Source organism: Aquarana catesbeiana, linkage group LG05 (assembly GCF_042186555.1).
Source record: "Aquarana catesbeiana isolate 2022-GZ linkage group LG05, ASM4218655v1, whole genome shotgun sequence".
Taxonomy (NCBI): Eukaryota; Metazoa; Chordata; class Amphibia; order Anura; family Ranidae; genus Aquarana; species Aquarana catesbeiana.
This window is the reverse complement of record NC_133328.1, coordinates 472,719,232-472,791,320: the sequence shown is the minus strand read 5'-3', so window position 1 is coordinate 472,791,320 and position 72,089 is coordinate 472,719,232. Positions and strand designations below refer to the sequence as shown.

The window sequence follows — 72,089 nt, the reverse complement described above, 5'->3', positions numbered from 1 at the left end:
CAATGCTTTATTAAACGATTTACTAAGGAAGTAGCAGGAAAGAGGCAGAAGGGAAACTGCAGAAGAAACTCAAATATCTTCTTGTAAGATTCTTGACAAATGTCCTGGTAGAATTTGGATAATACAATAGAATGCGCTCCCCTCATGGGACACACTCTTTGCCCGCCTGGATAGGCCTCTCTCACTTGCCTAGCAGCCAGTACGTTGCACGAACAAAAGTCTCTGCCACAGACTTGTTTCGGATAAACCGGTACGATCCTCTGCCACAGGATGTATAGGTTTTCTGCAATGAACGTCAGTCACAGTGCTTGAACCTTTAAGCCAACCCGGCAACACCATGCTGTACAGTTACTTTTAGGATACGTCCTTCAACCGAGTCACCAAGCCCCTCTCCAGACCAGCACGCTGCATGATCCTTCCATGATGGGTCCTCCCCTGGGATCTCCTCGGTTGTCCAGCTTCTTCCCTCTGGATAGACAGCTCAGAACCATTCCTCGGCTGCTGTGGTAGGCCCCAGACAAGTTTCTGGGCCCACCCCTGTGCCGATTGCTCTCTAATGCATGCCTGTCGGCCAGGAGGGCCAGCAGGTGGCTGTAAAAACGAACCCCACAATATGGCGTCTGTCCCATAAATACCCTCTCCCAGAATGCAACTCGGAGGACCACCTCCACCGAGTTGTCTCCGGGACAGAAGAGCATCCATACGCTTCGACACGTTGCCTTTCCAACACTGACCAGTGATAACAGTGACACCCACCGGTCAGTATGGAAACACACACGTCAGCCAACCTGAAACAGAGGCAAACCTAACCTATTTAACGAACAAGTTACTAAATTTACCTAACATATGGTAGATCGCAAATCTACCAGCGCTACAATTAATAAGACCTACCATGCACAATCATGCTTTACACAAAATTTTATGAGCAAAGCTCAGTCTGTAGTGGGGACTTCTTCTAATGCTGGCTCTTTGGGTACATTTTTTTCTTTATCTTTCTTTAATATTATGATCAATCCTGCAGCACCATCTGCCTCTGGGCTTAGTAAAGCTCTTACAGAGGAAAGGAAATCATTATTGAATAAAGTTCAGAGATGAGCCTCCGAGGGCTACAGGCCTGCTAGCTTTTCCTAACCCTGTGATCCCTTTTGTTAGTCTTGTTAAACCATCACCAGTAGCTACAAAATGTATATATGTAAAAGGTTGTTTATGGCTGACAGGTTCATAGTTACTATGGACCTTCAGCATGATTGAGGGCAGGGACTGATGTGAATGTACAATATACTGTATATGTAAAGTGCTGCGTAAACTGACTGGACTATATAAGTACCTGAAATAAACAAATAAATAAATGATAGAGTCAGTTGCAGGTGTTGGAATGGTATTGGGCTGCACTGCAAGAAGGTAATAGCCAAAGTATAACTGTAACATTATGAAAATGAACATACACAAATAAACTAATAAAGTGTAAGTTCCTGTCCATAAAATTGTAGCAAAATTAATTTTCAAACATTTTTAAAAGTGTATTTCTGGGAAAAATATTAAAAAATGTGTATGACGTCTCTGTAGTAAATGCACGTTCCCCCTGTTTTGTCTATTAAGAAAGCTTCAAGTACAGAAAAGTACTTGTTTATCCTGCTAGAAATCTAGAGTGCTCTTAAAGTGGTTGTTAACCAACTTTGCTAAGTTTAAATAATCCTCTGTGTCTTGTTATGCTTGGTTCTCCTGTCTCTGTGTTTTATTAAAAAAAATGCAGTTTATACCTGTTTACAGAGAACTGATCAGCGCTCACGTGATCTGCCGCCTCTCTGCTTTGCCCATCTGACAGCTGCAAAGGGCAGGGCCTAAGATTCCCCCTGCTGACGTCAGTTGGGACAAGAGGAAGAGAGGGCTGGACAGTCACGTGAGCACCCAGTGGCGCTCTGAAAACAGGTATAAAGAGCATTTTTCAAATAAATCACAGAGACAGGAGCACCTAGCATAACGAGACATGGAGGATTAAAAAAGATTTTCAAAGTTATTCCAGCAGCAGGAGGGGGGGCAGGCACTGTCACTAGCTGACAGGCAGGGAGGGGGGAGAGAGGACAGAGAAGAGATAGGAGAGCTGCGGATGATGGAGGCACGTAAACTGACCATGGTGTCAGGGCTAAGCAGCCATGATGAACCATGGTCAGTTTACAGGTGGGGGGGGGGCGAAACTGGCAGGATCAGCCAGGTATTTCAGGTGATACAGGGGGCCAAATTACACAGCACAAGCACTGTGCTGTATAACACACTTTAAAGGAACAGGATCTTTTTTTCAGGGTAACAAACGCTTTAACTTCCTGTAGGGAGCTGACAACACAACACCTCTGCTGCACTGAACTTTTAGGAGAAGGGGAAATATGCAGAGATGTACTTTATATTTTTCTTTTTTTTTAATTTTAAAGGATAAATACACCTTTCATAACATGTTGCATGTTACACCCATATTCAGGATGTAACACAGGGTTTCTTAACCAGGGTTCTATGGAATCCTAGGGCCCCTCCAGAGGTTGCTGGGGGTTTCTTGAGCAATCTCTGCTTCTTAGATAAGTTTCCACTGACACCATTGACCCTTTTTAATTATTTGTAAGGGGGTAATTCTTCCCAATGACCACAAATGTAAGGCAGAGGCATAACTAGAACCTTCAGGGCCCCGGTGAAAGAAACCATAAAGGGTCCCACTGACCCCCGGACGGGGCCCTTCCCTCCAAGCCCAGTAGAGGAATGCCAGGACCCAGTTGCAAGTGCAATGTTTGTATGGTAGTTCTGGCACAGGTGTCAGTCTTTTTTTATTTTTATTTTATTTTTATCCCATTTGTTTTATTCATTTATTTTACTTTTTTTTTTTTTTTTTTAATATTTTTTACAATTTTTTGAGACAGAGAAAGGAGATTGAGGACACAGTCTCAGCTGCACAGAAGGAATGGACAGGAAAAGCTCTATAGAGAGCTTCCCATTCTTTCACAAACTGAAGCATAGTAAACACCATTAACTATGTTTCAGTTATAAATAGACAGAGTCAGTGATCGGTACAGATCACTGACTCTCCATTCAGAAAAGATTTCATCCCGACAAATCCGGCAGGAGAGGGGAGAACCCTGCAGAGCTATGGGGATGAGGAGCAGGAAAAAGCACTGGGAGGGCTGGAGAGCACATAGGGGGCACCAGAAAGAAGCTGGATAGGAAGAACGGGGGGGGGGGGGCAGCTGCATATAAAAGAAACAATCTCTCAATTTTCCCTTCTCTTCTCCTCCTCTCCCTCCCACAGGCATTCAGCGGCTGCAGGAGGAGAATGGAGAGATCGGTTCCTCTATGCTAGTGTTTCTCAATCTTTTTCCAGTCAGGGCACCCTTGAAGTATACCCCTAGGTGGATGGGGCTGCACTGCAACCACCCCGCAACTGGGTGCATTGCACGCAGTTGCAGCATAGCGATGATGCATTTAGGGGGTTAAAACAGGCGGTGAGGTGGGAACATGTTACCTCTTTAATGCCTGCCAAATGCCTCTGTAAAGCAATCTGAGCATAGATTGCTTTTCAGAGGTACTTTGAACAAGCGGTAAAAAAAAAGATTAGTTATGATTGTACACATATGGGGGGTCAGGATTAAAAGTAATGTACATATATACACAGGCATGTAAACACGCATGTATGCATATACACACACATATACATACACATATATAAACATACACATATACACATAAAAACACACACATATATAAACACATACATGCACACACACACATATAAACACACATACATATAAACACACATACAGTACATGGATAGCCTTTTAAGAAAAATAAAAAAAACAATCGAACTATACCTCTCTTCCTGCTGGGTACTGCACTGTAGGGGAGACAAAGAGTGTAGCACACACTGTGCTTTTACTTTAAGCATAATCAGTGTGACCAGCTCCTCGCAGTGCTGATTTACAGTTCGACTGAGGATCGGGGAGCTTGGTCTCAGCCAGCCTTGCTGCTCTTCCTATCCAGGCATACAGGGGGCCTGCACAGGCCCCCTGCAGCATGGGGCCCGGTCACGATGGCAACTCCTGCGACCCCTATACGTCCGCCCCTGGTGTAAGGAGCATTCTTCCCACTGACCATCACACTAGTGTATCATGAGTTGTAGATATAGTAGGTATTAGCAGGTGTTCCTTGAGACCAGAAAGGGTTTTCAAGGGTTACTCCGTGTTGAGAGGGTTGAGAAAGGCTGGTATAGCATGTAACATGTTACGAAAGGACCGGTCCCCACTCCCCCCCGATCCCCCGCTTTGGCAGCTAGTGGGGAATTTTCTCCCCCCACCAGCTATCAAAATGTAAAAAAAATTAGGCCGTGCAGGGCTCGGCCCGCCCAGCCATGTCACTCATTCACAGTTTTCTGTGAATGAAAAACGACAAGTCCTGACATCCTTGTAGCTGTTGGCTTGTAGTTCTCAATGAGCTGGCAGGCAGGGGGGAGAGGGAGAGGTGTAAGAGGGAGAGACTAAGGGCTTATTGAGGCACAATAAACTGACCACGGTATCATAGATCAGCAGCCATGATTACCGTGGTCAGCGCACCTAGGGGGACACAGGAACAAGCAGTATCAACCAGGTATTTTACAGCATAGAGAAGGACAAAAGACTCCACACAAGCACTATGCTGTATATCATGCTTTAAAGGAACAGGATCATTTTTCTTTTGTAAAACCGCTTTAACATACGATCATAACTTACAATCATAAATTATCAATCACATCTCTGTTTCCACTATAAAAATCTCATAATCTGATCAACTGAAATATCATATTCATGAACAAAGTATCTCAGTGCTGCCAATTAATACATTAATAAGTTAATATGCTAATTGATAATATTCCGCCGATTGGGTTTGATCGGATCTAATAGAAATTGAGTCTAAATTGACCATAAGGGAGAGTATGGCTTTTTGATGCTTTTCAGATTTGATAACTTTGATAGAATCACACATGGAATGTATAAAAATATTGAAGCATGTATGGCCACCATTAGGGAGATAACCCTAATGGAGATAATGGAAGCAATACAAATCTGACAGATATTCAAATCCCTATTTCATTTAGTCAAAAGCTAAAGGCAAGTTTCACTTTAATATTGGCAGTGCAGCTGATTATAAGACTTGGCTTATTTTTTATGCAGAAGGAATAACACTGTCTGCCGCATAATAGGCTTGTGGCCTTGTATTTAGAGCTGTCTGTGATAAAGTCTGCTGAAGGACGGAAATATTCCCCAAAACCACCACAAAGTCACTGGTGTTCCTCAAATATTTTCCATGAAGGTCCAAAGAATAATAAATCTTTCTATCATTAGGAATGTCTTAGTAACATGATAGTAGAGTTTATGCTGGTGGTTCCTTTATTTATGAAGGGTTACTGAAGATCTTTATGGTAGAGAATGACTTCAGTTCTTATTGCTTTCTAGTTCTGAATAGCCAGTGCAATAGGGCTTTGGATGTTTGTAATCCAAGCCATAGGTGTCAGGAAACCAACAAGAGGTTACCTGATATCTGGTGGGTTAAGACAGTGCTCCTCAAAATTTTTCAGCCAAGGTACTCTTTAAAATTAACTACCCCATGCTAAGATGTAAAAAACAAAACAAATAATTCTAGATATCGCAGCAGCATTCACACATGTGGGTAACCCAACATTAGAGGCGATGTATTTATTCCTGAACCTTTGTAAACCAGTACTGACTAGTATTCTAGCATTTCTCTTCTCCCTCAGTTTATCTCCCTTTCAAACAAGGATGCTGTGCAGACAACTGATGTTCTTCTTATTAACTGATGACATAATTGGTTGTTAGGATGCCAGTGGCTGGCCCTCACAGTTCCCAGGTTGTAATGCTACAGAATAAAAACCTGTGGCTTTATGTAACAAAAAGGCAGGCTTGATCCACCTGCTGGCTTGTTGACAATTTTTTGAGCAATTTGTGGCAATTTGTAGCCAAGGCACCCCTGAAGAGCGCAAAAGGCACCCTGGTTGAAAAAAGGTTGTTTTGAGATAGATGAACAACGCTCGGGAAGATTGCACTGTGAAAACAACACAAATTATAAGTTAACATACAAAATATAACACATGCATAAAGAAAACCAGTAAGCAAAAGTGTAACAAGTGTGCAAGCGAAGCAAATGACTAACTGCAAACTAACTATGTACAAGTAATCTCAGGGGAAAAGGGAAGTAGGGAAAAGCAAGGTCAGGCAAGGGGGCAGGATGAAAGAACGAAGGCCAGGGCAGGTACAGGAGATGTAGATCAGATGGTAAAGAGAATGGGCACACTGGCACAATTCAGAGGCCTTTGCTTTTTCTAGAGGTTGAGCTAAATAGCCTCCCAGAAGCTAGCAGCAGATAGTGACTAATTGCAATGTTTTGCTGGGAGACTGCTCATGGACACTGGAATTACCCCAATCTAGCCCAGGGACCACAGTGCCACCTGCAAGTGTTCTTGCTGTTCTGCGTGCCCCTGACAATAGACTACTACTAAATAGAAAGCAAAATGCATTTTGAGAATAAAAATGCGTTATTATTTCTATTACAGAAACCAAAATTTTGAAATATGTAATTGTATAATAATAAGCACTATGTCTATGATGAAGCTCACACCCAATGAATGAACAGGCTGTCATGTGCTATAGGTGCGAACAGGAAATAAAGAATCTCTGATGAAAATATTTTAACATAAAACATTTGCTATAAATGGAAACCCCAAGCGACTGACATTTTACGGGCTATTTATAAAGTAGATGAAATGCTGCAATCCGCTTTCCACACTGTATACTCCACACTGTACCTGCATTAATTAATAAGATGCATGATGTGGTGTGGATCCTTTGGTGTCCTTTGAAATGTTTTCTGCATAATACTGATGGCAGGAAAGGTTTGCCATGTGACGTTGAAAGGTCACGTGACCAAGCTGTCCTCCTTGCACCATTTTTATTTCTCCTATTCACCAACATAAATAGGACTTTCGTGAAGCAAGTGTTCTTTATAAAGGTGCTGGGTGTATATATTTTTAAAAAGTGCTATGGTAAGGCCATACTGTTGCTTTATAAATTGACCTTGTGTTTTCTAAAGCTTTGTGTATCATAAAAAGTTGCTATGGTTTTTATTTTTTATTTATTTCATTTTAAAATATTACCTTTTTGTCAGAGGGTTTGCATTTCAGTACTGCTAATCCCTTTCTCCTCCAGATTCCAGAAAGTGACAATGATAGACAATGCCTGTGAAATGTGTGTTGGCACACCTGCTTTAGACTTCTCCAGGGGAGCATGTGGCATGGTGGTACAAGAGCACAACTGATACCTATAAGGCCCCTTTCACATGGACGAAAAGAATTGTGCTTTTAACTGCTGATTTTCTAGTTTTCTACCGCAGCTAAAAGCACACAATGCTTTCCTATGGCCCCATTCACACACTGCGTTTAGCTGCAATTTAGTTACATGCGGTTCTTTGCGGATAGAAAAAATAGAATTGACTGTGTCCAGGAGCGATTTAGCGCAGCTATCTGCACATAACCGCAGGTAATCGCAGTCTTTTGTGTCAACTGCGGATAGCAGCGTGAGAAAAAAAAGAACAACAGGAAGCACATCATAGCAGCAGGTATACCTGGGAAATGACACAGGAAGTTCAGAGGGATAGAGGAAAGAGGAGAAGGCAGCATGGCGGCACGAGATATCTCCCATGAGGCCATTATAGCCCTGGTGCATGCCAGACCGGAGTTATGGGACTCAGAATGCCCAGGATATGCTGACCGAGTGTTGAAGAGATCAAAGTGGGAGGAAGTATACAGATATGTCACACCGAAGTGGGACCATATGTCTGCAACTGAACAGGATAACTGAGGTGAGTGCAACGTTTGTTGTGTCTATGTACCAGGGTACACATGCATCATAGCTGTTTCCCATTCCAACCAAACTTTAACCACAAGCTGAAGATTTACCCCCTAAAAATGACCAGGCCATTTTGTGGCGATACAGCACTGCATCACTGACAATTGTGCAATGCTACAAACCAAAATTGTTGTTCATTTATTTTTTCTAAACAAATACAGTGTCTTTGGGAAAGGTTTATGGCATTTGTATTTTTTTTGTCTGTACTAGTATGGTGATTTGTGAAAAAAAAATTTGCGGGAGGGACAGCGACATTTTGGCAGACAGATTGCACACTTTTGACCCTTTTTTTGGGACCAGTGACAGTAACAGTCGGAGTTAAAAAATAGCCACTGATTACTGTATTCATGTCACTGGCAGTGAAAGGGGTCAGTATTAATGGGAAATCAAATGGTTGGTGTCTCACCTAGAAGTGTTTCTTGGGTGGGGGTGAGGGCAGATCTCTCAGAACTTTTGTTCCTAACATGCATTATGTTTGATATATAACAGATTTATACAATGAAATATATATTGCAGGAAAGGAGGTTTATACACGATGGAGGTCCCTACACGACCAGTACAAGAAGGAACTAAACGAAGAGAGGTCTGCAGATAGAAGCGGAGCACCCTCAACTCGTCGTAGGCCTAACCCCCATGCAGAGGCTTTGTAATTTTTGAGGCGCACCACCAAGATGCGCTCGTAAGTATATATATATCCAGGGCTTTTTTTCCTCAGAGAATAGGTGCAGGAATTCAACCATGCCCGCCACACACACATACCTGCCAAATGGCATCAAATAGTAGCTCTTCCCTCTGCATACAACCCACTCCCTCCACTGCCCTCATCCCACCCCCTCCTTAAAAGCTCCACCATCTGTCATACCTTTGTTGCAATATTAAGCTGAAACACTAATCTGGCTGTAGTACCTCCCAGCATACTATACTATACTACAGTATAGTAGTAGGAGGGGTTGTATCCCCTCCTTTTGTGTAAGGGTTATTCCCCGATCCTTTCTATATATCTATGTGGCAATATATATTACCATTTTTTGCAATGTATTGCGGTTTTTTAAAATGTTTATGTCTATGTATTTTTGTACTTTTTTGTATAAATAAAAGTTTACATTGAATTTTATGATTGGTGCCTACAAAGTCCATATGTTTCGTTCTTCTGGGTATACTCCCCCCCTTTTTTAACAGGTATAGCCGCACTGTCCCATTGATTTCAATGAGCTGGAGAGGTGAAGGAGCGGTATACACACCGCTCCTTCATCACTCCAAAGATGCTGCTAGCAGGATTTTTGTTTGTGTCTTGCCAGCATACCGCTCCAGTGTGAAACGTGTCTAAGCCCCTTTTTTTTAATGTTTCCCCAGCTCCAGATAGAGGTCTGTTCTGTAGTGTACACATGACAGTATTCTGTAAACACTAAAACCATGGTATTTTTTTTTTAAACTTGTAATGTTGTTATTCTTACCTAGAACTGTCTCAAGTGTTCCTGCAAGAGCAAGGCGTGCAAATTCGTCACCAGAAAATGATGACGCTGATCAAAGTCAAGAAACCAGTTCAGAGACAGTTTCATCCCAAGATTATCAACCGGTCACTCAAGAACCTGCGGTATGTATTTTCAAAATGTCACAACCTCCATCCACAATAAACTTATTAATTACATATTACAATGGCAGCTGGTGTTAGTACACAACGGCTTCTTTCTTTGGGCAAAGTACCATATCAGTACTTCTGGCTGTGGAGGTCTTGCTGCTTTATACAGTGGCATCGTTTTTTTGGGGCAAAAACAAGTGCCTGATCTATTCAAAACAGGTGCTGCAAGCTCTGACACGACTTCAATATTTGGGCAAGCATCAGGTTTATCAGTATGCTGGCCACTAAGTGTGACCTCAACATCAGAAGCATAATCTATATATTCTATCTATTTGCAGGCAAATCTTAATAGGAGAATCCAGTCTACTTCCACCACTCGTCGAACATGCCGTACTCAGCAAGAGCCACCTTTTGAGGAATATTTCGATCGTATAATTCTAGCAATGAGAAACCAATCACAAAAACCTGCCACAAAAGATGATGAACTCCTCAACATCTCAGACCCTGATGTGATCTTGTTGAGAATGTTACTGTGTGTAGTCAGGGAGATTCCTCCTGATAAGCATACTGAAGTCAGGGGTGATATACAGTGGGGACGGAAAGTATTCAGACCCCCTTACATTTTTCACTCTTTGTTATATTGCAGCCATTTGCTAAAATCATTTAAGTTCATTTTGTTTCCTCATTAATGTACACACAGCACCCCATATTGACAGAAAAACACAGAATTGTTGACATTTTTGCAGATTTATTAAAAAAAAAAAACTGAAATATCGCATGATCTTAAGTATTCGGACCCTTTGCTGTGACACTCATAAATTTAACTCAGGTGCTGTCAATTTCTTCTGATCATCCTTGAGATGGTTCTACACCTTCATTTGAGTCCAGCTGTGTTTTATTATACTGATTGTACTTGATTAGGAAAGCCACACACCTGTCTATATAAGACCTTACAGCTCACAGTGCATGTCAGAGCAAATGAGAATCATGAGGTCAAAGGAACTGCCTGAAGAGCTCAGAGGCAGAATTGTGGCAAGGCACAGATCTGGCCAAGGTTACAAAAAATTTCTGCTGCACTTAAGGTTCCTAAAAGCACAGTGGCCTCCATAATCCTCAAATGGAAGACGTTTCGGATGACCAGAACCCTTCCTAGAGCTGGCCGTCTGGCCAAACTGAGCTATCGGGGGAGAAGAGCCTTGGTGAGAGAGGTAAAGAAGAACCCAAAGATCACTGTGGCAGTCGGGAGATGCAGTCGGGAGATGGGAGAAAGTTGTAGAAAGTCAACCATCACTGCAGCCCTCCACCAGTCGGGGCTTTGTGGCAGAGTGGCCCGACGGAAGCCTCTCCTCAGTGCAAGACACATGAAAGCCCGCATGGAGTTTGCTAAAAAAAACACCTGAAGCACTCCAAGATGGTGAGACCAAGATAGAACTTTTTGGCCCTAATTCTAAGCGGTATGTGTGGAGAAAACCAGGCACTGCTCATCACCTGTCCAATACAGTCCCAACAGTGAAGCATGGTGGTGGCAGCATCATGCTGTGGGGGTGTTTTTCAGCTGCAGGGACAGGACAACTGGTTGCAATTGACGGAAAGATGAATGCGGCCAAGTACAGGGATATCCTGGATGAAAACCTTCTCCAGAGTGCTCAGGACCTTAGACTGGGCCGAAGGTTCACCTTCCAACAAGACAATGACCCTAAGCACACAGCTAAAATAACGAAGGAGTGGCTTCACAACAACTCTGTGACTGTTCTTGAATGGCCCAGCCAGAGCCCTGACTTAAACCCAATTAAGCATCTTTTGAGAGACCTAAAAATGGCTGTCCATCAACGTTTACCATCCAACCTGACAGAACTGGAGAGGATCTGCAAGGAGGAATGGCAGAGGATCCCCAAATCCAGGTGTGAAAAACTTGTTTTATCTTTCCCAAAAAGACTCATGGCTGTATTAGATCAAAAGGGTGCTTCTACTAAATACTGAGCAAAGGGTCTGAATACTTAGGACCATGTGATATTTCAGTTTTTCTTTTTTAATAAATCTGCAAAAATGTCAACAATTCTGTGTTTTTCTGTCAATATGGAGTGCTGTATGTACATTAATGAGGAAAAAAATTAACTTAAATGATTTTAGCAAATGGCTGCAATATAACTAAGAGTGAAAAATGTAAGGGGGTCTGAATACTTTCCGTCCCCACTGTACATGCCTATCTTACGTATAAAGTTTCTGCTTGCAAAGAGCAATGCCCATATCCAAGATTTCAGCCATGGGGTCTGTGTTTTAATACACCTAGTGGCTCTTTGAATAAACCAATGCCAAGTCATCAGTACCATGAGACCACAGCAGCCATGAAATCATACGCAGGACCGCCACCAACGTATTCACCTTTCCCATCTCATCCTGGTTTTCAAAGAATGCATGTGCAGCCACACCCAGTCAGTTCACCCCCATCTTCCCAATCTGGATCACCTATAGATGTTGGCAGTGAACCAAGCCATTCTTCCCTGTGTTCCCCTTACCTAGTGTATGGAAACTTGTAGTTTAATTATTTTAGTTTATTATTTTAATGACTGTTTTATTTTTCAGTTTTTGTTAATGCAATGTTATTTATACCTTTACACCAGGGGTCATCAAACTATGGCCCTCCAGTTGTTCTGCAACTACAATTCCCATCATGCCTAGTTATGTCTGTGAATCTCAGAGTTTTACAATGCCTCATGGGATGTGTAGTTCCGCAACAGCTGGAGGGCCGTAGTTTGAAGATCCCTGCTTTACACAAACTAATGTTTACAACCCCTTACTCTATATTTGTGGAATACTCTATATTTGAGGTTGCTTGAGGGTTCATATAAGGGATTTTTGGGATGTTATCTGTTCTACTGAGTCACTCTATATTATATGGGATGTTATCTGTTGTACCGAGTCATGTTTGACTTGAAAATAAAAAAACATCTCAACATTCCAAAGGAATAAAAATAAAATTAAAAAAAAATCTTCTACAGATGCAAGCATCAATGTTTTTGTAAGGTTTTTCTATTTGTTATACCCTTTGTTAATTTACATAGCAAAGATAAAAATAAATCCAATTTAATTGGACAAAGTTGTCACTACTTTATTTCAAAAAAACTTTAAACAGTGATAACAAGAAGGTTGATGCGAATGGGTAACAAAGAAAATACTAAACATAATCATACTGCCACGGTAGCTGTCCATCGTCAATAAGGAAATAATAACTGAAATGTTCACGGACTTGTAGTGCATGATTGCTTGGGCGAGTGGTAGTAACATGCACTCTGTGTTCTTCACAAACAGGTAACGGGGATTCATTGGGCGCAATCTCCTTTCCCCTTAGAAAGTTATGGAGAACACATCATGCCAAAACCACATTGACTACGTAATCCACTTCAAGGTGCATTGCAGTCAACAGTACACGCCATTTGGCGGTACAAATACCGAATGCGCACTCCACCATTCTGCGTGCACGGCTCAGACGGTAATTGAAAATGCGCTTCTTGGCAGTAAGACCATGCCTCGTATAGGGCCTGAGGAGGTGGGTGGATAGGGCAAATGCCTCATCTCCTAGCACTACTGGGGCAGATCTGGTCCAGCAGTACCAGGTAGAGGCCTTGACTGTGCTACATTAAACTCTCCATACTGCAAACGCTGGCCCATCATGGAATTCCAAAAAATTCTTGAATCTCCAGAACTGCCGTAAGCTCCAACGTCCACCACTATGAAGCGCATGTTTGCGTCACTCAGTCCCAGCAGGACAATGGAGAAGTACTTTTTGTAATTGAAATAGCGGGAACCTGAGTTTGGTGGCTTGATGAGCCTGATATGTTTCCCGTCTAATGCCCCGATACAATTTGGGAAGTTAGTCTTCTCCCAAAATTCCTCCACTATCTCTTCCCACAGACTGGCTGTTGGTTCCGGCATTACTGTAGTCTTAAGCGCCTCCCAAATGGCAATACAGGTGTCATGTACTACAGTCGACACAGTTGAAATTCCCATTAGGAACTAATGATGAAGGGAGGTAAAACTTGCTCCAGTGGCAAGGTATCTGCAATACAAAATTGAGAAGAATTCAGAAAATAGAAAAAAGTATGAAATATGTATAGATGTATATATACACACACACTATTGTCAATAATATAAACCTGTATGTGCATGAATGTAAGCATATGTTCAAGATATGGAAAACCAACCTTAAAGTAACAGCCGTTCTTCCTCACTAATGCATCGTCTCATGTTGGTCCTGTGTCTTGTGAGGCGTCCTCGAACAAGTCCCAACAATTCATCAAAACTCGCCACCGACATCCTCGTGTAGTATAGAACTTGTCTCCGTGAGTTCTCAATTCACCAAACATGAGGGCAAAGTAGTGGATCGAAAGACGCTGTGAGGTTAAAGGGTGCACCCAGTAACGACGGGGACATCTCCTCGATCTCTCTTCTCCTCTTCATTCTCATGAGCAGCAATATGAGCATTGCCATCAAACTACCCATACATGCATTCATCTTGAAAGATCTCAGCACAATAGACAGAACACTCCTCTCACTGCAAAACTCCAACACACACTCAGCCAGTATACAAAGAGACAGGAAATAGATGGTTTGAACTGGACCGAAATGCATCATGGGTAGATTCAAGGGACCAAACAAAAACATTGACTACCACAGCTAAACGCAACTGCATGTAAACACACGTAAACGCAGGTAATCGCACTGTACAATCGCAGCTGATCGCAGTGCCTGGAGTCTTGAATTTCACAGAACATATTATATGCTTTTTACTGCGGCAGAACAGCCGTCCGTGTGAAAGGCGCATAACAGCAAGGGCTTTAACAATGACCTTCATTGCAAGATCCCCAGGTATTATTTTATTGGAAGCTGTAAATTATAATGATTAAAAAAATCTTTAAAAATGATATTAAAACGCAACTCAGGGCACAAAAAAGTTTCATGGAAATAAATTCCTTGATAGCCACAAAAGATATAAATCAACTTTGTGTGCCCCAAATGCATTTACAAACCCAGATATTGCCCTGTAAGAGTGGTGGTGTCATTATTACTGTGTTGCACATAGCCTTGGCATAGAGCAGAGCTGCTGGAGGGACCCAGGAGGTCCTCCCTCTACAGACTCCCTGCAGAAAACTACAGGAGGGGGCAAGACAAGAGCAGTCACCCTGCACCAGAGGAGAAAGCAGCAGTGGTCTGGTCTTTTTTTTTACAGGAAGCTCCTGCAAAGAAGGTTTCACACCAGATTACTAGATTATTCTGGAAGAAATACACAAAGCAGATTCAAAAAAAGAATAGTCATATCTCTTGTGTTCAGACAATATTCATAGCTCCCAACCGTCCCTGATTTCAAGGGACTGTCCCTGATTTGAAACGAAAGAGTCCCTCTTTCCTCCTCATTTGTCCCTGATTTTGATCTGATGCAGATATCTGTATATAAAATGCAATATTTATCAATCAAAAACATGTTTTACAATGCTAATTCTTTTATCCAGTTTCAGAATTGTTGCATTTGTATATTTCAAAAGCCAATATAAAGGAATAATAGTAGTAAAAAAAATAAAAAATAAAACACTTATTTAACTAATAATTTTTGTATAATTCTCCTATAAGGGGGCGTGGCAGGGTGTGTGTCCTTTGCCTACATACTTTTGCTAATAGGTGTCCCTCTAAATAATGGAAGACGGCACTAATGTGAGAAATAGATAGCTGCACACCCCAACTTGTATTGAATAGAGGAGTTCACCCACTGGGTTTTCAAGCAGCAAAATTATCACAGCTTGTTGAGTATATAAAATGGTCATTATTAAGAAAGATTAGAAACACTTATTAACATTAAAATATGAGCTCTGGTCATGAGGCAAAAATACATAAACCATAATACAGTGATGTGAACATGAATATGTAGTATTATATTACAATGATAGCCATTCTAGATGCGTTTCGACCTAATTGGTCATGGTCTTCTTCTGGGGGACAGATTGCTCTAGAATAAATGCATTCAAATTTAGACTTTTCAAAATAAAATTTTTTTGACATGCACCAATTTCTATGTACATGGACATTAATATATTTACCACTAAAAGCTGGAATAGATAACCTCATGATTGGTGAGTCTAAAATCGGTTGAACGATCCAGCGGACTTGACAGACACCTCCACTTCACCACCCTGACAGTAGGGATGAGCTTCGTGTTCGAGTCGAACCCATGTTCGTCGCAAACATCGTTTGTCCGACCGTTCGTCGAATTGCGAACGATATGGGCCATTCGCGCCAAATTCATGTGGCGCGTCACGGCCCATAATTCACTGCGGCATTGCAGTGCATTGCTGGCTGATGATTGGCCAAGCATGCACTATGACCCGCATGCTTGGCCAATCACAGCGCCGTCAGTAGAGAGAGCTGTATTTGGCCAAAGCCAGGGTGGCTTTGGCCAATTATGGCTCAGGGGGTTTAGAACACACCCCACACTATATAAGACCGCCTGCACAGTGGCCCTGTGTAGTGTGTTCCGGCGTGCTGAGAGATAGAGAGAGAGACAGTGTCATTTCATTTGAGTTAGATAGATTAGGCAGGACAGTCAGTCAGTTAGCTGCACTTACAGTGTATTGTGTATATATATATGCATCCCAGGTGTTATATATATATATATATATATATATATATATATATATATATATATATATATATAAACACACTGTATTCAGTTTAGCTAGATCCGTTCCTGTTATCTTCCTACTGACAGGCAGGCTTGTCTTGTTACAGTATTTACAGCTACCTGAAGAAAATTGCTGGTGTTCTTTTGATCCTATTAGTACCACAGTCAGGCAGCTAGACTATTTACAGTTAGTGTAGTGCGTCCTCGTCACAGTGTTCAGCTAAAGCTACAAGTTAGTTTAGTGTGACCTCTGCACAGTGTTCAGCTAAAGCTACAAGTTAGTGTAGTGCGTCCTCCTCACAGTGTTCAGCTAAAGCTACAGGTTAGTTTAGTGTGACCTCTGCACAGTGTTCAGCTAAAGCTACAAGTTAGTGTAGTGCGTCCTCCTCACAGTGTTCAGCTAAAACTACAAGTTAGTGTAGTGCGACCTCTGCACAGTGTTCAGCTAAAGCTACAAGTTATTTTAGTGCGACCTCTGCACAGTGTTCAGCTAAAGCTACAAGTTAGTGTAGTGCGTGCTCTGAACAGTGTTCAGCTAAAACTACAAGTTAGTGTAGTGCGACCTCTGCACAGTGTTCAGCTAAAGCTACAAGTTAGTGTAGTGCGTCCTCTGAACAGTGTTCGTCTAAAGCTACAAGTTAGTGTAGTGCGTCCTCCTCACAGTGTTCAGCTAAAGCTACAAGTTAGTGTAGTGTGTCCTCCTCACAGTGTTCAGCTAAAGCTACAAGTTAGTTTAGTGTGACCTCTGCGCAGTGTTCAGCTAAAGCTAGAAGTTAGTGTAGTGCGTCCTCTGAACAGTGTTCATCTAAAGCTACAAGTTAGTGTAGTGCGTCCTCCTCACAGTGTTCAGCTAAAGCCACAAGTTAGTGCAGTGCGTCCCCCTCACAGTGTTCAGCTAAAGCTACAGGTTAGTTTAGTGTGACCTCTGCACAGTGTTCAGCTAAAGCTACAAGTTAGTGTAGTGCATCCTCCTCACAGTGTTCAGCTAAAACTTCAAGTTAGTGTAGTGCGACCTCTGCACAGTGTTCAGCTAAAGCTACAAGTTATTTTAGTGCGACCTCTGCACAGTGTTCAGCTAAAGCTACAAGTTAGTGTAGTGCGTGCTCTGAACAGTGTTCAGCTAAAACTACAAGTTAGTGTAGTGCGACCTCTGCACAGTGTTCAGCTAAAGCTACAAGTTAGTGTAGTGCGTCCTCTGAACAGTGTTCATCTAAAGCTACAAGTTAGTGTAGTGCATCCTCCTCACAGTGTTCAGCTAAAGCTACAAGTTAGTGTAGTGCAACCTCTGCACAGTGTTCAGCTAAAGCTACAAGTTAGTGTAATGCGTCCTCTGAACAGTGTTCAGCTAAAGCTACAAGTTAGTGTAGTGCGACCTTTGCACAGTGTTCAGCTAAAGCTACCTGTAGAAGGTTGGTGGTGTTTTCCTGATCCTATCACTACCGCAGGCAGCTAAAGTATTTACACATTAGTGTAGTGCGACCTCTGCAGAGTGTTCAGCTAAAGCTACCTGTAGAAGGTTGGTGGTGTTTTCCTGATCCTATCACTACCGCAGGCAGCTAAAGTATTTACACGTTAGTGTAGTGCAACCTCTGCACAGTGTTCAACTAAAACTACCTGTAGAAGGTTGGTGGTGTTTTCCTGATCCTATCACTACCGCAGGCAGCTAAAGTATTTACACGTTAGTGTCGTGCGACCTCTGCACAGTGTTCAGCTAAATCTACCTGTAGAAGGTTGGTGGTGTTTTCCTGATCCTATCACTACCGCAGGCAGCTAAAGTATTGGCCATGCTGCAGCGGGTGCACACACAGCAGAGGGCCATCAATGAGTACCTGTGCAACTATGGCACCAGGACAGGGTCAGGGAGCTTGGTTTTTTCCCCACGCCAGTGGGCCATGATCAGGGATGCATGCACTGTTCTGTCACCATTTGAGGAGGCCACGAGTGACACTGTCCCCCTTGTCCACCTGTTGGAGCACACGCTGCGTGGAACAATGGACAGGGCACTTGAGGCAGAACAGAGGCAGGAAGAGGAGGACTTCCTTAGCTCTCAAGGCCCCCTTTATCCAGACAGTGTTCCTGCGTGCCCACCGATCACACAGGAAGAGAAAGAGGAGGAGGAGGAAGAGGAGGAGGATTGTGTCATTATGGAGGTGGAGTCTGGCACTTAGCATCAGCAGCAGTCTTTAAGGGATCAGTCCCAAGAAACACATGGACTTGTACGTGGCTGGGAGGAGGTGGCTGCAGACCATGTCGTCCTTAGTGACCCAGAGGACCGAATGCCTCAGCAAACCTACGCTGCATGGCCTCCCTGATCCTGCAAAGCCTGCGTAAGGATCCTCGTATTCGTGGTATCAAGGAGAAGGACCAATACTGGCTGGCAACCCTCCTTGATCCACGTTACAAGGGTAAGGTTGCGGACCTTATCTTGCTGTCGCAGAGGGAGCAGAAGATGAAACATCTTCGTGAGGCCTTGCAGAAAGGTCTGTGCAACCCGTTCCCAGAGACTGGGAGGTTACAAACTCCTGTTTCTGGACAACATGTTGCTGAGGCTTCGGTCAGTCAAAGAAGGAGCGGTGGAGAAGGTGGCCGTCTGACCGATGCGTTCAGACAATTTTTTAGTCTGCAGCCCCATGGTATGATCGGTTCCAGCAACCATCGCCAGCGTCTGTTTTACATGGTGCAGGAATACCTAGGGGCAAGATCTGACTTGGACACCTTTCCCACCGAAAATCCTCTGGGTTACTGGGTCTTGAGGATGGATCACTGGCCAGAGCTTGCACAGTATGCAATTGAGCTACTGGCCTGTCCTGCATCCAGCGTTTTTTCGGAACGCACATTCAGTGCTGCTGGAGGCTTTGTAACCGATCACAGGGTGCGTCTGTCCATCGACTCAGTCGATCGACTGACCTTCATAAAAATGAATCAGTCTTGGATCACCACCAGCTACCAAGCACCTGATGCTGATGTAACCGAATAATTTTTTTTTAAATGTCAAATCCCTTCAAAGACTGCCTATGCTGATGCTGAGTGACTATCCTGTTATGCTGAGTAATTATCCTCTTCCTCCTCAATGATCATGCTGATAGCTTGTAACAACATTTTTGGTTCTGGGCGCCGCCACCAGTGCCTAAGGCCCAATTTTTAAGCCCCTGTTTAACAAGGGCATGTAATTACAATTTTTGATGCAATTCTTTGCAGTAGGGCTAGTTCTTGCGTTCCAACTAGAGTATCTGTGAGGGGCTGCAGTGTTGTGGCACTAGCACCAGTGACTAAGGCCCAATTTTTCATCCCCTGTTTAACAGGGGCGTATAATTACAATTTTTGATGCAATACTTTGCAGCAGGGCTCGTTCCTGTGTTCCAACTAGAGTATCTGTGAGGGGTTGCAGTGTTGTGGCACCAGCACCAGTGCCTAAGGCCCAATTTTTCAGCCCCTGTTTAACAGGGGCGTGTAATTACAATTTTTGATGCAATTTTTTTGCAGCAGGGCTCGTTCCTGCGTTCCAACTAGAGTATCTGTGAGGGGTTGCAGTGTTGTGGCACCAGCACCAGTGCCCAAAGGCCAATTTTTCAGCCCCTGTTCAACAGGGACATGAAATTAGAATTCTTGATCTAATATTTCACAGGGCCCGTTTCTGTGCCCACCAAGATTAACTGTGAGGACTTACAGTGTTGTGGCACCAACACCACCACCACCAAAGGCCCAATTTTTCAGCCCCTGTTCAACAGGGGCATGTAATTACAATTCTTGATCTAATATTTCACAGCAGGGCCCGTTTCTGCGCCCACCAAGATTAACTGTGAGGACTTACAGTGTTGTGCCACCAGCACCACCACCACCAAAGGCCCAATTTTTCTAGCCCTGTTCAACAGGAGCATGTAATTACAATTCTTTTTTTTTTTTTTTTATTCTGATTTCCTGCTCTTTTTTTTTTTTTTTTTTTTTTCGTTTATCATTTTTTATTGATTTTATAAAGGAAATACAGAGTACAATTTCGAGATTGTACGTCGTGCAACGACGTTTGATTAAACATATGTGATATAAGCATATAAACATAAGTCCACAAACAGTGTTTAAATGTAACCAGTAGTAAACATGTATTGGTGAGAGTGTTATTGAGTACATTTAGGCCATTCCGCTGGAGGGACACCCCATGTGGGATCTTTAGTGCCCCTGAAGCGGAGAGGCCTTTCCGCACATCTAAACATGTTCACCATATTTGTCTATTATGAACTTTGTGATTTGAATAGAAATGTCTCCCAGTAGGGTTGCACATATTGCTCGGTCAAGAAAGTGAGATCTAAGGTGTTGTGCTACTATGTGGGGTGTGCAGTTTTAGTCCAATCAGTCCATGGTTGCCAGTTTTTGTGTGCTCGTGCTGCATGGCCTGTGTATTCTGCAGTTGTTATTTCATAGCTGCAGTGCAGGGCCACGGTGTCTACAACTTGGGTTAATGTCGGGGGATTGTCAGACTTCCATTGTCTAGCAATATTGAGTCTGGCCGCCAGTAGAATATGTGTGATTATTAGTCTGGATGTAGGGTGTATTTCTTCTATATTTAAGTTTAAGATTGCAAGCGCCGGTTGTGGATGGATCCTGGTGTGGGTTACTTGTGATATTAGATGGAAAATATTTTCCCAGTATTTCTTAAGGGCAGAACATGCCCAGAATACATGAAATAGGTCACCTGTGGAGGATTTGCACCTCCAACAAGTGTTGGGAATTTTTGGGTTAAAGGATGTTATTTTAGCTGGCGTCATGTACCAGCGCAGGGATATCTTCTGGGTCAGTTCCCAGAGGGCCGCGCATTTGGTGGCTGTATATATGGACTTGAGGACATGTTGCCATTGATCACTTGAGTAGGTGTACGCAAGATCAATGTCCCACCTGTGATGTGGTTTCAGTTTTGAGAAGATGCATTTTTGGTGTAGGATGTTGTAAAAGTAAGAGATTCCTTTCGTTTTCGTGGTAGGGTTGGTGAGGTAGTCCCAGGTTTTAGATTGGATACGATATAGAGGGATGGGTATAGTTTTCAAACAGTGGCGTATGCGGAGGTAGGTATAGTATTCAATCGAAGGCAGAGCGTATTCTGATTGTAGTTGGGGGAATGGTTTGATGTGGTTGTCATGTAATAATTCGTGTAGATAATGGATGCCATTGAGGTTCCATGTTGATAATGAGAGTTCAGGTATTAGGTGTAGCAAGGCGCTTAAGGGAATATGGGATTGCATCATTGTGGGGGTAGATGGCGAGAGGGTTGACAGTTTCTTCCACGCTTGAGCCGTGGCCTTCATAGTTGGTGATATAGCAGTTGGGATTGTGGTGCCTAGCGGTATGCTAAGTATCCATGTTGTTAGGTTAGAGTGGGTGAGTGAAGCCTTCTCTATTTGTCCCCATTGTGTTGACGGATGGGTTTGAAACCAGGAGGGAAGTTGGGCTAGGATGGTTGCCAAGTGATAATCCTCAAAATCTATGGAACCCGTACCTCCCGCTAGTTTGTGTTTAGTCAGAGTGGAGTGGGCGCACCGTGGCTTTTTGTCTTTCCATAGATATTTGTTAAAGATTGTACGAAGAGTTCTAAAGAAGGAGACAGGTAGAGGGATGGGTAGAGCTCTGAAGTGGTACAAGATTTGGGGGAGGCATATCATCTTGAACGCTGCAAGTCTGCCTGTCCATGAAATTTCGTGTTTTGATATTTGTTGTGATGTCGCTTGAATGTTTTGGAGAAGGGGTAAGAAGTTGTATTGGTATATGTGTTTGGTTTTCCGTGGTAGTTGGATGCCTAAGTAGGTAATGTCAGTGTCGGCCCACGCAAATGGGTATTGTAGCTGTAAAAGGTTTTTCGTGGTAGCGTCAACATTAATGTCTAGTATAAAGGACTTAGTCGTATTCACTTTATAGTACGATACCGAGCTGAACCATTCTAGCAGTTTTTGCACTTCACCCAGGGAAGCAGTCGGGTTGGAGAGGATGAGAATCACATCGTCGGCGAAGAGACTGATTTTATGGTGGGAGCCGTCAATTTTTAGGCCTGAGATTTGTGGGTGGGAGCGGACATGTTCCGCAAGTGGTTCCATTAGCATATTGAATATGAGGGGGGACAGGGGGCACCCCTGTCGGGTACCATTAGTAATGGAGAATGGGCGTGAAAGCATGCCCTCTACATACACCTGGGCCTCAGGTGTGGAGTAGAGTGCCATGATGGCGCTCAGAATAGTGCCCTGGAACCCAAACTTCTGTAGAACCACCCTCAAGTAGGACCAATGGACTCTATCGAACGCCTTCTCTGCATCTAGAGATAGAAGCAGAGAAGGCGTTCCAGTGCATTCCATATGGTGGATGAGGTTAATCATCCGTCTAGTGGCGTCAGAAGTCTGTCTGCCTTTCGTGAACCCGGTTTGGTCTCTGTGGATAAGGGTGGGCATGATTGCATTTAGTCTTGTTGCAATTGTTTTAGCGTAAATTTTTAGGTCTAGGTTTAACAATGAGATTGGGCGGAAATTTTGTGGGGTGTTCGGCTGCTTCCCTGGTTTCGGTAGCGTTATAATCAAAGCTTTTAAATATTCATTGGAGAAATTGGAAGAGGAGGCAGCGTTGTTGAAAAGGTCGGTTAGGTGAGGTGTTAACTGTGGGGCGAATTGTTTATAGTATTCCCCTGTCAATCCGTCTGGTCCTGGTGCTTTTCCACTGGGTAGCGAGGTTATGGCATTTTTAATTTCATGTTCAGTGAAGGGTGCGTTAAGGGCGGATAGTTGGTCCATAGTCAGTCTGGGTAGATTTATTTTGTCGAGGAATGCGTCTATTTCAGTTAATGTGGGTTGTGGGGTATGAGGGTCTCTTTTTAGGTTATATAAATCTCCATAATATGTGCTAAAGGCATCAGCTATATCTTGGGGATTACTTAGGGAGATTTTCGTGTGTGGGTGGATCAATTGATCAATTTTAGATTTTGTGCGTCTACCTTTGATGCGTTGTGCTAATTTCTTTCCTGCTTTATTTGAGGTGGAATAGGTAGATGCTTTAACTTTCCTTAAAAGGAATTCATATGAGTGCAAGAGTAAAGACCTGAATTCCTGTCGTAGGGATAGAAGTTGATTCGTCTGAGAGTCATGTGGGTTTTTTTTATGTCTTGATTCTAGGGCTGTTATTTGAGCTGTCAGTTCGTCTATGCGCTGCGTCCTCTTCCGTTTATGATGGGAGCTCAGTTTAATTAGCATCCCCCTCATATACGCCTTATGTGTGCTCCACACCACGGCAGGGTCGGGCACTGAGCCCTTGTTTAGTGTAAAAAAATCAGTGATTTGTTCAGATATTTCTGGGGCATATTTGTCATGTTGAATAATAAAGTTGTTTACTCGCCATAAAAAAGTGTTGTGTTGTAGGTTGGAGTCTTGGATTGTAATTGAGATAGGGGCATGGTCCGACCATGTCGTGGTGTGGATCACAGAGCTGGATATTTTTTGTAGAATACATTTATCAGTGAGAAAAAGGTCAATTCTCGAATACGAATTGTGTCTGGGAGAAAAAAAAGTGAAGTCCCGTTCTGATCCATGATGGCATCGCCAAACATCATATAGGTCGTGGGAGGGTAAAAATGCTTTCAGAGGTGATTCCCTTCTTTTTGTTGCTGACGTGGAGTCCATGGTTGCATCTGGGACTTGATTGAAGTCTCCACATAGAATCATGTGACCCTTTTGGATAGGTCTGGCTGCTTTAAGAACTTTACGGAGAAATTTCATTTGGCGAAAGTTTGGGGCATAGACATTTATGATAGAGTAAGTCACTTTGTTAATGGTGCATATTAAAATGATATAGCGACCCTCAGGATCAGTGAGTACATCTAATAGGTGGAAGTCAACAGTGTTCTTAATTGCGATCATGACTCCTCTGGTTTTCAGGGAGTGTGATGCGTGAAAAATATGGGGAAATTGATGGTTTTTACAGAGGGAAGAATGGTGTGGTATCAGGTGTGTTTCCTGGACACACAGAATGTCACAATGGAGTTCTGCGGCAGTTTTCCAAAGTGAGTGACGTTTGGCGGGGTGGTTTAACCCATTGGTGTTTAATGATAGAATAGTGAGCGGCATCTTGTGGTAGTATGGGTGTTGAGCGATGCAGATGGCACTTACGGTTAGATGGTCTTGAGGTTCAAAGGAGATCTGGAGGCGGAAGTCTGGTGAAGATGAGCTGGGGTCCTAGATTCGGAAGTCGTTTAGGCTAGTAGAAGGGTGATGCGACGTGGCCCTGCAGTGGCTTGAAGGCGAGATTTAGTTGCAGGCCTGTGGTTGCCTGGTTAGCTGTATGGAGGGTGGACTGTAGGACTGCGAATAGAGCAATATGTTAAGGAGCACAGTAGTAGAATTCAATAGGAGAACATCAGGTTCAAAAATAGAGAGAAGAAAAAAAAAAAGAAATAGAGTAACCAGAGATAAAATAATAACTGGAAACAGTATCAGTGGGATACTCTGCTGGTGAGTGATTCGGTGTATCTTTTTGCTATGGGTATAGCAAATGGTGACTAAGAGGGGGTGTTGAACACCGTGATTTCCTCTAAATGGGGTGCACAAAGTTAATGACACGGGAAGAAGAGATCAGGGGTAACAAGCTGTCAGCGCTCAGGGGAGCTGTAATGACGATCGGTGGCCGTGGGTAGCATTGAAAGGATCATCCTTCAGTGGAAAGTGTGCTCCAGGTGCCTACGGGGTGCATTGGGGCCTCTGTCTGGAGGGGTTTCTTTTGGCAGTTCTGGAATTATTCCCCAGGAGTGGAGGAGTTTTAGGCCTTTGTCAAGATTTCCGATGGTATGGTTTTGACCATTGCGCACTAAGAGTATGGTGGCTGGGTATCGCCATTTATATGGTATTTTGTGATTTTGTAGACATTTGGTGATCGGGTTCATCTGTCTTCTCATTTGGAGAGTGTACTTAGACAGATCTGGGAAGAATTGAATTTCAGTGTAGGGAGCTGGTAAAGGTGTTTTAGCTTTTACTCCCATGAGGAGTTTTTCCTTTATGTGGTAAAAGTGGATCCTCATTAGCACGTCTCTGGGGACTGAGGCTGCAAGGTGAGATGGTTTAGCGATTCTGTGTATTCTATCGATAATCACATCTCGTGGAGATGCTTCGGGGATGACAATGTGCATCAATTCTTTTGCATAACGCGGGAGGTCTGCGGGTGGTACACTCTCAGGAATTCCTCTCAGTTTAACATTGTTCCTGCGAGACCTATCTTCTAAATCGGCCAGCTTGGCGCGCATCCATGCTTGCTCTTCTTTGACTTCATCATAGGTATCAATGATGACATTCACTGTAGAGGTACAGGCATGTAGGCCCTGTTCAGTGTTAGTCACCCTGTCGTCCAGTGTGCGGATGTCAGAGGTGATTTTGTGAAACATGGATGAGAGGTCTGTCATTAGGGATGATTGCAGAGAGAGGAGCATATCTTTTAATGTTGTGTCCATAACTGGCTGCCCTGATGTGGGGAATGCAGCCATGGATGAGTGCAAGGCCTGATCCATGGAGAGAGGAGTAAGAGCCTGGGCCTCAATTTGTGGACGCTGCGTCCAGTGCTGCGGCGCGTCTAACCGCATTTTAGCTTTGGCTGGGCTGGGAGGAAGAGGGTCACCCTCGGGGGTATAGTGGGGCTCAGCAGCGGTACCTGGAGGTGGTTGTTCGTCTGCGATGGCATCCGGGAGGTCGGTATAGGAGACTCGCGGCGCGGCCTGGTCGGCGCCATCTTGCGATCCGGTGTGCGCCGGCTTGTAGGCAAACTCTGTGAGTTTTTGAGGTATATGCTCCGTAATTCTCTTTCTGGAGGCTTGCATCTTGCTCTGGTGGGTGGATGGAGCAAGGATGATGCGGATGTGGGTCGTGATGGCGGCCTGTTGTGGCGGATTGTGTCCCCTGGCTGACGAGCTGCAGGCTTAAGCGTCCATCTTCTTCTCCGGTCGGCCACGCCCCCCCTGTAATTACAATTCTTGATTGAATATTTCACAGCAGGGCACGTTTCTGCGCCCACCAAGATTAACTGTGAGGACTTACAGTGTTGTGGCACCAGCACCAACACCACCACCAAAGGCCCAATTTTTCAACCCCTGTTCAACAGGGGCATGTAATTACAATTCTTGATCTAATATTTCACAGCAGGGCCCGTTCCAGCACCCACTAAGAGTAACTGTGAGGACTTACAGTGTTGTGACACCAGCACCACCATCACCAAAGACCCAATTTGTCTGGCCCTGTTCAACAGGGGCATGTAATTACAATTCTTGATCTAATATTTCACAGCAGGGCCCTGTGAGGGCTTACAGTGTTGAGGCCACAACAATACCTAAGGCCCAAATTTCTGCTGAGTATATAGGGCAGGCCCCTACTTTCAAACATCCAACTTACAAACGACTCCTACTTGCAAACGGAAGGAGACAACAGGAAGTGAGATCAAATCTACCCCATAGGAAGGGAAATTCTCTCCTGTAAGAGTTAATATGGGAAAAACTTTTCTCCTTTCCACTGATGCTTTATCACCAATCCTTGTTTTACTAAAAACCCAAAATTTTCAAAAAACATTTGTCATTGGGACAAAAAGTGAAGTAAAATCTTCTGAAGAGGAGCACAGACAGCAAAACAAATGTCACAGGGGTGATAACCCTTCCCTATGTTTTCCAAAAAGCTTAAAAACAGATTTTTTGGCTGGAGCTACACTTTAAAAATGTACCAGTTCAAAATTACAAACAGCTTCTACTTAACAACAAACCTACAGTCCCTGTCTTGTTTGCACCGCCTGTATACTGCTGTTCAGAGTATAAAGGGCCTGGGGGCCCCACGTCTTTCCTTTTTTTTAATTTGGGTGCGGGATTCCCCTTAATATCCATACAGGACCCAAAGGGCATGGTAATGGACTGGAGGGTACCCATGCTGTTTGTCTCACTGATTTTCATCCATATTGCCAGGACCCGACATTACATTAAAGCCCCAAGCAGTTTTAAATGACTTTTTTTCCTTTAAAAATTTCATTTTGTGCAGGGACTGTTCTAAGCATGGGAAACACGTGCCACTTTACAGGCATACTATAGACACCCCCCAGGTACGATATTTAAAGGAATATTTCACTTTTTTTTTTTTTTTACTATAAGCATCATTAAAATCACTGCTCCCGAAAAAACGGCCGTTTTTAAAAGTTTTTTTTGCATTGATACATGTCCCCTGGGGCAGGACCCGGGTCCCCAAAACCTTTTTAGGACAATACCATGCAAATTAGCCTTTAAAATTAGCACTTTTGATTTCGAACGTTCGAGTCCCATAGACGTCAATGGGGTTCTAAGGTTCGTGTGAATTTTCGGTCCGTTCGCAGGTTCTGGTGCGAACCGAACCGGGGGGTGTTCGGCTCATCCCTACCTGACAGGAATGTAGAAAGAACCAGCCCAAAGGGCTTGCAGGAAGCCACGTTTTTGTTCCCCCCCAGGGAGGGAGGTGAGGAGAAGGGACAGCACCAATACACCACTTCCTAGCTGTTAATAGTATATCAAAGGGAACTCGCATTAATATAATGTATTAAGATTTAAAAAAATATTCTATATACGTATTCTTGTACAGTTAAAAAATAAATAGATAAACTTGTTTTTGTTGGTGTGCCAAAAGGTGACATTGAAATGAAATGAAAGATAAATAGTATATAATTCCTATATCATAATGTGTAACTGTTCGTGTGTATTGCATAGAATATTATAAATGTAGTGCAAAACATCCAAGATAAAAATAAAAATAAAAAACATTTATTTGGTGTTGTGAAAGAAATATTTTACTTGGTTACAAACAGACTTAGTGAGTATTGTGTTAATGTATAATATATACAGTATATACAATTATATGTGAGAAAATATAGGGAAAGGGGGGGTTGCATGAACCAAGCTAATGTGATGGTGTAGGAAAATCAAATGTGTTATGAGTTATTTTAATGTGCTAATAAGGGCAATCAAAACAAAAGATACAAGTGATCAAAAGGTGAAATAAAAAAGAAAGTAATTACAAGTGGTATAATTTACCTTAAACTTTTTATATGACTGGAATGAGTCTTGAGATTGCAATGAAGGATAATATCAGACTTGCAATTAGCAAGAGGGACATAGGTTCCTATGGGAAGAAGCCAGAAGAGCCTAATAATCGAAAAGGTGAATGTGAATTAAATTAAGTCAATTATTGATAAAAGTAACCTATCCTGACTGCAGTCAGGCACAGTGATCAGGTTGAGTTATTACTTACTTTTAGCCAAGAAATAGTAGTATCCATCCGTCCTGGTTGTTGCAAATTTTATAATTGTGTTTACAAACTGCATGTCTACCAAGTGGTAGACATGCAGTCTTTAAACACAATTATAAAATGCCAAAAGTTTCCTTCGCTACCCTTGATTGAGTACACGTTCCCGACAGGGGTAGCGATTGGAACAAAACTCTTTTGCAATGAGAGCAGAGATGGATCTTCAGGCTACAGGCCACCATGTATCCTCGCCTGAATGAATCCATCTCATTTGCTCCGTTCTTGCAGGGTTTCGTATCAGGCAAGACACAATAAGACTATGATAAAACACAATATACATGACATTATCCTTTTAAATAATAATGTAAAATAACAGTCACGGAGAGAAATATTAATTGAATATATACACAGCTCAAATTGTAAAACTAACAATCAACTTATCCTAAAATACATAATGTTTATTAATTATTGTAATTATCCTAATTAGAAGTTACTAATCAATGTATCTGTTCGGTTGCAGATTTCGGCGGCAACATGGCACACCCCTCGGCTTCCATGAGGTGGAGTTCCGGCCCACTTTGACTTCACGGCAGGAGGGGGGGAGTGCAGAATTTCCGTCTTCCCCTCACCATGCTCCATGTGGTGGCCATGCCTTGGTTTGGCTGCTAGAGTGAGCACTATCCTGTTGGCGGCGTCCCGAGATCACTCTGGACATTTGTGACTGGCCTCGCATGCGCGATGGGTCAGGCGTGCACTGCACGTCATGACATCACACACTTTTGCGGCGGAAGTGACGACAGTAGCTGGAAGCACAGCCTTCCAGAACGCCGAGGAAGCCACATGGTGGCCACACATCATCAGACAGAGTGCTTCCACCTGGGGGGGAGGGAGGAGGAGAGGACACTGACCACACAGGACCACACAGGGCACCACACAGGAATCACAGGTAACCCACATAAGCTAGATGGCATGAGGATCTCATTAAGATCCCATGCAACAACCAGGAGGGACGGATACTACTAATACTTGGCTAAAAGCCAGTAATAACTTAACCTGATCGCTGTGCCTGACTGCTTAGGCAGTCAGGATAGGTTACTTTTTTCAATAATTGACTTAATTTAATTCACATTCACCTTTTTGATTATTAGGCTCTTCTGGATTCTTACCATAAGAACCTATGTCCCTCTTACTAATTGCAAGTCTGATATTACCCTTCATTGCAATCTGAAGGCCCATTCCAGTCATATAAAAAGTTTAAGGTAAATTATGCCACTTGTAATTACTTTGTTTTTTGTTTCACCTTTTGATCACTTGTATCTTTTGTTTTGATTGCCCTTATTAGCACATTAAAATAACTAAACACATTTGATTTTCCTACATCATCACATCAGCTTGATTCATGCAACCCCCCTTTCCCTATATTTTTTTCACATATAATTGTATATATTGTATATATTATACGTTAATAGGGATGAGCCTAACACCCCCCGGTTTGGTTCGCACCAGAACATGTGAACAGGAAAAAAATCTGAAGAACACACAAACACTGTTAAAGTCTATGGGACACGAACATGAAAAATCATAAGTGCTAATTTTAAAATCTTATATGCAAGTTATTGTCGTAAAAAGTGTTTGGGGACCTGGGTCCTGCCCCAGGGGACATGTATCAATGCAATTTTTTTTTTAAAAAACAGCCACTTTTTCAGGAGCAGTAATTTTTTTAATGCTTAAAGTGAAACAATAAAAATGAAATATTCCCTTAAATATTGTGCCTGGGGGTTGTCTATAGTATGCCTGTAAAGTGGCACATTTTTCCCGTGTTTAGAACAGTACCACAGCAAAATGACATTTCTAAAGGAAAAATTGTCATTTAAAAATGATCGCAGGTGTAATGAATTGGTGTGTCTCAGTAATATAGATAAAACTTATTGAAAAAAAGAGCATGGGTCCCCCCCAATCCATTACCAGGCCCTTTGGGTCTGGTATGAATATTAAGGGGAACCCCAAACCAAAATTTAAAAAAAAAATTGCGTGGGGGTCCCCCTAAAATCCATACCAGGCCCTCCAGGTCTAAAATGGAAATTAAGAGGAACCTTGTGCCAAATAAAAAAAAAATAGCATAGGGGTTCCCCCCCAACATTTATACCAGACCCTTCAGGTCTGGTATGGATTTTAAGGGGAACCCTGCGTCAAAATTTAAAAAAAAATGGCGTGGGGTCCCCCCAAAATCCATACCAGACCCTTATCTGAGCACGCAACCTGGCAGGAAAAGAGGGAGGACAAGAGAGCACCCCCCTCCTGAACCGTACCAGGCCACATGCCTCAATATGGGGTCAGACCCCAAAGCACCTTGTCCCCATGTTGATGGGGACAAGGGCCTCATCCCCACAACCCTTGCCCGGTAGTTGTGGGGGTATGTGAGCGGGGGGCTTGTCGGAATCTGGAAGCCCCCTTTAACAAGGGGACCCCCAAATGCCGGCCTCCCCCCATGTGAATTGGTAATGGGGTACATTGTACCCCTACCATTTCACAAAAAAAGTGTCAAAAATGGTAAAAAAGACAAGAGACAGCTTGGGACAAGTCCTTTATTAAAAAATAAAAAAATAAAACTGTCCCGCGATGTAAATTCACGCCACCCAAAAAAAAAAAAGCTGCAACCGTTCTGCCTCTATGGGAGGCTCCCGCCGACTTACAGTTCTTTTCTTGGACAATTTTTAAATAAGCTGAGGACGGGGCCACCCAGTGAAGTAAACGGGTGACCCCGCCCCCTCTGATGCCACGGGGAAGCCCCTGTGGTGTCAGAGGGGGATGGGGTCACCCGTTTATGTCATCAACTTGGATACAGCAACCAGCATGCCATTATCTCGCTAAAGGCAACTATAACTGCTAGCAACAATCACTGTCTAATCCCAGCGGGGATGGCTTCCCCCCACCGGGAGAAGACAATGATAGGAGGGATTCCTGCATCAACACTGTCTGTGTTGATGGGGGAATCGATCAAATTTCTTTCCTGCAACCACTCAAATTAGCTCGGTGTATGGTCAGCCTAACTCGCATTCATATATACATATACTAGGGCCAATTTAGAGCAAATTAACCTACCAGCATGTCTTTGGATTTTAAAGCTTTTATAAGATTTTAGTAAGTGGGTTTAGTTTGATGTTAAATAAGAATATAAGGTATGACAAGCCCAAAATAAGAGTATGAGATACTTAGCTGAATCCTGCATAAAATGGTGCTCATGTCACTCCAGCGATGGACATGTTAAAAGAATGGTTATCTGGCTCTGCCTGTATTTATAAGCAAATGTATTTTCTCTTTAAGGTAAGCAGAAGGATTAGTAGTTCAGTAAAGCCAGGCACATGTGCCTAATCACTAATATGTTAAACAGATTAACTAACAAGTCATCAGATAAGCAGTAGTGTCGACTCCTGGGCACTTCAGAGCATTGAAGCGGACATCTCACTGTCTTCTCTTTCATCAAGAAATATGTTAGTATGTTATGTATACTGTTTATGAGCTGTATGTTAGTAGCATAATAGTTAAAGCTTTTATCTAACTCTTTAGTAGTAAGGTTTGGGCAATTGCATAATAATATATACTGTAGAATCCACTGAGATCACTTTTTTATAAACAAGTATTAGGAAGCTGACTGTATAAACTAGTTCATGTGTGTTCCAGTGAATTAATGGTATTCAAAGGATGCTAGATTCATCCATCTAGGGTTTTTAGGGGCTTTTGCATGTCACTTGGTGTAGTTTGCTTAAAAAAACGATCATGATAATGATTTTGGTAAAAAAAAAAATGCTAATAAATCTATCTATCTATCTATCTATCTATCTATCTATCTATCTATCTATCTATCTATCTATCTATCTATCTATCTATCTATCTATCTATCTATCTATCTATCTATCTATCTATCTAAAAATCATTAAAGGAATACACAAATTAACAATTGCAAATATTTCCAGCACTCTGCTCTGGTCCATGTAAAAAAAAACTGTAACCTGCACAGTAGCCAGAGCACACTCCAATCTTTTTTTAAATGTTATACAATGTATGATTTAATAGAATCTAAACCCAAATCAGAGGACACAAGTTTGCAAGGATCAGGATTAAATGACTCTGTAAGTCACTGGATCCCAAAGCAACTTACTGCATACTAAAGTACAAGCAGGCAGATTCTGTAAGTGTTAATTGACAGATGAATTGATCAATAGTCACAGTGATAAGGTTATTGGTTTCAGCGTCAAATAGCTAAACCTAACCACAAGAGGTGCAATGGTGGTAAAAATGGAACTGGTTGCAATCTCCTGACATTGTGGTAACACTTTACAGCTTTTTATTTAAAAAGTGTTGAAACCGAGTTGCCTATACTTTCATAATATTGATATTGTGATATTGATATTGGTTTTTATTTTATATTAGACTAATTACAACATTACATCTAAAACTGGCCATACATTATACAGTTTTCTTATTCAATGTCCTTTAGATTTACAGTACCTTCAACTGGAGTATGTACAAGAGCCTTCCTGATTGCATACAAACTAAAGGTGTTTAGACTTGACCTCATATTATATGGTTTTGGTACATCTAAAGTAATATTGTACAAGAAAAATGTATAATGCATGGCCAGCCTTCAGCTAAATATAAAAAAAAATACTGATTGGTTAAACTGTGTAACTTTTTGGACCATGTTTAAATGATCCATATTAAATCCAATGTGGTATGTTCTTTGGATCACACTTTAATTGTGTGAGCAGATTTAAAACAGAATTATGGGTAAAATTACATACATCCTGCAGTCTGCAACAGTAATAATATTTCATTTAATGTTTTTCAGTTTTTTCCCTGTAAGGCTGGTCATAGATGATCCCTCGATTCCCCTCGCAAAGCTATTGTGTTCTCCCGACAGGGGGGTATGGGGAGCCGTCCCTGCCAAGAGAGTGCAGTGAATATTGGTAGTGGCTATAGCCATTGGCAATAATCGCATGTAAAAATCTGACATACTGGTTGTACGATGGTTTACCGATGGTTCGACTTGGGTACAATCAGCCTGCCCATAGATGGTTCAAATCTCAGCCAGTTTAGCAGGAACTTCGAACCAACCCTGGCTGGCTTAACATAATTTTATTATCTTTTGATCCTGCCATTAGTTCTGTTGATTTCTACTTCAACAGGGTGACAACATTGCTCATTCTGCAAACCTGAATGTTTAAAAGCGAACAGATTTTTAGCAGTTGCAGCAACAGCAAAAAAAAAAAATCTATTAAATAAATACATAAATAAATAAACCATATGAATTAAAGGTGACCTTTACAAACAATGTTATATGGTTTGCCCAATCCCCCATAACTGTCACTTTTGCTTGACAGATTGGCCTGCAAGGGTAGAGAAAATTCTAAATAAGGGCTTGTGAATTAAAAAAAATGAATTCACATACTAAATACTATCTTTACAGAAATTACCACCCTTACCAGAATACACTATTAATCACTATACTGGGTCTTTAAAGGATAACTATACTTTTGAACCCATGTGTTTTTTTTTTATATAGCCACAGAGATACAAAGCAATTTAGCAAATATAACCTTTTACCTCTGCCTATATTTTGAGCTGCCATCACAGGCGCAGGCCAGTGTTGATACCTCATGTAGCATTATGAGTACTTCAAAGAGTCTTCAAAGCCTCCATAGAAGTCTATGGCAAAGATCGCTTAAAGCACCACTGAAGCCCCACCGAAGCCTCATCGAAGCCCCACAAAGCCTCATCAAAGCCCCACGAAGCCTCACCAAAGCGCCACCGAAGCCCCATCAAAGCTCCACCAAAGCCTCATCGAAGCCCCACCGAAGCCTCATCAAAGCCTCATCGAAATACCAAGCAAAAGCAAGGTGTAAACAGGACTGTAAGCTAACCATTTTATTTAGTGACAGGGGCTTTGACTGGCGTTCAGAGAGCTTTAACAAAGCATGTTCAAAGCCTTGTTTTGAAGCAAGTGTAAACTAGCCCTAAGACTCCTTTCACACCGAGTTGGTTTTCAGGTGCTTTAGCGCTAGAAATAGCCTCTGCTAAGCGCCTGAAAACCGCCTCTCATTCATTGCAGTGTGTCTTTTCACAGGGGGGCGGTGCGCTTGCGGGACAGGTAAAAAAGTCCTGCAAGCAGCATCTTTGGGACAGGTTGGGAGCACTGTATACAGCACTTCCAAAACTCCCCTGCCCATTGGAATGAATGGGCAGTGCTTTCAAAGTGCCTTAAAATTGCTTTGAAAGCGCCACAAAATGGGAGTTTTTAACCCCTTTTTTGGGGTTAAAAGCACCCCTCTAGCGGCCAAAAAGCAGCACAAAAGCAGCTGTAAAGCGCCGCTTTACCATGAATGTGGCCTCAGTGTGAAAAGGGTCTAAGAAGGAATCAGCTCCAAGAACTTATTTTGACTCAAAGTTTAGCTGCATTTAGGTATGTCTTGCCCATCCTCCTCTCCCATCTGATTCAGTCCAGCTAATTGTAGAATGTTTAGGATCATTATAGAATACCTCAGAGCACAATCCTTAATCAAATGGTACTGTTCAAAGTAATCATGAACATGATTAAACATGGATATTGTTTTAAAGCCCAGATCCAGGAAAATGTCAAATTATCCCTTGAAGTGGAGCTAAGCTTGCACTGCAAGGGTTAATTGTTCAGTTTGCCTAGGGGAGAACTGATTGGTCAGTTTGCCTAGGGGAGAACTGATTGGTCAACTTTTGCGCAAACCAATCAATTAGTATAGTGAGTAACACTTTTACTCACCTGATCCTCCACTCCTCCAGCAGAGGGCACACCACTGCATTCCGATGGTGGACCATCCCTTGGCATCATCAAGTCCAATGCAGAAATATGAACCCTGTTTTGGTCCTGATGATGTCAAGATCCTAAAACTCTGGAGTATGGGGGAGAAGAAGCTGCAGGAACCAGTCTAGCAGCGGGAAGGATTGGAGGGTTAGACAAGTAAATCTTCCTTTATTGTTCCCCTAGACCTCAACTAGAAAATAACCCTCACAGTGCAGGCACAGCCCTACTGCAAGGGATAATTTTGTAATTGTCTGGAGTTGGGATTAAAAGGAGCAGCATTCACATAACACCCAGTAAAATTATATTATTCTCCACCATCTTTATAAAAAAAAAACTATTGCCCACTGGCATGATTATATTTCCAAGATACGGTATCTTTTATTTTTAAACAGACAATATAAGCATACAGGTTATGGTGAGTAGCGACTAACAGAACCAAAAAGCTCTGAAAGCCTGAATTGTTGCATAGCCCCAGTAAATTCTACAGTAGGCATTTATATGTCTTTTATATGTCTCATTCCATCACATATCTCAAAAATATGTGAATATCTTCTGTTTCAAGAAGGTTTTACTCTGCTATGCACTGATTTGGTTGGAGTCCCTTCTTACTATAATATGTATGGTTATATTGTCTTATTGGATCTCAGTTCCACAAAAAAACATGTGTATACAATTTGGAATAAATGGCAGCATAACCACTAGCCGACCAGCTGGCGCAGTTATACTGCGGCAGGTTGGCACGGCTACGCAAATCGCCGTAGATGTACGTCACTCCTTTAATACATCACAGCAAGCATGTACTGGAGCCGTTGAGCGTGCCCGGCGGGCGTGATGACCGCCAGGCACCTGCGATCGCTCGTGACAGAGAGGAGACAGATCGTGTGTTCATACTAAGTATGAACACCAATTGGTCTCCTCCCCTAGACAGTCACCCCCCTCCCACAGTTAGAACACACCTAGGGAACACAGTTAACCTCTTGATTGCCCCCTAGTGTTAACCCCTTCCCTGCCAGCGACATTTATATAGTAATCAATGGCTATTTTTAGCTCTGATCGCTGTATAAATGTCAATGGTTCCAAAATAGTGTCAAAAGTGTCCAATCTGTCTGCTGCAATGTTGCAGTCCTGATAAAAATTGCAGATCGTCGCCATTACTAGCAAAAAAATAATAATAATAATATTATATTATTAATAATATTTATTTTAGCAAAAAGTAGAAAATATTGTGTTTTTTTTTTTAAATTGTCACTCTTTTTTTGTTTATATCGCAAAATAAAACCGCAGAAGTGATCAAATATCACCAAAAGAAAGCTCTATTTGTGGGAGAAAAAAGGATATAAATTCTAAGGATAAAACCCATAAGGAATAAACGTCACACGACCGCGCAATTGTCAGTTAAAGCGGTGCAGTGCCATATTGCAAAATATGGCCTGGTCACGAAGGGGGCAATCCTTCCGGGGCTGAAGTGGTTAATATTAGACTATATTTTCACTGTGCACTAGATGATGCGCAAATTGGTTCTTTCGGGTGTAAAGGAATGCTTTGTACGGTTCCTCCCAATGTCCTATAATGAAAAATAATCCACTTATTTTGGCGATATGTGATGGAATGAGACAAGCCAATGCCTTCTGTTTTCAGAAGGCTGTGCTATGCACTGATTGTATTGTTCTAAAAAAAAAAAAAAAGAGATCTACAGATTAGCCACTAGAGGGAACAATGTATTCCACTGCAACCAATACACTCTACAGTATAAATTATACTGTATATTGTAAAATATAGTTTATATTGTTTATAAATGTCAGAATACAAGGTCACTTTAATTCTGACATTTGCATTTATTACTGAGGTATCATGTAGGACAATGTAGGACTAATGATACAAACAGGGATACTTTACTGTAGATGCCTGAAACAAGCAGCTACTGTATGGGATAATAATTGATTAAAGAAAATGTACAGAATAATTTGTAGCGGTAATAAAATAGACCTAAATGGAAAAATAACAGTAATAATAATAAAGGTTATAATAAAATAACATACATAATAATACTATCATCAATCCCTCAAGGTTTTTTTTTTATTCTGCTTTTCTAGGAGGCATATAACATACATATTTGGACTAACAACATTTCTGCTCTGTTTGAAACACCATCAAACTGCACCGATGTCCCCAGCATTAGAATATGGTGCCCTAGGAAAGAAGCTGAAAGGTAATTTTATCACAAATCCTTACTATACTGTGTGTCATTCCACAGAAAACAGAGCAATGTTTCTCTATAAAAGCATCTGGAATTTTTTTAACACAAAACAGAAGCCTGGAAGCAGAAAAAAATGTGCTATTGCATATATTTTTATAAACTGGAGAAATGTAATGCAAAATAGAGTTAAACATACTGTACATGAAATACAAACTTTTTTTGCAAACCCTGATTTTACTTTCCTCACTGTTAATGTTTCTGATAGAAATGTCAAATGTTCTTGGCAAAGCCCCCCCCCCCCCCATCTCAGAGCACCCCCCCCCATGTTGAGGGCATGTGGCCTGGTATGGTTTAGGAGGGGGGGGGGGGGGGGATGCTCGCTCATTTCCCCCTTTCCTGGTCTGCCTGGCTGCATGCTTGGAAAAGGGTCTGGTATGGATCATGGGAGGGACTCCAGGCCATTTTTAAAAACATTTTGGCGTGGAGTTCCCCTCAAAATCCATACCAGACTGGTATGGATGTCGGGGGGGACCCCACACCATTTAAAAAAAAAAATTGGCGTGGCGTTCCCCTTAAAATCCATACCAGACCCAATGCCATTTTTTCAAATTTTTCTGTTTGCTTCTTCATTTAGCTGTCAGAGAGGAAGCCCGTTGACAGCTGATAACTCATCCGATGTTAAGGACGCAGCTCACGTCTTAACAACAGCTATTCACTGTACCCTGATTGGGCAAAGCCTTGCACCTGACCAGCGGTCAGGTGCATTGCTTCAGCCAATCAGGGCTTAGAATGCACTGTGCAGTGCGCAGTGCATTGTGGGGCACTCTGCGGGCGAAAATCTCATCAAGAGCCCCCCAAATTCGGGTGTTCGCAAAACAGACAGTGTTCGGGCCGAACTTATGCTCAGTCCAAACCGCTTGCCCAATACTACCTGGGAGTTTCCTATAAATCTGGTCCTGATCATCACATCTCTACCTTTACAGCTGTAGGACTGTTACTAAAATTGCTGAAACCCAAACACCAGAAACATTGTTTCCATACTTCTCTACAGTCACTATAGATGTTTTTAAGATCAATGATAAGTTACTACAAGCAAAGTTTTATGAATAATACAGCAGTAGTTAAAAAAAGGCTGCAGTATTATTTATTTAATAAAGAGATAATATACAAGGAAACTGTTCTAGCAACCTTAGCCTTGGGACATTCAAAGTAGATCTATAACCACTCACTGATATATCATCAGGGCTTTTTTTCTCTGAAAATAGGTACAGGAACTCAATCATGACCCCCCCCGTCCCTTACACACACACTCCAAACCGCATCAAATAGTGGGTGTGGTCAAATTTCACTAGCAGTGGGAGGGTCTTAACAGGGACATTAAATACCAGGAGTGCATTATGTACAGAGTGCAGAGTTTAGGGAGCGGGGTACACACAGACTGCAGAGTTCAGGGTGTGCTATGTAAATAGTGCAGAGTTCAGGGGTGCGCTGCATACAGAGAGCAGAATTTGGTCTTTTTCCACAGCTGCTTACCTCTGCATCCCCCATCCACATCTCACATTTACCCCTCTTCAGCTCTGACGTCTGCATGTCACTTGTAGGCATAGAAGCTGGTCTTTTATGTTTTCAAGTAATAATGGTCAGCAGCAGTGCTGGGACAAGGTCATCTGGTGCCCAGGGCGAAGATAGCAAACTGCCCCCCCCCCCCCCCCCCCCCCCGGTTGTAAAGAAGGAGCGACTTATAGTGGGAGCCAGTGACACTAAGGCTCAGTTCACACCTAGGCATTCCGGATTGCTGTGATTCTGGCTGCAATTTCCAAATTGATGCACAGACACGCTTGTGATCCCATTACTTTAAATGGCACCCCAATCGTGGTGCGATTTTGTGGCAATTGTCCCTCAACAAATTGCGACAAAATTGCGGGACGCTTGTTGCCCAAAAGAAGCTCTGGAATACCTAGGTCATGAATGTAGCTTTATACACTGATCAGTGCTAATAATATGCACCGACACTGTACTAATGACAAAGGCTGAGAAGGGGTTAATATCTAGGGGCATCCAAGGGGTTAATTGTGTGCCCAACAACGTGTAATGTGTGTACTGATTTTTACCATTGACTGGCTTGTTTATTTTCCCTGCTTTGCAAGCAAACATTTCCTTTGTATAGAGCCCTGTGTTGATTGTCAACACAGGGCTCTGGGCTGTGACACAGCCAGTCAATAGGTCCCGGCCAAGAATCACTGGTTGGGATCTGCTGACATACTCCCACTGTGTCAAATCACAGGGGAGTAGGCAGGCAGGGGCATGCACCCGAAACCCTAAGCCTAGATTCACACTGTAGCAATGTGAAAACCAGTGCGATTCCAGCGCCGGTTTCCACATCGCATCTTCCGCAGGCAGTTCACGCTGCCCTCTGCAAACCGCTGCGGGTGTCAATAGAATGTTAATAACACCCCCAGATCGGTTTGCAGATTGCAGTGCGAACTGTGGATTCGGACAGGAATCGGATCGAATGGGTGAGAACACAAGAACATGCGATCTGATTCTAGTGCGGGAAAAAAAAATCCCTGCATCTTTTTTGTGCAAATCCAATGCGAGTTTAGCCATACAACTGTATGGCTGAACTTGCATTGCACAGACATCGCATGTGATCGGCAGTGTGGGTGCAAATCATATGTGATGTCTGTGTTCGCTACAGTGTGACCCTGTGCTTGTAGCTGCCACCCCATCGCAGTATATGTACTGCGACGGGTTGGCAAGTGGTTAATTACCAATGGTATTTGTAATATGCAGCATGAAGGGGTTAATGTGTATTATCAGTGCTGCATTTGTTACAAGTGGCAGTTAATTAACCCCTTTGTGTTGCATTAGTGGCATCAGTGTTAATTAACTGCTGCAGCATGCAGGGGTTAATTAACTCTGATATCGGTGCCATTAATGCAGCCCAAAGGGGTTACATAACTGCCACTTGTCACTAATGCAGCATTGATAATACACATTAACTACCCTTCATGCATATTAAAAAAATACCATTGGTAATATATTAAACGCCCCCCAAAAAAGGAGTTAACAAATTCATCTGCAGATGGCTTACTTACTATTGCTCGGTTCCTCCTCCTCTAGATCACACTCGCTCCTGTCGAGAAACGTCCCCTATCTGATAGTGTCCACCCTGTACCGCGCAGGCACAAACAGGAGACGCCGAAAGTCTCCGAAGATGAACGGCTGTTCAGGGCGGATCTTTCTCGTCAGAACAGCGCTGCGCCTGCGCAGTACAAGGCGGACAGCCCAACACCAGGGCCAGATTAAGAGCAACATGGGCCTGGTGCTAAGGATTTTGGTGGGCCTTTTTATGAAAATAAATAAAATGAAAACGCAAACAATTTTTTGTTGAATTAAATTAAAGAGAGAGAGGGGTGTGAGAGAGAGAGAGAGAGAGAGGGGGGGTGATAGCGAGATAGGGGGCTGAAAGAGAGCTGATGAGAGGGAGGGGAAAAGAGAGAGAAAGGCATTGAATGAGAGAGATAGGGACGAGAGAGAGGGGGTGAGAAAAAGGGGAATAGAGAGAGGGTGAAAGAGAGAGAGAGTGGTAGGAAAGAGGGGGTTGAAGGGGGCGAGAAAGAGAGAATGGGGGATGAAGGGGGTGAGAGAGAGAACAGGGTGAAAGAGAGGGGATGAGAGAGAGGGGGTGAAAGAGAGAGAGGGGGGGTGATAGCGAGATAGGGGGCTGAAAGAGAGGGGATGAGAGGGAGGGGAAAAGAGAGAGAAAGGCATTGAATGAGAGAGATGGGGATGAGAGAGAGGGGGTGAGAAAAAGGGGAATAGAGAGAGGGTGAAAGAGAGAGAGAGTGGTAGGAAAGAGGGGGTTGAAGGGGGCGAGAAAGAGAGAATGGGGGATGAAGGGGGTGAGAGAGAGAACAGGGTGAAAGAGAGGGGATGAGAGAGAGGGGGTGAAAGAGAGAGAGGGGGGGTGAGAGTGAGGGGGTGAGTCTGTGGGGGGCACAGCATAGTACATTACACGGGGGGGGATAGCACAGTACATTACATGGTTGGCACTACACATTACATGGTGGATACATGGATACAGCACATTTAATGGTGGGCGAAGCACAGCACAGTACATGGCGGGCACAGCACATTACACTGTTGGCACTGCCCAATACAGTACATTACAAGGTAGGCACAGTACATTATATGGTGGGCACAGCACATGACATGGTTGGTACTGCACAACACAGCACATTGCATGGTGGGCACAACACAGCACAGGACCTTATATGGTGGGCACAGCACATGACATGGCGGGCACAGCTGAGCATATTACATGGTGGGCACTGCACATTACAAATGGGCACTGCACAGCACATTATATGGTGGGCACAGCATATTATATGGTGGGTACTGCACATGGCATGGTGGGCACTGCACAGCACATGACAAGGTGGGCACTGCATGACACCACATGATATGGTGGGCACTGCATGACACAGCACAGCACATTACATTGTGAGCATAGCACATTAATTGGTGGACACCGCACATGACATGGTGAGCCCTGCATAGCGCATTCCATTGTGGGTACTGCACGGCACATGCCATGGTGGGCACAACACAGCACAGGACCTTATATGGTTGGATACAGCACATGACATGGCGGGCACAGCTGAGCACATTTCATGGTGGGCACTGCACATTACAAATGGGCACTGCACAGCACATTATATGGTGGGCACAGCATATTATATGGTGGGTACTGCACATGGCATGGTGGGCACTGCACAGTACATGACAAGGTGGGCACTGCATGACACCACATGATATGGTGGGCACTGCATGACACAGCACAGCACATTACATTGTGAGCACAGCACATTAATTGGTGGACACCGCACATGACATGGTGAGCCCTGCATAGCGCATTCCATTGTGGGTACTGCACGGCACATGCCATGGTGGACAATGTACAGCACATTACATGCTGGGTACAGCACATTACATGGTAAGCACTGCATGGCACAGCACATGACATGGTGGGCACAACACAGCACAACAGGGTGGGCACTGCACAGTAATTTACATGGTGGGCACTGCACATGACATGGTTGGCACTTTATGGCACAGCACATTACATGGTGGGTACAGCGCATTACATGGTGGGCACTGCATGGCACAGCACATGACGTGGTGGACACAGCGCATTACATGGTGGGCACTGAATGGCACAACACATTACATGGTGGGCACTGCATGGCATAGCACATTTCATGGTGGGCAATGCAACTGCACATTACATGTTAGGAACTGCACATGACATGGTGGGCACTGCTGAACAGCCCAGCACATTACACAGTGGGCACAACACACTACATGCTGGGCACAACACATGGCAGGGTGGGCACAGCACATGACATGGTGGGAACTGCACATGACATGGTGGGCACTGCATGGCACATCACATTACATGGTGGGCACTGTACATTACTTGGTGGGATCACTGCATGGCACAGCACATTACATGGTGGGCACTGCACATTACATGGTGGGCACTGCAATGTACAGCACATGACATGGTGGGCACTGCAATGTACAGCACATTACATGGTGGGCACTGCAATGTACAGCACATGACATGGTGGGCACTGCACATTACATAGTGAGCACTACAATGCACAGCAAATTACATACTGGGCACAGCACATTACATGGGGGGCACTGCAATGCACAGCACATGACATAGTGGGCACAGCACATTACATGGGGGGCACTGCAATGCACAGCACATGACATAGTGGGCACAGCCCATTACATGGGGCCACTGCAATGCACATGACATGACATGGTGGGCACAGCACATTACATGGGGGCACTGCAATGCACATGACATGACATGGTGGGCACAGCACATTACATGGGGGCACTGCAATGCACATGACATGACATGGTGGGCACAGCACTTTACATGGGGGGCACTGCAATGCACATGACATGACATGGTGGGCACAGCACATTACATGGGGGCACTGCAATGCACATGACATGACATGGTGGGCACAGCACATTACATGGGGGCACTGCAATGCACATGACATGACATGGTGGGCACAGCACATTACATGGGGGCACTGCAATGCACATGACATGCATTGTTTTAATCAAAATTAATCATGACATTTTTTTTATCATACACAGAGCTTTAGCAAACTAAATGCCATTAGGGGTTTGGTCTACCTTAATAGGTGCACACCTATCTCCACCTTGCTTCTTTAATTGCAGCTTCTTTCCTACTCCCAGTGTTACTAAGTTTTTTTGAATTTGTACTGTGCATCCAGATATATTTGTATATGATTTGAATTTGCATATGATTATTTCAATGGCCTCCCCTTTGTCATCTAAATAAAGATTAGATAAACTTTACAATTCCAAAAAGACAAATACAAAGTAGGTTGAGATTAGACAAGAACCCCTTTAACCCTACCAGTAATGCCTGGTACACAATATGAGGTTTTTTTTTTCCATTCAGCCCAGCAGGGAGGTCTCTGTACTAACTATGCAATGTTAGTACAGTGATATCCCTGCTGAGCTATTGTGTTCTGACGGGAGGACTGCTCCCTGACAAAACACACCAGACAGTGTTGCATCTATTGGCTGATTGGCAGATTTTTTTCTGCAAAGCCAGTTCTATAGAAGTCCGACATTCGGCTGGCTTCTGTCGGACAGGCTGCCATACACACGGGCCGAATGTCGGCGGCTTTTTATTTAACCGGCAGATATTCAGCCCGTGTGTGCCAGGCTTAAAGAATCTAACTCAGAGCCTTAGGTGGAACCCTGTAAAACAAAATAAAGACCTGCCAAGTCCAGGCAGATGGTGCAATTTTAATATGTATACAACCACCCACATATGACATTATTGCTACATGTGGATGACTTTTTTTTTTTTATATAACGATTTGGCTCCTTTTTCCTTCAAAAAAGTCCAGACATGCTTTCTTAACTGCTTGCCGACCGCCGCCTGTATATTTACGTCGACAGAATGGCACGGCTGCGCAAATGGGTGAACCTGTATGTCCCTTTGAATTTGCCGCCATGCCATAGCGTGCATGCCGCCCACCCGCGCGAGCTCCGTGAGTAGGATCGCGGGTCCCCGCGTTCATCTCATGGAGAGGAAGAACGGGGAAATGCTAATGTAAACAAGCATTTCCCCATTCTTCCTAGTGACACTGTCACTGATCACCGCTCCCTGTAATCGGGAGCGGTGATCAGTGATGTGTCACACGTAGCCCCTCCCCCCCACAGTTAGAATCACTCCCTAGGACACACTTAAAACCTACACTGCCACCTAGTGGTTAACCCCTTCACTGCCAGTCACATTTACACAGTAATCAATGCATTTTTAATCGCACTGATCGCTGTATAAATGTGAATGGTCCCAAAAATGTGTCAAAATTGTCCGATGTGTCCGCCATAATGTCGCAGTCACGATAAAAATCACTGATTGCCGCCAATACTAATTTAAAAAAAAAAATTATTAATAAAAATGCCATGAAACTATCACCTATTTTGTAGACGCTATAACTTTTGCGCAAACCAATCAATATACGTTTATTGCAATTTTTTTACCAAAAATATGTAGAAGAATACGTATCGGCCTAAACTGAGGAAAAAAAATGTTTTTTTATATATTTTTTGGGGATATTTATTATAGCAAAAAGTAAAAAATAATGTGTTTATTTCAAAATTGTCGCTCTTTTTTTGTTTATAGCGCAAAAAATAAAAACTGCAGAGGTGATCAAATACCACCAAAAGAAAGCTCTATTTGTGGGAAAAAACGGACGTCAGTTTTGTTTGCACGACCGCGCAATTGTCAGTTAAAGCGACGCAGTGCCATATCGCAAAAAGTGCTCTGGTCTTTGGCCAGCCAAATGGTCCGGGACTGAAGTTGTTTATGCATACATGCTACAGTTAGAATTTATGATGTTTCCCCTTAGACCAGAAGTTAGCTTACAATAGCTTTATGAAGACTTTTTGTTTGCAAATGTTATTTATACATTATTATTTCCTTCAGCACTTTCAAAACTTGGAGAGGACTATGTGGAGGAGGAAGTAAAGAAAGCCTTGATGGGAATAAAACAAATGAAGGAAACTATGGAAATAAATGAGGAAAAACATGAAAACATACTAAAATCCCTCAAGAAAACAAAAGAAGAGAAGGAGGTAAATATATATTTATTAAGTATGTAGATGAAGGATAGTACTTTTAATGGGATTCCTGAATCCCTCCCACCAACATGAAAAAGAAGACGGGAATAAGATGATGGTTTCTTTCAAGACTCAGGCAATGTCAACTATGGGGTTGATTTACTAAAACGGTAGAGTGCAAAATCTGGTGCAGCTCTGCATAGAAACCAATCCACTTCTAGGTTTTTTGTCAATACTTAATTGAACAAGCTGAAGTTGGAAGCTGATTGGCTACCATGCACAGCTGCACCAGATTTTGGTCTCTCCGGTTTTAGTAAATCAACCCCAATATCTAGTTTCCTGACCATGTAAAACATCATTTAATGTGGTCAATCTCAGGTTTCAAATAATGGGGTCGATTTACTAAAGGCAGATAAGAGTTCTCTCAGCAAGGAAATGTGCCTCAAGGCTTAGTAAATGAGGTGTAGCTCTGCTGATTTGCTCACATTCACTAAGCTGTGGTGCAAATTCCTTTGCAAATTGCACAGCATATTTGTCTTTAGCAAATCATCCCCACTGAGCACACTTTTTTAGTCTTCACCTATAGCAGCCCCATCCCTTAATACTTAAAGCAGAACTATAGGCAAAACTTTTTTTTAATTTTGAATAGAGCGAGAGAGGGTTATAACCCCTGTCAGATATGTTTGCCATCTGTGTCCCATTGGGGAGATTTCCCTTCACTTCCTGTCCCATAGCCAAACAGGGAGTGAGAGTAGGATTGCCACTTTTTCTTCAAGCCAAACCTGAACACTTTAGCGGCAAACAGCAAGTTATTTTTTTCAGTATACACTATAGGATAACAGACCTGGGATACCTTTGGGCACTCCAAAGAGAATAGTAATGCAGCACACATAGTGCCCCCTTCCCCTCCTGTCAGGCCCTGTTTCAAGCCACATTCCAGTCTGAATAATGTTGGACAGTCCAAGTTTTGAATCATGTGTCCGGGTTTTCAGTCCACCTGAAACCCAGACACATGATTCAAAACCCGGACTGTCCGGGTGAATCCCAAACAAGTGGCAGCCCTAAATGAGAGGAAATCCCTGCAAATTAAGGGAATTCCTTGGGGACCCCCAGGTCACCAGAACCAGTGTCCCCATTGAAAGATTTCCTCCCTTTTACTTTTCAGGGGACAACCCAAAATTTTTGATTTTCTTTTACTTTCACTTTCAATAATAATAGTAACAGGACAAATAGAGAGGGTGAATCTTCTTAATGGGGGCACAGACTGCAATACAAACTGACAGCTGATCTAATCCATCTGCACTCTATCCAAAACTGAAAAAAAAAGTTTTGCCTTTAGTTATACTTTAAATATGGCATCATAAAACATATTCAAGTGACAACAGGATACAATAGCCAGGTCAGTTAAACAAAATCATCAATGGTCAGCAGACCTGTCTGTATTAAACACAGAAATCAACACAGAATATACCCTGCCAGTTGCAGTACTGATGACAGGTCCTACAAAATCAATCTATTTCTTCAGTCATGTGGCCAACCCTCTTGCCATCACCATTGGCTCTGCATTGTATGTGATGATCTTAGGGGTCCACCCACATTTCAAGGGATTCTGAATAAATAGGGGCAGGGGTTGGCTCACTTATGTCATTTTTATGTAGCCAAGTCCTGGGCCTCTCTAGGCCTAATGTGACCTCCAGAGTTAGGGACAGCTGACCTTCAGTGTAGAGTTGGTTGCAAGGTATGGTGGATGTAATGCAAGGTAGATTGATGGGTGTGAGACACTTCTTGAATGCAAAGAGATTTATTGTCACTTGAACAGAATTTTGGGAGAAAGGGTTAGGGCCAGGACACCCTTAAGTAGATGCAATGTTAATTGGCAGACTCCAAGACTTCTATAGGCAGACAGCCATGCAGGGAAAGGCATCCAGCTAGTCACCACATCTGCATGAGTAGTTTCGCTGTCTCCTATGGTAGCAGTCTTGTGACAGTTTCTAACAAACTTGCAATGAACTACTTCACTTCTTCTACAATCTCCTATTGTAGGACTTCACTCAACTGAGCCCCCAGTCTATCACTTAGACTTCCTGATCCACTGTCACTGGATCACCTGAGCTCTTTCAATCTTCTCACTCAGTATCTTCCTCAAGCGCCACCCCAGTGTCCCTGCTGGGCCCCTAGCTTGGCACTCACAGATACTCAACTGTCATCCCGCTGGCCTGCTTGGTCCCTGGCTTGGCACACAATAATGCTCTGCAAGCGTCACCTCCACTGGCTGCGTCCCTGACTTGGCACTTACTGAAATTTCCCAATTCTTCACCGTCCCTGCTTGGTGAGAATACTGCTCAGGTACTTGCTTCAGCTACTCATGGTGGTCCCTGGTAACAAGGTGGATGGTCCCTTAGTGACGACAGCTTCTCCTCTACCTCCGACCACGACAGGTTCTCCGGCCGGCAGAATCGTTACATCTGGTTGTACTGTAAGCCCAAATCTCAACCCTACGCTGCTCTCCTGCTTCTGGTTAGACCCTCAGACAGCCTAGCAGCCAGATGTCCCTGGGATAGGCCTCAGGTCTCTGGCCTAGCAGCCCGGAGAAATACGACACATGTCCACCCAGACAGCTGTCCAGGTGGCACAGAACACAATCACCTGACTCCACCCAAATAAATAGGCTCTTTCAGCAGGCCGAGGGACTCCAGAAAATCCCTTCCCATTGGCTGAGATACCCTATTCATTCTTAACCTGACCTTGCATTGCCCTTGTCTTATGTGATGTCACCAGGTACTCAGCCACCTAGTGACAGAAGACAGAAGTGGAGCAATTCCAGAATTAGGGCGAAATCAATTGATCTCCTAGCAATTGGCCAAGACAACTAATACTTGGCAAATAAATTTAACAGCAACCCTGCCTAAACATCAGGGTGTTACATTTACATGCCGACTGCTGATAGCTTTAGTTAACTTTTCAGCAGACAACCATTATTTTCAGAGGGAAAGGTGGAATTAGAAGGGCTACTATATTTCTCCCAGTGCAGGTTTTTGCTAATATCACAGTCAAAGAAAGGGAGAGTGACTTTTAGGCACCATTCACACCTGATGTATCTGCGGCGATAGCTGCTGCAGCTAGTTTTTTTAGCTTTTTTTATTTTTCAGTGGAGCTTTTTTGGAGCGGCACCATTAATTTGAATTGGCTTCTCGCTGCTCCAAAAACGCTCCAAAAGAAGCTCATGTACCAAATCTTGGCACAGAGCCAGAAGCATTTGCAATTGCGATTTTTGGCACGATTGTAAAGCGATTTGTCACTCAATAATCTCTGCAAAATCGCCCTGTGTTTGGGGCGCCATTAAGAAATTATTGAAATTTTGGAATCGCAGGCAGAATCACGATGATTCTGCCCATGATCCAGGTGTGTGAATGGAGTCTTATGCCGCGTACACATGGTCGGACTTTTTGGCTACAAAAGTCCGACGGACGCCGACGGACCAAGTCCGGCGGACAATCCGATCGTGTGTGGGCTTCCCCGGACTTTCAGCGAACTTTTCCAGCCGCAAATCTGACGGGCTTTAGATGTGGAACATGCTTCAAATCTTTACGCCGTAACCTGCCGGACCCAGAAATCCGCTCGTCTGTATGCTAGTCCGACGGACAAAAACCAACGCTAGGGCAGCTATTGGCTACTGGCTATCAACTTCCTTATTTTAGTCCGGTGTGCGTCATCAGGTACGAATCCGTCGGACTTTTGTGTGATCGTGTGTAGGCAAGTCTGGTCGTTAGAAAGTCTGTTGAAAGTCCACCAAAAGTCCGTTGAAAGTCTGTCGAAAGTCTGTCGGACGGGCTGTCGGACTTTTGTAGCTGAAAAGTCCGACCGTGTGAACGCGGCATTAGATATAGAGCTATGTGACTTAAGGCAGTACTTGTAGAGTTTTATCTAAATCCCAAACATGGATACATTTTTTTTCTGCCTCCAGGGCAAAAAGATAGCATTTCTATAGGATTTGTATTTCTGCCAGTGACCCCATTGGGTAATTTTTCCCTCACTTCCAGTCCCTGTGACACCCACTGACACTGACGACACAAAGACACAGATAGCAATAGAAACATTATCAGCTAACCTATCCTGAATCTACTAAAGCTATGTCTTTATTTTAATCCTTGTCTCCTTTAGAGGAGTTTTCCATCACTTTTTGTCCTGAAAGAACAGGAAAAGAGAAGGAAAACAAAAGAAGTACTTTTTTGGTATTCTGTTCTGTAAACTCCAGTGTTCCAGCACATCTAGATATAATGGGGAATGTGTTCCTCTGCATGGTCCTTGATTTGGAAAGCATATGTATACAGTACTGGCTTTGAATATATTTATTCACATTAATCAGGTCAGTTTTTTGCACCTTTAGAAATGTTCCATTCACATGTCTGGTGGCATCGCTTTTCATTTGGAAGTCAGGAACTTTGCGTGTGTGGGCTCTAGTGTGAAACGCGAGCTCTAAAAGAAACAAAAGTTAATAAGGAGCAAGAACAACTTGACTGTAATTAGTGAAACATTTAGACAATTAACTTTATTATCTGGAATTTGTATCAATAACACGAACAACTGAAATTTCTTTCTAAATGTGCCATGCAGTCCAATAAGTATACATAGTTAGTGGCTGTGTAACCCATGATCCTAGCAAGATTTTTTACTTATTTGTATGTAAATGTAAAAGGAAATGGAATGTTTATTCACTTGCTGACATTGCAATTGTGAGCTTTCTTCTACCAAGCCGTGCTTGAGTCTTTCAACATGGTTTTCTTGGAACCAGTTCTATTTAAATAGGTAACACAGCGGACTGCTTTAAACTATCACAGTTTGATTTAGTTCCAGAGCAGACGTTTAAAGTAAACAGTCATGGAACAGGAACATTCCCACTGAGATTTTACAAAATAAAAACATTCAATTAACTATACTGTCCTCATGATCCACTTTACTTTTTATGTATCCACTACATCTGCTCACTGCTGGAGGTAGCTTATGGTTCTTTGCATGTCCCTCTGATGGCCTCACTCTGAGCGGCCATAGGGTGAGGAATGAAAAATATGTGTACATTCTGCTTCAGCATTCTTAGCTGACATTACACATTGATCCTGAAAATAAGGATAAATAAAATGTAAATGAAAATGCTGGTTATAGAAAACACTTCGAAATGCAGCGTTGGCCCTCGTTTTTTCCATTAAGTACAAATGAACCATGGAAATAGATGTAAATCCAGTGCTTGGTTCACTCACACTGTTCAGGACAGAGTTTAGAATTACACTTTGGAATTTGGATTGTTACATAGTTGCATATAGTTACATAGTAGGTGAGGTCGAAAAAAGACACAAGTCCATCAAGTCCAACCTGTGTGTGATTATATGTCAGTATTACATTGTATATCCCTGTATGTTGCGGTCGTTCAGGGATCGTGAAGAGCAATCATTATAGGGATAAAAGGTAATGGGTATTTCTTAGATGGGCAAAGTTTGCAAAGCATTGTTTTCTTATTTTAACATTTTTTCCCAACTTTAATGATTACCTGTCATATGTTTATTAATGTATAAACAGCATTGTTGAACAGCAGACACTGCAAGGTACCTCCACGCATCTCTTAGATCTCCAAAACATTGCCTCATACAAGGTGGATTGGAGCTATGGAATGTTCTGTTTTTGTCTTTTATGCATTTGCCTTTCCATGTGCTTCTTGCTGTGAAGGCCAGTTATAGGTGGGGGCAGAGTCCATTTGTTTTTTACTGGTGTAAATATGGTCCGGGTACACACTGGGCACCTTTGCTGCCACTGTGCTATTGCTGGGTGTCCAGTGTGCTCCTGTTCCTTTAAGGGGGATTGGGCTGCCTCCAAGCCCACCTGCCCCTCATCTATCCATTGAATGCATGTGCTCCCACTGTGGAGACACTTATAAATTCAGTAGCGTTTAGGACCGCAAGCATACACAGGGTGCCGTGAAGAGGCCTACAGCTTACACATGCATTTGCAAATGCGTGCTAACTAAACCCCTGTTTTTAATGCAGACTGTTGGACAGGTTAATCTGGTTGGTCAGCAGACTGATTGGTGAGTTGACCTATGGAATGTTCTGTTTTTGTCACATACTGTAGGCCTCAGGTTCTCTGAATGAGACCTAAACATAACCCCCATTTGCTCAAACTGCCAACTTAGCGTTTACCCCCAAAAGGAGCCATTTATTTTTAGGTTCCCCTGTTCCTGGTAGTAACAAACCACTAGGCTCTCTGTCACACTGAGTCTGAAAGAAGGGATGTTTATTCGGGCATCATGTCTAGTTGAGTAAGACTACAGCAACAATACCAATAAATGCTGAGTCACTAAATGGGGCTTACAATAACATAACTTACAAACAAAACATCAGATTCATGCATGACTGATACCCAATAACCTGAGGGACAAAGCTTAGACCTCCTAGACCAGTGATGGCGAACCTTGGCACCCCAGATGTTTTGGAACTACATTTCCCATGATGTTCAACTACACTGCAGAGTGCATGAGCATCATGGGAAATGTAGTTCCAAAACATCTGGAGTGCCAAGGTTTGCCATCACTGTTCTAGACCCTGACTTAAAGGGGTTGATTTACTAAAACTGGAGAGTGCAAAATTTTGTGCAGCTCTGTATAGAAACCAATCAGCTTCCAGGTTTTAATTTCAAAGCCTTACTGAACAAGCTGAAGTTAGAAGCCAATTGGCTAAATCAACCCCAAAAGTGTCACCATAACTATGGGAGCTACACACAGGGGCTAAGAAAACTTAACCCCCCCTCCTTACCCTCCTACTGGCAAATGATAAATGTCAGTTGTTGGTTGGCACTGGGGCCCAAAGTCTATGATGGAGCACTCTAACTGAGTTTTTTAATCTAACAAGAAGGGGAAACACTTTCAGAAAGAGGTGGTATTGCTATCCCTTTGAGCAGGAATGTAATTAAGATGGTGACCAAAGGTCTCTGACTAATCTGGAGTCCACCATGAAGATTCCTCCTTCTCCTGGAGTGTCTGGAACAGTGCCACTGGATAGAAGGGGCAGGCAGTCTTTTGAGTGTCCTTGAGGTGATGGTGGCAATCTTAAACACAGTAACAGGAACCTCAGATGAAACAGTGGACATCCTGGATACAGACGCTCTCTCTCTCTCTCTCTCAGCACGAAGAGCCTTGTGATCCCACAGCAACACAGATTTGAACACCAGCACTTAAGCAGTGCCCCACCCAGGCAGGGGAAAGGGTAAACAGTCTTGCACCAACTCAGCAATTCTATGCCCGCTGCCTTGTGGGTCTCTCTGTTTCTGGATATGGTCCTCTGTACTCACACAGAGGCCCCTCTAGCAGCAGCAGTCTCCGGCCAGGTGCCATAATTCAGTCCCCCTGTAGCAGCAGTCAGTGCAGCAACACTCACTCTCTGCAGCATTAGGAGCTTCCCACAGCATAGCAGTCCCTCCTGGCTCTCTAAGTGAGACTCTTCCCAACCCAGCTTTCCAGTTCTCTCCCTCTTCCACAGCTGCAGGGCCTACTTTCAAAGGAATACAGAACCCATCAACCCCTGCATTCACAGCTCCCAGCTCTTTTTTGTCTCCCCTTATCTGGCTGCAGCTGCAGCCAATTATATTTTCGCTCTCTTTACAGTTCAGCAGGGATGGGATTTGACAAACTGCAATTCCTTCCCTCTCTTCCCTCATGGCCGCACACTCTGATTGTGGCAGGGAAGAAGAAATGGCAGTAGCACAGCAGTGTGGGTGGCCCTGTCATTAGCTTAGGGCCCTGTGGCTACACATACAGGCACTCCTGGCTGGGCTACACTTTCATCAGAGCAAGTACAATATAAATAAAGGAATAATCCAAATAAAACTGAGCTAAGTAATCTGTGTAAGGGGTTCTTTAATGTCAGAGCAGTAAGGATGTGGGATTCTCTTCCACAAGCAGTGGTATCAGCAGGGAGCGTCAATAGTTTAAAAAAAACTATAAGATGAGCATCTTAACAACCACAACATACAAGATATATGATTTACAATTGACATAAACACATACAACACACACCCCAGACAGGTTGAACTGGAAGGACTGGTGTCTTTTTTTCAGCCTCACCGACTATGTAACTATGTAACTATATAAACTAACAACATCAATGCTGACAAAAACATGCATCTATGTTGTACATATTCAGTCAAAGGAATAAATAAGGTCTCTGTAATATGCATACACAGAAGGAATGTATTAAACAGACATATGGCAAGATATCAAATTGCTGAAGACAATTGAAATGAGAAAGAAAATCTCAGACCGTTTGCAGGATTAAGTGCAAAGTCTCAAATATAGGGGTATTTTGTACTTACTAGCATGTCCGTTAGACACAACAGATCACAAGTAAGTATGTGGCATTGCAACTTGAGTAACATTGGACCTAAACACATAAGAACCAATGGCTCTAATGGCATGTCTAAGTTTTCTGAAAATGTTTTTTGGGCATCTGTAGATGTAGAATAGTTTCTTATATGGGAGCATCTTATTCTTCTTCGCTTGTTGTAAGGTAGGCACTACAGCTTGAATTCATACCATAGTTATCAGCTTCTTGGCAGTAAATAATACCACAGACAAAAAAACTACGCACATGAATGCTTAATTCATTATATTTAGGAGGACCCAGCAGGCATAGCTGAGGGTCTTGTTGTACCGCGGAACCAAAAACATCATGCAAAAGATTATAATTTGTTTTCAGTAAGCCTGTACATGTGGGCAGGACCAGAGCAGTTGGAAAAAGGAGCCATATTCCCTTGACACATAGGGCATAATTGGTTATAAGACAGGGATCTTTTTACAAAATCAACTCATCATATAATACATGTTTTATGTCTGATTGATAACAAATAATGTTCTGAATAGCATGCTATATTTTTGTACAGGAAGCTGTCAGGCTCTTTCGGGACATCAGCGAAAAGCTGAGCGAAGTAGAAATGCAATGCAAACAATTGCTGAAAACTCAGTGGGATGGATGTAAAGTTTGCCTTGATCGGTCCTGCATAACATTCTATACAAACAGCTGTTCCCAGCAGGGTTTACAGGCATTTATCGTCAAGGTAAAATAGAGTTGTTATTATAGGAACTGTTTATTTAACCATAGCTATTTAAGCACATATGTTAAAGCAGAAATAGTATTAGCTGTAAGCACATACACAGAATATATGCTTATTACTGAGTTTAATCTTTCCTGATGTCAGTTTGTTCAGACACCAGCAATCAGATGAGGAGCAACCAAAACTTTTTTTGGTGTGGATACAGTAAAGAAGGGTTAAAACCCAGCCAGGTTTTCTTTTCTTTGCTGTCTGCATCACATTGGAGAGAATTCTCTTTACTTGCTGTCTTGTGGGCACAACACAAAGTAAGAGGAAATATTCTTTCCGGAACAACTGTCCCCATTGGAAGATTTCCCCTCACCTCTTATTCCAATGAGAACCTTCAAATTCTGGGATTCCAATCACTTTCTATCTTCTGAAAATGGTCACCAGGACAAGTAAAGAGGACGAATCCCAACAGCAGAAATATAGACATGAATAACCCAGTATATGGCTCATTCATTCTCTGTCAAAAATGAAAAAGAAAAACAAGTCTGTGCTACAGACATAGTTCACAGTCTAAGACTGAGGTAAGCCACTGGCTGTATCCTTCTCCTGACAAAAGATAGGAGTTTGGGGCCCAGCAGACAGTGGTAAGTCTAAGTTGCTTGCAGCCAATGATGAAAACACAGTAGGTAAAGCCCAGAATTATTTGCTAAATGTCTGGCAGGTACTGCCGAAACCAGGGCCATGATGGAATAGGACAACCCTCCAACACATAGGCCTCACGAGGCCAGGAGAGCTTGGTAGAAGAAAGCAAAGATTTAATCTGCACAACTGTAGACTCCTCTGCAGGTTTGCTCTGTCTCTTCAACTGAAGCAAGAGGTGAGTCTACCTTGCTTAAATGGTACAGAAGTGCAGTCCAATGATGGTAACATAACCATATCCCCATCCGCCATAGACACAACAGAATCCGGAAGCCGTTCCATAGGTGCAGTGGCACCTTCTCTGGCCTGATCACTTTCCTCCTGGCAGGGTGATAACTCACAGAGTTGAGACAAGCTCCCAGTATCCCGTATCTCCAGCTAAACCACACATGATGAGAAAATTGATGAGAGAGATTAGAAAAATGTAGTTTTCTCTTTAGACAAAATGTCAGAAAAATGCATTCAATCAATTTGAGATTAAATTTTGCCACTCGTCTAGTTGCTATAGATGACTTTGCTTTGAACATTGTTTTGTATATGATAGTGAGTAACTTATCAAAACATTTTTTGGATTTCTTCTATCAATCTATTTTATTTAAACCATGTCTATAGTCCAAGCCTGAGAAAATATTGATGGTTTTGCTGCATGCTTTTAATGTTACAACAAACTAAGGCCAATGTTAACCCTGCATAAAATCTCAGCTTCAGCTCAGTCCCTTCCCGCTAGCTGCACCTCACTGATGTGTTTCACCCAGATTGGACTTCTATGATTATGCCCAGTCTGGGCGAACCATCTCAGAGGGGTATGGCTGGTGGGAGGAGACTGAGTTGAAGGTAGTATTTTGATTATAATATTACGGTTAACATTGACAGAGTGCCGCCTTGGTTTGTCATACCAGTGAACACTGTGAATACAGTGGAAGATTTGTGATTAGTCAGTACCTGTATAATCAGGTTCTTTAAAGCATAGAAGTAATTATTACTACTATACCACTGATGCCCACTAGGGACAGGAATTAAAGCTGGAGAGGAAGGCTAGAAATATGTATATATATGGCTACCGGTGGAGAGTACTGTGCATATGGCTGCTTTGGGTACTAAGAACGCAACTTTACGATCGAGTATATATATATTATTGTGAACATTGCTAGCAAAACAGTGTGGTTGATTTAGTAAAACCGGAGAGTGCAGAATCTGGTACAGCTCTGCATTGAAACCAATCGTCTTCCAGGTTTTATTTTTTCAAAGCTTAATTGAACAAGCTGAAGCTAGAAGCTGATTGGCTACTATGCACAGTTGCCCCAGATTCAGCAGTCTCCAGTTTTAGTAAATTTCCCCTAGTGATACATACGGTATATGACAATTTTAAGGACCACTTTTGACCAGTCAAATCATGTAATTTGAATGGTGAATTTTCTTTGAATAGGACCATGAATTCTTTAACGAATGGCCACCAAGTCTAAATACCGAAAGCACTGAAGTAAAAAACACAGGTGAATATTACATGGCTGCACAACTGAGCCAGGCAGAGGACATGTTTAGCAAGCTCATTTCTGATGTTGGCCTTATCTTTAATCGAAGCACTGTATTCTTCACACACTTCCAGAAGGCATTTGATGAGTCATTTCAGAAACTTTTTCTCTCGGATGTTAAACGCCTAGAGACCACGACTACTGTGCCTGGGAAGGACCCTGTCATCATTTCAGACCATTTTGAACATTGGGAATTTTCGAGCTTGGTTCAAGGTTTATATGAATTTGGACAAACTTTTTTTGAAACCATGAGCGACTTTGTTGTTACGATGTTCAAGAAACTGAACAGTGATTCTGAAGATTTGTATATACCAATGGAAGGTAAAACAAAGTTTATTTATTACTCTTTATTGGATTCATTCAAAATGAAATTTGTACACAATTGTCAGTTAACCAAGAAACCAAATCAGAATATGAATAAATGCTATACGGCGCTCAGTCTAGGGTGGCAAAGTCTGATGGGGTGGGACAGCTGATAGGCTTGGCTTTGGAAATCCTGAGTTCTGATTTAATGCATGGTGTAAGGCCTTCAGTGTCAGCCCTTTTACTAATTGTTTAATCAAGCAAGTTTGCCAGGTATACATTCTCTTCTTGTTCCCAATGAGAGTCTTAATATTTGTCAATAAAGTAATAATATTTTCTTTTCATTTCAAACATTTATGCCATAATTTAATTTGTAAAATTGATTTGTTTGGAACTTTACAATCTCTGCTGCCCACACTAAATAAATCTCATCTCTCCCTCTGCAACTTGTAATGACATGGCGAATCAATGTAAACCGGAAGATTAATCATCCTTTATGCATCAACAAAATAATAATATTCAGCAAATTAGACCAGCAATCATACTAAGCTATGTCTAAATAATCAATATCTACAATTTCTATTTTGTAAATTGCCTTCTCTGGTAGAAAAATTATCATCAAATATAGAGAAAGCTTATACAAAATGAGTTGGTTTAAACATTTTCACAAAGTACCTACAGTTGTGCTTATAAGTTTACATACCCTGGCAGAATTTATGATTTCTTGGCCATTTTTCAGAGAATATGAATCATAACACAAAAACATTTCTTTCACTCATGGTTAGTGTTTGGTTAAGCCATTTATTATCAATCAACTGTGTTTACTCTTTTTAAATAATAATGACAACAGAAACTAAAGTTTACATACCCTGGTGATTTTGGCCTGATAACATGCACACAAGTTGACACAAAAGGGTTTAAATGGCTATTAAAGGCAACCATCCGCACCTGTGATCTGTTTTCTTGTAATTAGTGTGTGTGTATAAAAGGTCAGTGGGTTTCTGGACTCCTGACAGACCCTTGCATCTTTTATCCAGTGCTGCACTGACGTTTCTGGATTCTGAGTCATGGGGAAAGCAAAAGAATTGTCAAAGGATCTGCGGGAAAAAGTAATTTAACTGTATAAAACAGGAAAGGGATATAAAACGATATCCAAGGAATTGAGAATGCCAATCATCAGTGTTCAAACTCTAATCAAGAAGTGGAAAGTTAAGGGTTATTTTGAAACCAAACCTACGGTGAGGTAGATCAACAAAAATTTCTGCCACAACTGTCAGGAAAATTATTCGGGATGCAAAGAAAAAGTATATGTGGGAAAAATTTGCACTACTACTAAATCTAAAAAGCAATGAATCAGCAGCCATCATCAACAGTGTAGTGAACTGTGTAACAACCAAAAAAAATATTGAAATGCAGCGCTAGTGTAAAATTCAAAATCCCCAGAGCAACCCCCAGGGATAAGTATTGGACTGATGGCTGCTCATTAATGAGAAACCAGCATCCTGTGGCTATACCATGAAGTACTGTAAATAAAAAAAAAATCAATATGTAGTGAACACAAAAGAGAAAATGTGATAAACAAATATATAAAGTTTCTGTGGAAGAAAGACCATACCAGCAAACAGTCCGTGATAAAAATTCCAACCAAAACGGTCCTCTATAGAATATTGTATAGTCCCATATGAAGAGATCATTGGAGTGATGCCTCTTCCACAGGTGATAGGTGAAAATGCACAGGCTTCTCCATATATCATTCACAGATTGCATGTACAGTAACAGAAAGATTGGGTACCCTTACCGCAGAGAATGGACACACACGTCGTACGGCGGTGAGTCAGAAATGCAAAGAAAACCCTACAAATAACTTCAGGTGAAAACATGTGGTGTGGCTGTTTCAAGATGCACAATAAGGAGGCACTTGAAGAAAGATGGGCTGCATGGTCGAGTTGCCAGAAAAAAGCCATTACTACGCAAATGCCACAAAGCATCCCGCTTACAATACGCCAAACAGCACAGAGGCAAGCCTCAAACCTTCTGGCACAAAGAAATTTGGAGTGATGAGAACTAAATTGAGCTTTTTGGCCACAACCATAAATGCTACATTTGGAGAGGATTCAACAAGGCCTATGATGAAACGTACACCATTCCTACTGTGAAACAGGGAGGTGGATCGCTTATGTTTTGGGAATGTGTGAGCTACAAAGGCACAGGAAATTTGGTCAAAATTGATGGCAAGATGAATGCAGTAGAAGCAAAAAAATAAAAGGTCCGTGGTCACCAGTGATACACCTCCATCCCTATATACATACGCAAAAAAGAGAGAGTCACCCTGGGATTTTAAATGAGGTGGTCACAGTTAGCCACTGAGTAACAAGAGTAATAGCAGTATAAATGTTTATTAAAATTAATGTACATACATGGATAATATAGCATATTAGCTCAGCCAATGGATTTGCACGTAATGAAGAGAATAAATAAAGTTGATACAAACGTTATATAATGCAGTATATACAAATGCATGCATCAGAAAATCCGACGTGCGTTTCGCGAGATCATTGCTCGCTCATCAGGGGTGGATGCGGATGAGATGTATCTAAATAGACAAAAAGATGTGTCACAGTGCTAAATGTAAGAACAATGGCAGAATGGGCCAGAGCAAAATGGCCCAATACTTACCAATTTGCAGATGAATGCAGTATGTTATCAAAAAATACTGGAGGAACATTTGCATTCATCAGCCAGGAAGCTGCGCATGGGACGTACTTGGACATTCCAACATGACAATGATCCAAAACACAAGGCCAAGTCGACCTGTCATTGGCTACAGCAGAATAAAGTGAATTTTCTGGAGTGGCCCTCTCAGTCTCCTGACCTCAATATCATTGAGCCACTCTGGGGAGATCTTGCAAGACAGCCCAAGAATTTACAGGAACTGGAGGCTTTTTGCCGCATCCACAAATACCACAAAAGACTTCAAGCTGTCACTGATGTTAAAGGGGGCAATACATGGTATTAAGAACTGGGGTATGTAAACTTTTGATCAGGGTCATTTGGCTAGTTCCTGCTGTCATTATGATTTAAAAAGAGTAAACACAGTTAATTGATAGTAAATGGCTTTAGCCAAACACTAACCATGAGTGAAAAAAGTTTTGGTGTTATCGTTCATATTCTCTGAAAAATGGGCAAGAAATCATAAATTCTGCCAAGGTATGTAAACTTATGAGCACAACTGTATGTGCTTTTTAGGACCCCTTTGTTTAAATAAATTATGTTGTGCACAGCGCAGTTATGAATTAAAAACAAATATATATATATTTTAGTAGAAAACAGTAAGATTAAGTTTACGCTTGCCCATTCTCTGAAAAACGATCAATGCTTTTCAGAACGCAGCTAAGCAGCCGCTGTCAGGCTTTCAGGAAGCAATACTGCCTCCGCCTGAATTCCTTATTTTGATGCAAAGCATCATGCCTGTGGCATAACAGCCCCCTCCAGCTGTATTGTAGGCATTAGGTTTGTCGGTTTGGGAGTGGTAAAACCTCAGCTAAGCGGCTTGTTTTTACTGCTGCCCGTGTGAAAGATAAAAAAAAAAAAATTGTTACGATGTGCTTTAACGCATTCTATTTTGTCTTGCAAAAGATTTTTGAATATTTAAAAAAATCAATGTTGCTCATATTAAAGATTGTATTAATTTACAGAGGTTCCTGCTTATTTGAAAACTACACCAGAGAATGCAAAATGCAACAAACTTCAAAATGCTACTGAATGTTCGGTATTTCAAGAAAGGTGTCAGCTATGTTTTGAAACTGTGACAAAAGGTACAAATATGTGTTGTATTTTTCAGTGTAAGCATTATATAAAAAAACATATGCATTCAGAAGTTTGTGCTGATATGATGTGTGTGACTAGCAAGGGAGGTCCAGAAACAATTGTGTACATGTAAGTACATTGTATCTACACATTTTGTGATTCCATTTTGTTTATACACATCACTGATAATCTAAAATTGTGGAAAACTATGGCCATACACCCCACAAATCACAGTGCATTATGAATGTACATTTTGTTATTTGTGTTTTATAAATTATATTTTACTAGTATCAGTATTTAGACAAAAGTACCTGCATGACAGTTAGGAAAAAAAATTCCAGACAGGCCCCCATGCAGCTTCAAAATGTGATATCTACAAAGACATACAGCTGGATTACATTGTATGTACCAGCTAGATATGTGCCGAAACACACAAAAGCACCATTATGGAGAAAGCATGTGACATAAGGTTTCTTTCTGCAGACCTGTTAAACCCTTGAGATACATTTCACCCATTTTCTTTTGTTCAAGTCTGAGATCTGCCTCTTGAACACCGGGTTTCTCCCTTCCACACTGATAACTCAGGGAGCTTCAACCCCTGAACCTCACGTTAATCTTTGTGGGGCTACCTAAGGTTCTGGGCACAGGAACCTAAAGTCTTAAATCACCACGGCACGGCACCAGTGGATGTAAAGATCATCATCTGCACTATAAGAACCCCCTCTGGGACACTGGACAGAATTCAGTCTGGCAAGATTGAGATTACCAGCATCACTACACAGCCCAAAACTCTTCTGATGTCTTTCCTCTTCACCCCTTACACAAGTTCTTCCATCATGAGAACTCTGTGAATAATTAAACAATTGTCCATATGGGGACACCTCTCAAAGAAAGGTGAATACTTTGAGTAAAATAAAGTTTGCATAATCTTCAGTCAAACACTTAATTTCTTCAAAAATTACACAGTTTCAAACAGAGGGTCCCAATATTCACACAATTCAGACAGTCGTCCCTGTAACATCTTTCTCCCAAAAAAGGAGGCAAAGATTTTCCTTCCCTCCCATCTCCAGCAGAGAGCAGTCCCAAAGTGCCCCTGAAAGGGAGAGCACAGCCCAATTCCCTAAGTACTCACAGTATGGATGGAAAACCCATTCCTAACCCTATGGACCCCTTTCATTTGGGGTCCTAAATGGTTGTAAGGCAGCATCCCTTGTCAGTCTTTCTTGTTGGGTGAGGTGAAAGCGTACAAAGAATATTAAGAAGTAACACCACTTTTCAGAGTGCACTGATAGAGCCAGAATGTGGGCCCTGTGTGGCAACCCACTAGAGAGGTGCTACATCCCTCAATAAACAACAGAAACAAATTAATAGAAGATTGAGATTTTTAAGGCACTGTAGATGATACAAAAACCCATATAATAAAATCCATAATATTTTTTCAAAAAGATAAAGAAAAATAATAAAATATCCAATCTTGTTAAAAAAAATCTAAGGGATAAAGAGTTGACCCCTTCATACCTAAGAGGTCACTCTGTCAAAGGAAAAGATCCATAAGCCGCACATCATGAAGCAGATGAATGGCAGCCTCAGTCTGGACTCCAGCCAGGCCATGCCCCCAACATCTGGCTGGAATCCGGGCTGAGGTTGCCATTCATCTCACTTCATGCACATGGATCTGCTTCATGATGTGCGGCTTATGGACCTTTTTCTATAACATTGCTGCAGCTTGGAGCTAGGATGAGCTCCCTGACCCTTCCTGCAATCACAGCAGTCTAGTTGGACTTCACCACTCTACCTGAGCGGTACCTAAATTTGGTCTTTTTGGGTCACAAGAGGTCACTCTACTATTGAAACATAGATAAGGTTGTGTAGTTTATTCCTTTTCTTTTTGAATAAATATTATGGATTTTTTATATGTGTTTTTTATTATCTATAGTGCCTTTAAATTCAAAGGTTTCTATTAATTTGTTTCTGTTGTCGACTGACAAGGGATGCTGCCTAACAACCATTTAGAGCAGTGTTTCTCAACTACAGTCCTCAAGGCACCCCAATAGGTCATGTTTTCAGGCTTTCTATTATTTTGCACAGGTGATCTGATCAGTTTCACTGCCTTAGTAATTACCACAGGGAAATCCAAAAAACATGACCTGTTGGGGCGCCTTGAGGACTGGAGTTGAGAAACACTGATTTAGAACACCACATTAAAGGGCCCTATACTCACCTACAACAGGACTCCTGTTTCTGCTAAAGATCTAAAGGGGTGGATTTACTAAAGGCAAATAGACTGTGCACTTTGCTCCAGAGCTTAATAAATGAGGGGAAGCTCTGCTGACTTTAATCATTCAATCATGTGCAAGCAAAAATTATGTGTTTTTATATTTTCCTGGCATGTGATTGGGTATTCTTTGCAAAGTGGAGCATCATCAAATTTACTAAGCTCTGGAGCAACTGCACTTGAAAAGTGCACAGTCTATTTACCTTTAGTAAATCCACCCCATAGTCTCTTGGAGCATTTTTTTTTGCAAAAAAGGTCAACTAAAAACTAAAAAAAAGAGGCACATACATATGGATTCTCATCATGTAAAAAACTTGTTAAAATACGTTTTTATTTTTTGGAGCCACATAATAACAGTTTTTTTTGTGACATTTTCTTCTGCTATGTCTCCCTCATTGTTGTTTCATTGGAAAACAAGACTGTCCCATTGTGATAGAACTACACTTGAAGTCTGAGTCAGCACTGAAGTTGGTAAATGTATCCTCACAGCAATATGATGATGTTGTACAGCTTTCACAGCAGTACACTGATGACATGTTTAACATAGTAAGCCAAATGAAAGAAGAATATGGATGGGTGGCTGAACATACCAACACAACTTCGGGGACAAAGACATTGTTCAGCATAGAAAAGGTAAATCCTACAAAATCTAATCAAACATGAGCAAATGCTACTTAAGTTAAAAACACATCCAACTGTTTTTTATGGCACCGTTTTTTGGAATTTGAATTAAAAAAAATCCTTTAAGCAGATCTAAATCCAATCACTATGCTCCCATAAAAGCTTTAGTATGTTAAAGTGTTACTAAACCCACAACAGTAAAATCGGTCTGTATATGCGGGAAAAGCATGCTTGTTATACTCACCATGAAACCTAAGGGGTTATTCCACTGTATTGTGTAAAAAGGCTGCTTGATCTTGTATGCACAGATCCTTTTTCCACTGACTCTAAAACATGTCCGGATAAGACAGCCTTTGGAGTTAAGCTGCACATGCTCAGTTTGGTGTGTATTGTAGTTTTTTCTTTTTCTTGGGAGGGTGCACGTGACCAGCACAGGGCCAATCGGCTCTGTCCACACAGAGGGTCAGGGGTCCTGCATCCTGATAGGGCAGCTCAATGCAGTATGAAAACTCCTCCTACAAGCTTTACCTACACACTGATAGAAATCACAAGATTGCTATATACTGCTGATGAGAAAAGGAATTTATCAGTTCATATTTAATAAAATAATTGCATTTCCATGTTTTGTGTACTGTGGGAGACCAGATATAGTGAATGCAGAGCCCTGGGTTTAGTAACAATTTAATGTAATGTCAAAAGTAATTTTCAATCTATTTCAGCTTTCATTAAAGAATACTTGGTGTCGCCGCCATTAATGTCCTTGTTTATCATTTTCCTGTTATGGGGTGATAATTGTGTCCCATTTGTGCTTCTGTATCTTCACCCTGCCACACTTGCTCCTGATGGAGACTACTTTACATGTAAATGGGATGACACATTGGGCAGGCATGTTTGGTCATTGTCTCCATCAGGAAACCAATTCAGAGCAATGATTTTCAGCCAATGCTAGATTGCATGGATGTGAACAGTAAGTGGCTACAATGAGGCTGCAGAAGATGCTAAATAATGTAAAACAAATTAGCTGCTCTTTATCGGCATAGTTTTTGTGCATTGCTTTATGTAATGAGAGGCATAATTATTCTTCTCATCTATTACCTTTGTACAGTAGAAAATCTACATATGAACCCTTGGCTGACAACCCATTAGTTTCTAGACTGTTTAGGACAGCTTGTAACTCCATAGATAGGGTTGGTAAAAAGTGATCCTCACACATCAAATGATTGCCAGAGTTCTCCTGCAACAGAGGGAGCTGTCAGGCTGGAGCAAACTATCTCAGTGCTCAATAGTGTATAAAAGCAAACAGGCGCTGGGGGAGACTTCGAGAGTAAAACTTAAAAAAAAATATCTTTTTTGTTTTTTCAATGTTTTTTTTTTATCTGTTGCAAATTTTGCAAATTTCTCTTTTATATTTATTATATAATATATTTTATTATATTTATTTTTATGATTGTCCTAAGGTTGCATATGATATACAGCTGTAATAGCAGTTTTTTTCACAGGGACTTCCTTTACTGCCTTTAATTGCAGGCAGCCCTAGACCTACACTTACCATGAACACTAAAGACTCGTACACACGATTGGATTTTCCGAGGGGAAATGTGTGATGACAGGCTGTTGGTGGAAAATCCGAGCGTGTCTATGCTCCATCGGACAATTGTTGGCCAACTTTCTGTGGACAAATGTTGTATGGCAGGTTTATAAATTTTCCGAGGACAAATGTCTGTTGTCGGATTTTCCGAGCGTGTGTACACAAGTTCGTCGGACAAAAGTTCAAAGTACAAACACGCATGCTCAGAAGCAAGGATGAGCCAGAAGCGGTCGGTCTTGTAAACTAGCGTTCGTAATGGAGAATTAACATTCGTGGCGTGGCAAATTATGAGATCTCCAAATGCAGCGCACATTCTCTCCTTATTTAATGGGATAATAATGAAGCTGCTTTGCTGGTGATACTGATGGAGTTATTGCAAACAAATTTTCAAAGGCTTTTTTTTTCTAGTGGTACCAAGAATAATATTATTATGCTTTTTTTTTTTTATTTGGTATTGAGTTACCACCATTATCCCGTAGTTTTTAGGATCAAAGATACAACTATGTTGGTGTCCCTTGTTAATTTTACATTGTATTTTTTAAAATGTAACTGCCTACTCCCAAAATGTCATTTGAAGTAAAACACATAGCCAAGTATTATTCTACACAATTTTTTTTACTGTGCATTAAAAAAAGAAAAGAAAATTAGACATGCTATCTGCCAATAGAACTTGACCAAAAAGTGCATTCTATGCATCTAAAAATATAGAAAATATACCAAATCAAATCATTATTCAACCAAAAAAATAATGTCAAAGCAATAACTCCAAGGCCAATAATAAATAACACGTTATCTCCTCCGATTCCGCAACATGTCTGGTTGACGAACGGCCATTCAAAAACAAACTGAAAAGCACAAAATGAAAAGTGCGAAATGAAAAGTGCGAAATGCAAAGTGCGAAATGAAAAGTGCGAAATGAAAAGTGCAAAATGAAAAGTGCGAATCAACACTCACCAAATTTCTACTAACACGAAATTAGCAGAAGGAGCCCAAAGGGTGGCGCTAAAGAGCTGAAAAACCACGTAGTACGTCATTACATTTGGAATTGTTGGCCGACAATTGTGTGGCCGTGTGTATGCAAGACAACGTACTTCGGACAAAATTCCACAGTTTTGTAGGCCAACAATCCAATCGTGTATACGAGGCTTTAAGCTATACTTGAGCTGAGCGTTTTCAGGCATTTTTTCAAGTGTTTTTTTCAGGCGTTTTGAGGGTTTCTTTTTTAGCAGATTTGCAAATATTATAAGCATTTTTATAGGCATTTTTCATTTAGGCGTTTTTGCTGTGCCCAATAAAAACCTGTGTAAGGTGTGTAGTGATGCTAGAAAAGGGGGACAGAGCTGCTGTTTGAGCTAAAAATGCCTGAAAAAAAAAGGAAAATTTCTCACTATTCAGGCATATTCCATTGAGGTCTATGGGGACGAAAACGCTCAAATCTGCCTTGAAAGTAGCTCATGTACTTTTTTGAGTGAGGGTCATTTTGCTACAGGCCACAAAACGCTCAAATGTGAACAGGGGTCATTGAAATGAATGGGATGTTACCAATGTAGGTAATATTATACTGTAGGTACTGAAATTCAAGAACAGTGCTGCACTAGGTCAGTCCACATGCCATCCATTGTCACTGACAATTGCACACACATGTGGTAATAGATGACACTGGGTAGTGCGTGCAGCTTTTTTATTCACAAACTTGGCATAACAGGATACAACAGAATTAAAGGTCTCTCTAAGGCACCTTTCACGCATACAGACCGTTTGCCCATTTTTCATCTATCCCTTGAAGGATAAAAAACGGACATCAATGCATCTCTATGAAAAAACGGATATAAATAGATGATCATCTATTTACATCTGTTTACATCCGCTTCCGTCAACATCTGTTTTTTTTAATGGATCAATGCCCTATTTTTCTTCCGTTAGAGAAAAAACGGATTGGACGAAAAACAAATGTAAATGGACAAAAAGTCAGTTTTTGCATGAGAAATGGCTTCAGGACTCAAGTGGTTAAGGACTCTAGCTGGCAGATGTAAAAAAACTGACGTAAAGATGAAAAACTGATGATAAACCGATGTAAACTTCATGCGTTTTTTCTTTGAAAAAAAGTGACTGAACTGATGAAACGAATGGTCCGTATGTGTGAAAGGGGCCTAATGTATTTTGTGCACACAGGTGCTTAATCGCAGAGTGGTATCTAGACATTCAAACTCGCTTCTTAAAACATTATGCCCCTTCTATCGCCCTGCATTTAGCCCCCCGTTCACATCGCCAAATCACATGTCAAATCGCGGCGATGTGAACAGGGGACTAAATGCAGGGAGATAGAAGGGGCATAATGTTTTAAGAAGCGAGTTGACATGTGATTTGACATGTCAAATCACATGTCAAGCCACAGTCTATTGCCGGCATTGGCACTGTCCCAATCGGTGCGACGCCGAATTTGTGGCACCGATTTGCAAAAGTAGTTCCTGCACTGCTTTTGGCGACTTCGGGGGGGGGGCGATTTCAATAGACATCAGTGCATGAACCAGCATAGATGTCTTTGAAATCACCCCTGAACTCACGCTGAAATGTGGGTTTTAAATCTTGCGAGTTCATCTGAACTCACACGATTTCAAACCCGCGTTCAGTGTGAACGAGGGCTTAATTAAAGTTCTGCTGTTGAAAGTTAAGCCACCCCTGATAATAATATCATATAAAAAGCATATGAATAAACAACTATATAAACTCATTTAAAACATACATAGGTCACATACAGCGGACTATTGTAAATAGTAGAGCATGCAATATTGAAAGAATGTTTGCATAAAAAATATATATAAAGATAATTTAGGGAGATTATATGAGTAGGATGTTTTGTAATCCAGCGCCAGACTTCATGTAAGGACTCTCAGCTTTGTCAGCCCATAGAAGAAAGCTCTGCCATTTATTGAATTTTCACACTTTACTTTATTGCTGCATTTTTTAAGTTATATTGACAAAATCTTCTCTTCTTTTTGTAGGTGTCCTCTAGTCCAAGTACAAAAGACCAGAATGTGTATGACACAGTTGTTGAAGTGAAAATCTTTGCTTCCCCAAATGTTGTGATCAGGCTTCCAGCCAATGTGGATATTGATAGCCAGGAATTCATACCTTATGTTGCAAAGCAAGCATTAGAACATTACAAACACAATTTTTAAAAGCTAAAATAATCATCTGTAAATATTTCAGACTTTGTTGCATGGAATGTTTTGCAACATTTCCGAAAGAAATATTTTTTCATGATTTGTTGCCCTTTTATTCTGTAGTAGCTTTTCACTCCAGAATTTCTATTGTTTTTGTTTAAACTAATGCAGTGTTGTGCTGTTTGTTGTATTGGAGGCTGAAGTATATGTTTGCATTCATCCTCAGATCCTATTTTATGGGTCGGTTTACACCACAATTTTTGCATTCTGCTTACTTTCTGGATGCATTTCTGCATGCGCTTCCAGTGTGCTTTTGAATAATTTTGCTGCGTTCAACTTTTGTTAACTACACTGGAACATACTGCACTGGTGTGAACTAGGGCCATTGGAGTATGTGGAAAGCACCGCGCATGTGTTTTTTTTATGCTGATTAAAAACGCATTGGACTGCATCTGGTATGAACCAGCCCATAAACAACCAGAAATCAAATATGTGGCAGATAAAAGTGGACTGGATAACAAAACAAATTAGCGTGACATTTTGCAACTGGTTGGACTTCTTCATTGCCTGTTGTAATATATCATTTTTACACAATGAAATTGTAGGACACGGGTAAAAACTCTCAAACTGCAATGTCTGTTCTAAACAAACCTACGGTATGCTTTTAGATTCTAGATCCTGATTTACAGATATATATACAATATATTTATATTTAAATGAGTAAATAGGTATGATCCAAAAAAGCATAGTGACATTTGCAGTTGTGATAAGAACCAAATGTACACATAACATGTGGTTGAAAGCAAAAATACCCCAAACAGTAGAAAAGTATTCACCAAAATGATGACAATAGCATTGCATTTGCTTGCACATGGCACATACGGCCCAACAGTTCAGAAGTCTATAACTGAGCTTTTTGAAAAATTTTGAAGAAAAATTACATCTATTCATAATGCTTGGTAATACTTGCTGGCTTTATCAATGACAGACAGAGGTATGCAGGGCAATTCAGTAACACAGAATGCCTTCAGTTGCCATTGTGCTGTGCTGGGCTTCTGGTGTGCCCTGCGCCTTAGAGGCCTTGATGAGGCTTCTATGTATGTTTAACAATTTGCATTAAAACAGAAGTTGCGCAATATTTGTTACATAGTGACATAGTAGGTAAGGTTGAATAAAGACAATAGTCCATCCAGTTCAACCTGTGTAGGTGTATGTGTGTCAGTGTCTATAATTATTTCCCATATCCCTGTATGTTGTGTTCTTTAACCACTTGCCGACCAGCTCACATACATTTACTGCGGCATGTTGGCTCTCCTGCGCGAACCAACGTACCTATTCGACGGTCCATGCAAGGAGGATAGCGGGCACGAGCGCGCCACCGCGTGCCGTGGGATCGTGCCCATGGGTCCCGCTGACCCGATGTCCACCGGCAGTCCACGATCGTTGTGTACAGAGGCATAACAAGGAACTGCTTATGTGCCAGTGTGATTTTTACATTGATTGGTGTAAGAAAGAAAGAAAGCAAAAAAAAATGTTTTTTTTCAAAATTGTCGGTCTTTTTTTGTTTATAGCGCAAATAAAACTGCAGAGGTAATCAAATACCACCAAAAGAAAGCTCTATTTGTGGGGAAAAAAGGACGTCAATTTTGTTTGGGTACAGAGTCGCACGACCGCGCAATTGTCAGTTAAGGCGACGCAGTGCCGTATCGCAAAAAATGGCCTGGTCATTAAGGGGGCAAATCCTTCCGGAGCTGAAGTGGTTAAGATGCACATCCGAGAGTCTTTTAAAAATATTCATACTGCCCGCTGCCACCACCAATTGTGGAAGAGAGTTCCACAGCCTTATTTCCTTGACAGTGAAAAAACCCCTGCGCCAGGGTTTTTGTGTGTTTTTGTGTGTTTTTGTGGCCCCGTGCCCTCTTACACTCCCTGAGACTGAATAGTTTTTTTCTTTTGCTGGGATCACGATTGAGATATTTGTAAATCTCTATCATGTCACCTCTCAAGCGTTGCTTCTCCTGCGAGAATAAATTTAGTGCTTGTAGTCGTTCCTCGTAATTTAGGTCGTCCAGGCCACTTATTAATTTTGTTGCCCTTCTTTGGACTCTCTCCAGTTCCAGCACATCCCTTCTGAGGACTGGTGACCAGAACTGGATGGAATACTCCAGATGTGGCTGGACCAGAGTTTTATAAAGTGGCAGAATTATAGTTTTACCCTTGTAGTAGATCCCCTTTACTAATATTCTGACGGCTTTGTTAGCTGCAGCTTGACATTGCATGCTATTGCTCTGCCTCACCTTCCTCCCCTGACTGCACGTCCCTGATGCAGAGCCTCACCTGCCATGGACATAAAAAAAAATGATCAACTTCGAGGGTCATAGCTCGGAGACCTGGGTGTTCTACCCCACCACTGGTCAAAATTTGGTGCTCCTATTATCTATGGTTCTGGAGATATGGGGCTCCTTGCACAGTCTGTCAGAAGCTACATACAGAGCAGTCAGTTTAAATACAAGCTGGCACACTCTGTTTGCAGCAGACTGAGAGGCTGAGCTCACAGTGTCTCTCCTCACTTCTTGTCAGAGGTACTGAGCTCAATGGACAGCTTGGAGTCTTGGACCAATGGTAAAGTACCATTGGCCCAAGACGCCAAATAAAAATGCTGCAGTGGAGGCACGCCTCTCACTGAAGTGTCATAGAAGGGGGCATGTGTCTAAAAGACACATGTTCCTTTCAGCCCTCTTAACAGCTTGCCGACCGCGCTATAGCGGAATGATGGCTACAGTGTGGCTCGATAACTCTGGGAGGGCGTACATTGACATCCTCCCAGAATCCCGCTCTCGCGCGCCCTCTGGGGCGCACACCTGGGAATATCCGTGACCGCCAGGTCCAGAGGCCAGCTCAGCGTCCGTTTACCACGTGATCACTCCATCAAATGACGGAGCGATCACTTGTAAACAAACCGCCGTCACGTCCGGTTCCTCTCTCCCCTCTCTGTACCGATCGGTACAGTGTGAGGGTAGAGGGGAGAGATCGGTGGCAGCAGTGCTGTGGGCTGGATCTGTAGTGCCCACAGCGCTGATATGTGCCCATTCCAGCCATCCATCCATACTCAGCCATCCATGATCAGCATACTCATCCATTCATCCATGCTCACCCATCCATACTCAGCATACTCATCCATCCATCCATGCTGAGCCATCTATGCTCAGCATACCCATCCATACTCAACATACTCATCCATCCATCCATGCTCACCCATCCATACTCGGCATACGCATCCATCCATCCATGCTCAGCCATCCATACTCAGCATACTCAGCCATCCATGCTCAGCATACCCATCCATACTCAGCATACTCA

At 42.2% G+C, this 72,089-nt stretch overlaps 1 protein-coding gene across 1 annotated transcript; it reads left to right on the top strand.

Moving 5' to 3' along the window:
* Positions 1–31,827: 31,827 nt before the first annotated feature.
* Positions 31,828–69,927, top strand: CLUL1 (clusterin like 1). Its single transcript, XM_073631438.1, has 8 exons — positions 31,828–31,922; positions 37,360–37,475; positions 45,526–45,674; positions 54,582–54,755; positions 56,866–57,292; positions 60,970–61,089; positions 63,775–63,989; positions 68,568–69,927. Coding segments are annotated over exons 1-8 (1,380 nt in total). The 5' UTR covers positions 31,828–31,920; the 3' UTR covers positions 68,745–69,927.
* Positions 69,928–72,089: the final 2,162 nt, after the last annotated feature.

What these genes read in the sequence shown, in the direction of transcription:
- CLUL1 (XM_073631438.1), top strand. An exon ending in CCTAGGAAAGAAGCTGAAAG is followed by an intron (nt 37,476 to 45,525) that starts GTAATTTTATCA and finishes TATTTCCTTCAG; the next exon opens with CACTTTCAAAACTTGGAGAG. An exon ending in CATTGTTCAGCATAGAAAAG is followed by an intron (nt 63,990 to 68,567) that starts GTAAATCCTACA and finishes TTCTTTTTGTAG; the next exon opens with GTGTCCTCTAGTCCAAGTAC.